We start from the raw sequence: 72089 nt of genomic DNA on the forward strand, positions 1-72089 counted from the left end.
TCTGGATTGAGGAGGAAAGTGTGTGTGTGTGGCTAAAGTCTAGTGGGTATGGTGAACTTGCACATGGATAGAGTTTGAAACCTAGTCCAGACGTGGATAGGTGTTTGTGAGTGTGGGTCACCTAGCAAATATAACTATTGTGGCCAATATAAGCTTTTGTGTGTGCGCTATCCATGCGATAGGGGGATCCATTTTGCCTCTCCTCGACGACGACATAAATGACATTGCGGGATGAAACCTTATAGATGACCTTCTGAGTGTATATATGTTCTTTTGAGTGTATGTGGTAATATTTCGAGGCTATCAATGATATTTGAGTGTAATTGAGGAATCTGATTGGAGAAATGTGAAATTAGAATATCTGAAACAATTGTGTTTAATAATTAAATTCTAGTTTAAAAAATGGTGAAAATTACAAATAAATTTTGCATTGAAAATATTACCACTGTATTTGCTCATAATTATGTATTTTTGCATGAGTTCTGATTTGGGTTAGAAAAACGAAAATACTTATTGAGTTGGTAAAGCTCATTAAATTTCACCCTGATATTTTTCATAGGAGAAAGAAGAAAAAGAACCATTGTCGGACGAGTAGAATTTATGAAAGTGTTTCAGTTCATGTATGTTTCATTCATATTCTAGAAATTTTTGTTTTGTTTTGTCAAACTCTAAATTTTGATCTCATATTCTGTATATATAACCCCTGTATATATCACATGGAATGTTAGGTTTTTTGTTAAATTTTTTAGCCATGCATATGCATGTTTTGTGGGCCATTATTTGAAGAATGGTATGAGTAGATTATGTCTTATTATTGGGTTTGGGGTTTGACACCCAAGACCATGCTGCACTCATTTCCACTCGGTAAGGCTTCCTTTATGTCATCCATACCAACACCTTTTTCCATTGTAAATGTGTTTTTCTTGGATAATTTTTTTTATTATAAATTACTAACTATATGGATAAATTTATAATTATTACTGCAACTAAATGGCTTTAATCTTCACATATCTCACTCAGAGCTTCACTAGAAGAACGAATTTGATATGTTTGTTCTAAGTTTAACAAAGATATCAAGTTACAAGTTTGATGAGGATAAAATAGCTGGTGAAGTTTTTTCTGAGAAAAACAATCAACTTGGGAATTTGGTTCTTATAACTAGTAAGAAAAATGCTCTTAAAATTGATTGTAATGTTGCATATTATTATTGCAAGCTTTTTTATTCCTCGAGAGTATTAAAATTTTTTTTAATAAACTATGATAAATGAATCCAATATGCTTAGTTTAAGTCTACTAGATTAAATTACTAATGAGATATATTACTACAATATTAGTAGTCCCATCAAAAGAAAGATTTTGTTTTAAAGAGTGATAAATGTTATATAATAGAGATAGTTTTAATGATAGCTAAGACTTTATAGTCACGTTAATAGAACTTTGAGAAAATTTCTTCATCTTGTTTTACCATTTATAGAGCATATACTATTTTTTTAGGCTGAGACGATCTTTGACCATGTACCATTCTTTGGTGGTGCTTACTACCAATCTATTTAATAATTTTATATTTCATCTCTCAAAAAAATTTAATGATCTCATTTTTGTAGAACCCAAGAATTTGGAGTATTAGAAAAACCATCTAATTCTTTAATAAACCATTACTTTTTAAGAAATAATATCTGCATATATTTAAACGAAAGTCAATATCATATCACTAGTTTATACTAAATCATATTCTTTATTTCATTTAGGAATTTTAGTAAAATTATTTTAAATAACAGAATTTTGATAAATCAAAAAACAAATTGAAGGATACCTCACACTTTTTTTAAATATACTTTATAAGTGTATATTTTACAAATATAAATATACCTACTTAAACAATATGTAACATTATTGTTAAAGAATTTTTGAAATAGAAAGAATACACATATATACATATATATTGGTATATAAATATATGATTTAAACTAAAATATTGCATTAAAATAATTAATCACATTATTGTAAAGTGTAGCATATTTTTTAAAAGAAACAAACAAATGTATCACATTAATTAATAAAAACCACACAATCAGTGAAAATAAACAATGAGAATTCGGTGATGAAATAAAAAATTTAGCATGTTGATCAAGCATTCATACTTGACAAAAAAAAAAAGAATTAATGATTACAATTTTCAGGAACCCAAGACTTTTGAATAATAGGAAAAATATCTAATTCTTTAATAAACAATTGTTTCTCAAAAAATAACAAATGCATTTGAAGACAAAAAAATCCAGTTGCATATCACAAATTTCTACCGTATAAGAATCTTGATATCTTGTAAAGAGTTTAATGAAGAATAATAATATAACAAAATCAAAAAAATAAATTCAACTTTAAAACACACTTTTTTTATGTATACCATATGTGTACATAAAAAATGTGAAACATCTGTAGCTTTGAATTTAGAAACTTAGCTAGTTTTAATTACGTATTTTTTATTCTTAAATCACTAATTTGAAATAAAAAATTATTAAATGATTGTGATCCTCTAAGTTTTGTTTATATAATTTTTTGAAAAGAATTTATGGTGTCATACTTATATGGTCGACAAGTTTATTTATATTCTAAATCACTTAACACTTAATCATCTAATTTTAATCAATTATCAAGGTAATAACTCTACATGCATATATATGTATAGTATGGTAAAGAAATGTGAAAAGGGTAGGCTTGGTTAACCGTTATCATTAAATTGCTCTTCTAAAGATAAGAATTACGAAATTAAAAAATAGTTAGCATAAAATATTTAAAGCTATTTCCATCTATCTCATTTTCCTTAATTTACTTTTCCTTTTGACCTTCAATATTCCAATAGCACTCACCATCTTCATCTAGAATTCTAAATTTCTATAAAACTCACCTTCTAAAAATTAAAAAAAAGTTATAAAACTATATAAATTCTCTAAGAATTTTTTAGATTAAAAAGACCAAAATATCAAGTTTTTGTTGCTCTTAATTCAAAAAATATATATTGAAGCGTGATAAACTTTTAATATTATCTCAACAAAATTGCTTCTTACTTTTCAAAGCAAATGGCTAATGAGTTCTTCCGCATAAAGATTAAATTCAAAAGTAAATTTTATTTAAAATTACTCATTTTGTAGTATAATGGCAGTCATAAAACTAATAAAATCAATGTTCATAAGCACTTTATGTAAATTAAGTAAAATATCTAATAAGTATAATAAATCATGCCCCAAATAGTCATGGATTCGTTATTGAAGAAATCACATTTTAAATAGCCACAATGCTCTATTTACTTTAAATAGTTTATTATTATTCATTTGAGTTCAAAGATTTCATAAGTTATAGTATAAAATAAGACTTAAATTTTTCTATAGTTTGCATAAAATAGTCAATTCTACACATTTATTCTCTTATTACATTATAATCGTTCTTCAATATTTAGTTAGTCCTCTTAATTAATGCAAAGAAGAAGTATCATGGAAAGTTGGTTACCTTCTCTATGTATTTTATATTGTTATCACTATCAGCTTATCTTTTTATACTACACTATACTTTGAGTAAGATGTTAAAGAGTATTTCAAAATTTTCATTAACGATTAGATCTTCTTTCTAAGGTTAATTACTAACAAAATTTTATATATTGATATATAAATACATGAAGTAGAAATATATTTTTAAAATAACTAATCACATTATTGTAAAGTACAATTGATGTTTTTTTGTAACGTAGTTTTTTATCGTATGTATGGTGATATACTTCTATCATTATCTCAATAAAATTATTTTTTTAACTTTTTAAAAAATAAATGATGAATAACTTCCTTAACACATGGATTAAAATGCAAAAATTAATTTTAATAGAGTTGGCGACCATAAAATTAATCAAATTAATTTTTTTAATTATTTTATATATTTTAAGTAAGATATCACATAAATATAATAAAATTGAATCTCAAAAAGCAATCGATTATTCATTTACGTTAAAGATTTCAAAAAATGAAGCAACTTTCCAAAATATCCGAAGATTATTTATTTAAGTTCAAAGATTTTGTAAGCTATAGTATAATAAAATTTACATTTTCCACGACCTATATAAAGTACTCAATCATATGTCATTTATCCTCCCATCATAATTCAATTATTTTTCAATTAAACTTAGTCTTTTTGACTGGTGCAACAAAGAAGTATAGTGAAAAGTTGGTTTTCTAAAGCCCCCTTAACCACTCAAGTTATATATTATAGATTAAAGTCAAGGATATGAACTAAACTTCCATTCATTCGAGGAAAGAAAAAAAATAAGTTTCTTTCCATTCTTCTTAATCTTCAGGCACAAATAAAAAATCTAAATATTTAATATTAATATTTTATACAATCTAAATCTCAGGTCATAAGGTTTAAACGCGGAAGCTTTGGAGAAGATCTGTACCAACAAAATCTTATGGGACCCAAAACCACGTTTCACTCGTTTCCATTCGGTAAGGCTTCCCTTATGTCATCCATACTAAAATCCTTTTCCATTGTAGATGTGTTTTTCTTGGATGGCTTTCTTTATTATAAATTACTAGCTATATGGATAAAATTAAAATTATTTCTGCAGCTGAATGGCTTCAATTTCCTTCACACATCTCACAGGGAGCTTCACTAGAAGAACGAACTTGGTATGTTTGTTCCTGATCTATACAAGATTAAGTTTAACAAGATATAATGTTACAAGTTTGATGAGCATGAAATAGAATTGGAGAAGTTATATATGAGGAAAATAATCAAATTTGGAATTTGGTTCTTGTAACTTCTAAGAAAAATATTTTTAAAATTGATTGTAATGTTGTATATTATTATTGCAAGCTTTTTTATTCCATGAGAGCATTGAGACAGGCTCGAATATTTGTTTATGAGCCTCTAAAAATATTGATCATATGTTGATTTAAATTTGACAAATAATTATCCATTTATTATTTTTTTAACGAACTATGATAAATGAATCAAATACGCTTAGTTTAAGCATATTAGATTGAATTACTAATGAGATATATTACTTCAATATTAGTTTTCCGATCAAAAGAAATATTTTTTTAAAAAAAGTGATAAGATGTTATATAATAAAGATAGTTTTTAGTTATAGATAATATTTTATAGTCACTTCAATAGAATTTTGAGAAAATTTCTTCTGCTTGTTTTACCATTTATATAAGATACACTAAATTTTTAGACTGAGACGATCTTTGACCATGCACCATTCTTTTGTGGTAGCTTACTACCAATCTATTTAACAATTTTATCTTTTATATCTCAAAATATTTAATAATCTCATTTTTCTAGAACCCAAAAATTTTTGAGTATTAGGAAAAACATACAATTCTTTATTATTTTTCAAGAAATAATATCTGCTATATTTAAAGGAAAGCCAATAGCATATCACTATTTTCTACTAAATCAGATTCTTTATTTTATTTAGGGATTTTACTAAAATTTTCTTAAATAATAGGATTATGAAAATTTCATCTTATATATATATATATATTTATATACGTCCATTTATACATAACGTGAGGAAAATTTTGATGCTAAAAATAAGCTTTAGGGCTAAAAATTCAGGTAAAAATGGAGAGACAACATAATTTGAGGGGAAAAAATGTTGACTGTCAGCTAAGAGGAAGAGAGAACAAATTAATGACTTGAATAGAAAAGTGTCCAAGGAGGATGAAGTTTTCATTTTTAAGCTTTAATAGACCATATGATGGAATAATTTTTTTATGTGTAATTATCTTTTAAAATTTTGTACGAGGTCAGTAATAAGTTAAAGCTAACTTAAAAAACTTGCAAATATATCACATTAATTAAACTTACAAAATTAGTAATAAGTTAAGTTAATATTACCAAGTAAAGTTTGTACAAGTATTCAATCATTTTAAAGGCTCACAAGGTGTTAAATGTTGTGACCATGTAAACCTTTAGTTTACAGTTTAAAATGTTATCATTATTGACTTATATTTTTTATATTACACTGTGTAGGATATTAAAAGATATTTTATAATTTTCATTAACAATTAAATTATGTTTCTGATATTAGATTATAACCTCTTTTTATATATTGGTATATATGATTTAAATTAAGATATTGCATTAAAATAATGACATTATTGTAAAGTATTGTAAATTTTCAAAAGAAACAAACAAATGTATCACATTAATTAATAAAAATAATGCAATCAATGAAAAGAAACAAAGAGAATTTACGAATGAAATAAATATTTAGCATGTTGATCAGCATTCATACTTAACAAAAAAAAGAGTTAGTGATCACATTTTTCATGAAGCCAAAATGTTTTTGTATTAGAAAAAATATTCAAATGTTTAATAAACTATTGATTCTCAGAAAATAACAAATGCATTTAAAGACAAAAAAAATAAAGTTGCTTATCACAAATTTCTATCTAATTAGAATTTTAATATGTTATAAGGATTTTGATGAAGTTCACGTATATAATAGTATTATATCAAAATGAAAAAAATAAATTTAACTTTATCACCCATTTTTTATACCATATGTGCGCATAAAAAATGTGATGCATTTGTACCTTTAAATTTAAAATATTAGATAATTTTTGTTACATGTTTTTCATTCTTAAATCACTAATTTTAAATAAAAAAATTATTAAGTGATTGTGATCCTCTAAGTTTTATTTTTAAAATATTTTAATAAAAATTTATGGTGTCATACATGTATGATTGATAAATTTATTTATATTCTAAAGCACTTAACACTTCATTATCTAATTTTACTAAGGTAATAACTATACATACATATTTATATACAATATGGTAAAGAAATATGAACAGGGTAGACTTGGTTAATTGTTATCATTAAATTAGTTTTTTAAAGATAAAAATTAAGAAATTAAAAAATAGTTAGTAGAAAATATTCAAAGCTATTTCCATCTATCTCATTTTCCTTCCTTCACTTTTTCTTTTAAGCTTCGTTGTTCCAATAGAACTCACCATCTTCACCTAGAATTCTGAAATTCCATAAACTATTCTTCTAAAAATTGAAAAAAAATATTGTAAAACAATCTAAATTTTTAACATTATCTCAACAAAATTATTTCTTGCTTTTCAAGATAAATGGTTAATAAGTTCTTCCGCACAAATATTAAATTCAAAAATAATTTTATTTGAAATGACTCATTTTTGTACTATAATGGCAGCCATAAAACTAATAAAATTAATATTCATAAGAATTTTATATAAATTAAGTAAAATATCTAATAAATATAATAATATCAAGTTCTAAATAGTCAACGATTCTTTATTTAAGAAATAATGTTTTAAATAACCACAATTCTTTATTTACTTTAAATAGTTTATGATTCTTTATTTAAGTTCAAAGATTTCGTAAGTCATAGTATAAAATAAGAATTACAATTTTCACAGCCTGCACAAAATAATCAACCCTACACATTTATCCCTTCATTGATGCAAAGAATAAGTATCGTGAAAAGTTGGTTATCTTCTCTATGTATTTTACTTTGTTATTGTTACCAACTTATGATTTTACATTATAGTATACTTTGAGTAGGATCATAAAGAGTATTTTAAAATTTTTATTAACAATTAGATTAAGTTTTTAAGGTAAATTACTAATCAATTTTTATATATTGGTATATAAATACATTATTTAAAGTAGAAATATTACATTAAAATAATTAATCATATTATTGTAAAGTACAGTTGACGTTTTTGTGTAACATCTCAATAAAATTGCCTTTTTTAACTTTTAAAAAAATAAATAACGAAATAAATTCTTTAGTGCATAGATTAAAATTCAAAAGTTTATACAGTTGATGATCATAACATTAATTAAATCAATGTTTTTAATTATTTTATATATAGTAAATAAGATATCATATAAATATAATAAAATCACATCTCAAATAACGATAGATTATTCATATAAGTTAAAGACTTCAAAAAATGAAACCACTTTCCAAATAGTTATAGATTCTTTATTTAAGTTCAAAAATTTTATAAGTTATAGTATAATAAAATCAATATTTTCCACGGCCTATATAAAATACTCAATCGTATGTCATTTATCCTCCCATTACAATTCAATTATTCTTCAATTAAACTTAGTCTTTTTGACTGGTGCAACAAAGAAGTATAGCAAAAATTTTGTTTTCCAAAGCCTACATAACCTATCAAGTTATTTATTATAGATTAGACTCAAGGGTATGCACTTAACCTTCATTCATTTGAAGAAAGAAAAAAATAAGTTTCTTTCCGTTCTTTTTAATATTCAGCCATAAATATAAAATCTAAATGTTCGATGTTAATATTTTTTACAGTCTAAATCTCAGGCCATAATGTTTGAAGGAGGAAACTTTTGAGAAGATCTGTGCCAGCAAAATCTTACGAGATTCAAGACCATGTTGCACTTGTTCCCACTCGGTAAGGCTTTACTTGTGCCATCCATACAAAAATCATTTTCCATTAATTTTATTGTAAATGTATTTTTATTTGATGATTTTCTTTATGATAAATATCTAATTATATTGATAAAATTAAAATTATTACTATAGCTAAATGGCTTCAATTTCATTCACACATCTCATTGAGAGCTTCACTAGAAGAATAAACTTGATAGGTTTGTTCCTAATCCATACAAGATTAAGTTTAACAAGATATCAGGTTACAAGTTTGAGGAGCATGAAATAGAGTTAGTGAAGTTTTTTCTGAGGAAAACAATCAACTTGGAAATTTGGTTCTTGTAACTCCCAAGAAAAATGCTCTTAAAATTGATTGTAACATTGCATATTATTATTGCAAGCTTTTCTATTCCTCGAGAGCATCAGAACAAGTTCGAATATCTATTTATGAACCTTCCAACAATACTGATAATTAATTGATTTAAATTTTATATATAATTGTCCATTTACTATTTTTTTAACAAAGTATAAGAAATGAATCCAATACGTTTAGTTTAAGCATAGTAGATTGAATTACAAACGAGTAATATTATTCTTCCCATGAAAAAAAAAAGATTTTGTTTTAAAGAGTGATAAGATGTTATATAACAGAGATAGTTTTTAGTAATAGCTACGACTTTATAGTCACTTCAATAAAACTTTGAGAAAATTTATTTTGCTTGTTTTACCATTTATATATGATATACTAATTTTTGAGGCTGAGATGATCTTTAACGATATACAATTCTTTGGTGGTGGCTTACTACCAATTTATTTAATAATTTTATCTTTTATCTCTAAATTTTTTTTAATAATCTCATTTTTCTAGAAACAAGAATTTTGATTATTAGGAAAAACATCGAATTCTTTAATAAACCATTATTTTTCATGAAATAATATTTACATATATTTTTAAAAAAGTCAATAACATATTACTAATTTCTACTAAATCAGAATCTTTATTTCATTTAGGGATTTTAGTAAAATTCGCTTAAATAATAGGATTATGTTTAATCAAAAAATAAATTCAAGGATACCTCACACCTCTTTTAAATATGTTTTATATGTACATATTTTACAAATATAAATATGCTTACTTAAATAATATGTAGCAATATTGTTAGAGAATTTTTTAGATAGAAAAATAATATACATGTATACACATATATTTATATATATATCATCTATTGTCCTTTAGTTCTTCTCTCATTAATTCAAAAGAGTTTTCTTTATTTTCTTCAAACCCCAAATTCCAAACCTAATTTTCAAGTCTAATCATCACCCATCATGCAACAACAAACACTTTTGATAAAAGCATCCAATGCATTGCCACCACAGAACCTAAACAAATGACGACTAGTTAGATACGTTGTACCTACCACCTCCAAGCCCAGAGCCTCTGCAGATGCTACCGCCAGCAGTCTAGGAATACTATATGGTGGAAGATGGCACGTGCATCCAGATTCTAATTGAAAATTGTGATCAAGCTCAGGTTGTTAATTAAAAAACATTATCATGCAATTTGGATTTTACGTATCATCGACATAATGTCTGAAAAATGAAACTTCCAATATACGCAATCACGAAGCCAGAGTTATTATTAGGGGAGATTAGAGTTGTGCATTCTGTATATAATTAATGAAGGTGTGGGACTGATAGTCCTTAAAGCGCCACTTGTAGCAACTAAAGAAGACACAAGACGTGTATTCTAGATTTTGGATCTCTTGTACTCCCTCTACAAATTTTTCAACTTGCCCTTTCTTCATCAACATCATAGTTTATCTTTTAGAAACACATATATACGTTACTCATCATAACATGTAGTGGATTTGCACGTTAATATGTACATATGCAACAAAAATAATGATAAAGATGTACATCTCATAAGGCTAATCAGGGCACCTCCACCTTTTATTAGTCAAAGCATCATGATAGAGCCTCTAATCCTTAGTAGTACAGAGGCAAAAACGTCGTTCGTTTTTATAGCTTGTGCAGGTAATGAATTCACTATGATAGAACTGTTGTTTTCCACTCATGAGCCTTGATATCTTTTTTAGCTTTACAACAAGTTTACAGTATTTGATTTTGTACTTCCATACAAATAGAAAATCTTATAGGTATTCCTTTTGCCCATAAAAGTAATGGGACAAATAAAAAATTGAATGATTTTTTACATCTATACAAATAGAAGATCTTGTACATATTCCTTCTTCCAATAAAAGTTGTGTGACAAATGATAAATCCTCAAATAAGTAAACCATGTCATAAATTTATATAAGTAATTAGTATCTTAATACCAATTTATTTTATCATAAGACCTAATGTTTTGGAAAAGTACACATTATTGCTAATTGCATCTCTATGCCACCAATTCCATGTACTTAATATTAATTGATAATTCTATCTTTTATTCATATATATATACATTCATTTATACATATCATGAGGAAATATTGAGGTTAAAAATTAGTTTCAAAGCTAAAAATTAAGGTGAAAGTGAAGAGACGACATAATGTGAGGAAAACAAAAAGTTGACTGTGAGCTAAGAGGAAGAGAGAACAAATTAATTACTTGAATAGAAAAGCATCCAAGGAGGATGGATTTTTTATTTTTAAGCTCTAATAGACCATATGGGGGAATTCCCATAAAACTCATCTTCTATAAATTGAAAAAAATTGGGGTAAAATTATATAAATTTGATAGTACCTAAAAATGACATCATTATCACCTGCTTTTGGGTTGTTGAACTTGATGTACGTTATCTAATCCGACTTATTTTCTATATTTTGTTGTAGTACAGGATATAAGGATGAATTGAGGAAAAACATCATGAAAAAGGAAGAGTGCGTGAAAAGAGTCATCAGGCCCTTCTAGCTCTCAAGGTAATTGACAAGTTAAATCTTGTGGACGTTCCCAAGACTGCTTAACAGTGAAGAACCAACTAACGAATGTTTCTTAGTTGGTTTGGGAATAAAGATGGATTGGTTATCTGAACGTTTTCGAAAACTATAACTGATTTGCCATATTTTGTGTAAAACGAACCCTTACATTTATGATCAATTACATTACTGGAGCTAGCTATTTTGTCAACTAAGAATTCTTCTTATAATTGTTTTAATTTCTAATTTCCAACCAAGAGTTTTTTTAATATTATTCTACTCACTATTTTTTATATATTTTGCGTATTTAATTCTACAAAACTCCCCTTTGTTTGCTTTTTACTCGTTGGTCAAGAAAGAAAATTATTTTCCAATTCCCTGCGGACTCAACCCTTCTTATCACTACTACAATATTGTTTTATTAGTTAATTAAGAATTTATTTTTGGTAGATTCGACACTCGTCAAAATTTTTAACATTATCTCAACAAAATTGTTTCTTATTTTTCGAAGTAAATAACTAACAAGTTCTTCCGTACAAAGATTAAATTAAAAAGTTATTTTTATGTGAAGTGACTCATTTTGTACTATAATGGCAGCCATAGAACTAATAAAATCAAAGTTCATAAGAATTTTATATAAATTAAGTAAAATATCTAATAAGTACAATAAAATCAATTCCCAAATAGCCATGGATTCTTTGTTTAAGAAAAAACATTTTACATAGCCACAATTGTTTATTTACTTTAAATAGTTTATGATTCTTTATTTCAGTTGAAAGATTTTATAAGTTATAATCTAAAATAAGACTTACGATCTTCACAGCCTTCACTAAATAATCAACCCTACACAATTATTTTCTTCTCACATTGTAATTGTTCTTCAATAATTAGTTACTTGAAGTTTTCCTACACTGTTATTCTTTTTTTTTTCTCCTTTTCTCTCTAGATCACTCTCTCTCTCTAAAATCTTGGAAGATGGAAGACTGGAATGGAAGTGATGAAGAAATGGAGGAAAAGGTCCCCATTTATAGAAAATAGCAACCGTCCAATTTGCACCAATTTACAAAATTTAGTGAAGAGAGAGAGAGTTAAGTAGAAGATGATTGATTTGACGTGACATAATGACAACATAAAAAATAGAGAAAAAATTCCTTCACCAACGGTGGTACACTGCCCAAGGTAGTGCACGATGCCCAAGGGGTTGGCTGCATATTGCCCGAGGCGGTAGTGCACCTCAAAAGGCCAGCCATGCGCTGTAGGTGTTGGCCTACCCTACCACACACATGATCTAGCCTGCACATGCACAAGACCTGCAATGCACAGGGCGCTGCGCATAGGCCCCAGGCGCACAAGTCTATCCATGTAAGGCTACTGCACTGATGGTGCACACACAATGCGCAGCACCTGGCTCTGTTCCTGTGTGATGTGACATGAGCGGATTGGCCTACCTGCGCATGACAAGGTGTGTGCGTAGGACCAGCACCGCGACCCATGCGGATGGGATGTGCGTATAGTGGGCACATCCTGTGCCTATTCGCGTGTGCACGCATGTGCACAGTGCGCGGTGCCAGCACGGGCATAAGTTTCTCGCAGGATTTTTCCTCCTTTTCTCGCTTTCTTATGAAAAATTATTTTCAATAAAAATAAAATAATAATAATGCATAAAATAAATCAAGATAATAATAAAATAAAAATAATTATAACAGATAAAATAAAATAAAGTTCAAAATAAAAATAAAATCATGAAATCAGTATAAAATTAAAATTACAAATTTAAATCATAAATTACGATGTAAAGCTATGAAAAAAAAATTCAAATGAGTTCAGGTGACCTTAAGGCCCAAATAAATAGGGGTTTTCCAAATATAAATTTAGTGCGGTGGTGAGCAGGGTGTTATATCCCCCCTCACCTTAAAAAATTTTATCCCCCAAGTTTATTTTGAATAGGTCTGGGAACTTTTCTCTCATCTCGCTTTCCAACTCCCACGTAGCCCCTTCTGGAGTATGGTGCTACCATTGCACCTTCACCTTGGGGATCGTCGTGTTACATAAAATTTTATCGGTCCAATCAAGAATTTGCACGGGGAGTTCCTTGTAAGTCATATGGCTTGTACCTGTATCTCATCATAAGGAATGATATGAGAAGGGTCAAGGTGGTACCTTTTGAGCATAGAGACTTGGAAAGCATCATGAAGACTTGAAAACTCTTGAGACAGAGTAAGGTGGTACGCTATGGGTTCAATACGCTCCACGATCCGAAAAGGTTATATAACGGGGGCTTAACTTTCCTCTTTTCCCGAACAGCATTTTTCCCTTATAGGGGAAATTTTTAAGGAAAACTTGATCTCCAACAGTGAATTCCAGGGGTCTTCTACAATTATTAGCATAACTCTTTTGTCGACTCTAGGGGTAGCCAAGTTCTTACGGATGATCGAAACCTTCTCAATAGTCTCATGGATGAAGTCTGGTTGCAAATGACACTAGTTTTCAACTTCGCTCCAGTAAGTGGGAGAACGGAAAGGCCTACTGTACAGGGCTTCATGCGGAGCCATACCGATGCTGGAATGATAACTATTATTATAAGAAAATTCACATAGGGGAAGGTACCCATGCCAGTTATCGCTAAAGTCAAGGATGCAAGTGCACAACATCTTCTAGTGTCTAGATAGTGGGTTTAGACTGATCATCAGTTTAGGGATGATAAGTCGTACTGAAGTACAATCCAAACCCAAATGCTTCTTGAAAAATGTCCCAAAAGGGGGAGGTGAATCGAGGGTCTCTATCGGATACAATACATGAGGGAACACCACGGAGTAGAATAATCTCACCCACATAGAGGTGGGCTAATTTGCTAATGGAGTCAGTGGTCTTGATAGGCAAGAAATGAGCAGTCTTTGTTAGCCTGTCAACAATGACCCAAATAGCATTTTGACCACAATAGGTCCTGGGTAGTCTGGTGACAAAATCTATGGTTACATGCTCCCACTTCCATTTTGGAATCAAAGTGATGAAGAAATGGAAGAAAGGGTCCCTATTTATAGAAAATAGAGATCGTCAGATTTGTGCCAAGTGGTAAAATCTTATGAAGAGAGAGAGAGAGTAGAGTGAAAGATGATCAATTTGATGCAACACAATGGCGACGTAAAAAATGGAGGAAAAATTCCTCTATCGACGGCAGCACACTACCTAAGGCACCCCACGATGCCCAAGGGGATGGCAGTGCACTGCCCGAGGCGGTAGTGTGCCTCATAAGGCTAGCCACACGTTGCAGGCCTAGCCTAAAGGCAACGGTCTACCCTACTACGCGTATAACACCCCAAAACTCGATATGAGGCGCAATTCCTACTCATGTCATTTTTATACAAAATATGCATATGCATAGCTCAAAAATTTAAAATACAACCTAACATCCCATGTGATATATATAGTAGTTATATATACAAAACATGACGTCAAAATTTAGAGTTTAACAAAACAAAACAAAATTTTCTAAAATATGAACAAGTTCTACTCGTCCAACAGCGGTTCTGGCTCTTCTTTCTCCTCTGACAAATATCGGGGTGAAATTTAATGAGTTTCACCAACTTAATAAGTATTTTTGTTCTTCCAAACCCAGATAATATCTCATGTAAAAATACACAATATGAGACAAGTGCAGTAATAATGTTTTCAATGCAAAATTTATTTGTAATTTCTATCATTTTCTAAACCAGAATTTGCTTATTCAATATAATTGGTTTGAACATTCTAGTTTCACATGTTTCTGATTGAATTTTTTAATTTTACTCAAATATCATTTACAACCTCGAAGTATAATTGCATACTCTCAAAAGAACATATATACACTTAAATATCATTCATAACCTCAAAGTATAACCTCATACACTCAAAAGATCATATATACACTCAAAAGGTCATCTATAAGCTTTTATCGCATGATGTTGTTTATGTCGTCATCGAGGAGAGGCAAAACTCATAAACATCTACCCATATTTGAACTAGGTTTCAAACTCTATCCATGTGTAGGTTCACCATGCCCGCTAAACTTCAGCCACGCACAACACTCCCCTCCTCGATTCAGACTAAACGAGAAGGTATCTAGGGTCAACACCCTATTCAGTCACATCCTCTCATTTCCAAATTCTTATTTACTTCCCTCTTCTTCTATTTTTCTCTTAAATTTTATTTAAATTAATCATTTCATAATCATAATTATTTCCTTTCTATTTTTATTCATTTTCTTACATTATTTTATTTTCTTTGTCTCAACCTTTTGCTTAATCCTTTTGCTTAATTGGTGATTCTTTTTAAATTTTATTTTACTTTTTATCACCAGTTCAAGTATTCCTCAGTCCTTGATTTTTTTCTAGTTTCCATCTCCTCATAAATTCCTAACATAATAGGGTTCACTTATCATAAGTTTGGGTTCTATCCTTCATCAAGAAATTAGGTAAGTATCTGTTCTATGTTTAAAACACACACAAAATTAATAATATACATGCACAAGTTCAAAATCCTAATCTAGGTTTAGAATTGGAAATACTTAGAACTCCTTTGTGCAACAACTTTCCCAGATCTGCTTGAACCTTCCTAAATGTTCTTGAACGTCCTGTTTCATGGTACACACACATGAAACAAATTAATTAATGTAATTTAAATATTAAAAAAGGCTAAATTGGACTGAAATCATGGATTCTGGTTACAACCTGACAGGATGCTTGACTCACTGTCTAAGGGTAAGAAATTTGCTCCCTTACAGTCCTTGATTCTAGACCCAAGGGTATCGAGTTCTGTACCTGAGACAAAACTCCTCAGTTCCCTAGTGAACGAGTGGGTAGCTGATATCGATCGCCCATTCTCATTGCCTTACAGCCAAAACAGTCACAAAAAACTTACTTGGGCCAGCATGGTGCGATTCAACCTTAAGAACCAACGATGTCGCGGTCGTCATCTAGTTGCGGTTCCTTTTCTTCTTTCCTCCTCTGGCTTTGGCTTTCATGATGCTCCTCACCTCCACTAATCTCTCTCTTCTTCTCTTCCCTCGCGATGACCGTCTTCCACTCTTCCCCTCACTCTGCACTCAATAGCTCACTCTCCTTCTCTCTCTCTCTCTCCCAATTTTTTCTCTTTCCTTATCTCCTTTCCTCTTCTTTGATTGCCATCTTCCTCCCTTCTCCTTCTCTCTTCTGCTCAGCTTTCACTCCTTTCGACCTCCTTTCAACTCGCCCCCCTGAACTCAGCTCTCTTTTCTCTAATTTTCGGCTCCTCTGGTCTGAATCCTCCTCAATCTCGGCCTCCTCTCTCACTTAAATTGACTCTTCTCCTCCTCTCTCTCTCTCAGTCGGCTCTCTCCTTCTCTCTCTCATTTTTGGCTTCTTCTCTCAAAATGAAGAAGAAACCCTAAACTTTTTCCTTATATACACATCTCCCTGGGTTGTTAGATCTTGCAAGGCTCGATCTAGGCCATTTAATCTAAATATAATCCCATTTGTTTGATCCCTCATACGGTTCGATCAAGACCATCCATCTCCTAATTTTTTCGGCCCCCTTCCTCTTCCATTTATATATGCTACTACCCCCATTTTTCTTACCTGTTTTCATTTAGGTCCTTAAAATAAATAAAAACCCCTAATTTTTAATATTTCTTTCATTTAGATGCTAAATCCTAATTTGATTATATATTTACATATCCTTTTTTTATTTTATTTAGGGTCCAGATATTACAGCACACATGGCCTACAGCGCATTGGGCACTGCGCGCAAACCTAATACGCACAAGCCCCAAGTGTGCAGGCCTACTGTGTGGACAGCGCTCGCACAGTGTGTGGCGCCTGGCCCTATCCGTACATGATGGGATGCACGCAGACTGGCCTACCTACACGTGATAAGACGTATGCGCAGGATCGTCCCCATGCCCCGCGCGGATGGGACGTGCACACAGTGCACACGTCCGGTGCCTGGTCACACGTGCATGCGCACACACAATGCACGGTGCTTGAGCGGGCGAACTTTTCATGCCGGTGTTTTCCCACGAGATTTTTCCCCCTTTTTTCATTTTCTCTTGAAAATTATTTTTAATAAAAAAATGTATAAAATAAATCAAAATAATAATAAATTAAAATAATTATAATAGATAAAATTAAATAAAAATAAAATAACGAAATTAACATAAAATTAAAATTACAAATTTAAATCATGAATTATGATGTAAAGCTGCGAAATAAATTTAAATGAGTTCAGGTGACCTTAAGGCCCAAAAAATTGGAGTTTTTCAAATATAAATTTAGCACGGTGGTGAGAGGGGTGTTACGAAATAAATTGATTACTTGGATGAAAAGCTTCCAAGGAGGATGAATTTTTCATTTTTAAGCTCTAATAAACTATGTGGTGGAATAATTTTTTTAGTGTATTATCTTTCAAAATTTCGTACGAGGTCAGTAATAAGTTAAAACTAACTCAAAAAACTTATAAAGGTATCACATTAATTAATTTTACAAAGATCAGTAATAAGTTAATATTACAAAGTAAAGTTTTTAAACAATCATTTAAAAAGCTCAAAAGTTGCTAAATGTTGAGACCACATAAACCTTTAGTTTACAGTTTAAAATGTTATTATTTTTTACTTATATTTTTTATATTACACTGTGTAGGATGTTGAAAGGTATTTTAGAATTTTTATTACAATTAGATCATGTTTTCGATATTAAATTTTGACCTATTTTTATATATTGGTATATAAATATATGATTTAAACTAGAGTATTGCATGAAAATAACTAATCGTATTATTGTAAAGTATAGTAAATTTTTCAAAAGAAACAAACAAATGTATCACATTAATTAATAAAAACCACGCAATCAATGAAAACAAACAAAGAGAATTTAAGGATGAAAAAAAAAATTAGCATGTTGATCAAGCATTCATACTTAACAAAAAAAATTAATGATCACATTTTTCATGAAACTAAGATTTTTGAATATTAAGAAAAATATCCAATTATTTAATAAACTTTTGTTTCTTAGTAAATAACAAATTCATTTGAAGACAAAAAAATCCAGTTGCTTATCACAAATTTCTATCCAATCAGAATCTTAATATCTCGTAAGGATTTTGATAAAGTTCTCTTATAGAATAGTGTTATATCAAAATAAAAAAAATAAATTCAACTTTACCACACACTTTTTTATACTACATAAAAAATGTGAAATATTTTTACCTTTGAATTTAATAAATTAGCTAATTTTTGTTACATATTTTTTATTCTTAAATCACAAATTTGAAATAAAAAATTATTAAGCGATTGTGATCCTCTAAGTTTTATTTCTATAATTTTTTAACAAACTTTTAAGGCATCACGCTTGTATTATTGATAAATTTATTTATATTCTGAAATACTTAACACTTAATTATCTAATTTTAATAAGGTAATAATTATACATACATATTTATGTATGTATAGTGTGGTAAAGAAATGTGAAGAGGGAGATTTGTTAACCATTATCATTAAATTGGTCTTCTAAAGATAAAAATTTTGAAATTAAAAAATAGTTAACAGAAAATATTCAAAGTTATTTCCATCTATCTTATTTTCCTTCCTTCACTTTTTCTTTTGAGCTTCATTGTTCCAATAGCATTCACCATCTTCATCCAAAATTTTGAATTCCCATAAAACTCATCTTCTAAAAATTGAAAAAAAGTTGTAAGACTAAATAAATTTTTAAAATTATCTCAACAAAATTGTTTCCTATTTTTTAAAGTAAATGGCTAATTAGTTCTTCTCCACAAAGATTAAATTTAAAAGTAGATTTTATTTGAAGTAACTCATTTGTACCATAATGGCAGCCATAGAACTAACAAAATCAATCTTCATAAGAATTTTATATAAATTAAGTAAATTACTAATAAGTATAATAATATCAAGTCCCTAATAGCCATGGATTCTTTATTTAAGAAATAATATTTTAAATAGCTATAATTCTTTGTTTGCTTTAAATAGTTTATGATTCTTTATTTGAGTTAAAATATTTCATTAGTTATAGTATAAAATAAAACTTATATTTTTCACAACCTACACAAAATAATCAATCCTGCATATTATTCTCTCCTCAAATTATAATTGTTCTTCAATAATTAGTTAATCCCCTTGATTGATGCAAAAAAGAAGTATCGTAAAAAGTTAGTTACCTTTTCTATGTATTTTACATTGTTATCGTTATCGACTTATAATTTTATATTACACTATACTTTGAGTAGGATGTATAGGGTATTTCAAAATTTTTATTAACAATTAGATCAAGTTTTTAAGGCTAATTACTAAGCAATCTTTATATATTGGTATATAAATACATACATTAAAGTATAGATATTGCATTAAAATAATTAATCACCTTATTCTAAAGTACATGATAAATTTCTATCATTATTTTAATAAAATTTCTTTTTTTTGACTTTTAAAAAAATAAATGATGAATAAATTTTTTAGTGCATGGATTAAAATTCAAAAGTTAATTTTAATACAGTTGGTGACCATAAAATTAATTTTTAGCGCATGGATTAAAATTTAAAAGTTAATTCTAATACAGTTAACGACCATAAAATTAATTTTTAATGCATGGATTAAAATTTAAAAGTTTATTTTAATACATTTGGTTAACATAAAATTAATTAAATCAATATTTTTAATTATTTTATATATATTAAGTAAGATATAACATAAATATAATAAAATCACATCTCAAATAATAACTGATTATTCGTTTAAGTTAAATATTTCAAAAAATAAAATCACTTTTGAAATAGCCATAAATTCTTTATTTAATTTCAAAGATTTTCTAAGTTATAGAATAATAAAATCTATAATTTCTGCGGCCTATATAAAATAATCAATCAATGTCATTTATCCTCCCATCACAATTCAATTATTCTTCAATTAAACTTTGTCTTCTTAACTAGTGCAACAAAGAAGTATAGAGAAAAGTTAGTTTTCTAAAGCATACATAACCTCTCAAGCTATTTATTATAGATTAAACTCAAGGGTACGCACTTAACCTCCATTCATTCGAAGAAAGAAAATAAAGTTTCTTTCCATTCTTCTTAATCTTCAGGCGCAAATATAAAATCTAGATATTCAATATTAATATTTTCTACAATCTAAATCTCAGGTGACAAGGTTTAAAAGAGGATGCTTTAGAGAAGATCTGTACCAGCAAAATCTTACAGGATTCAAGACCATGTTGCATTCATTCCCACTCAGTAAGGCTTCACTTGTGACATCCATACCAAAATATTTTTCCATTAATTTTATTATAAATGTGTTTTTCTTGGATGGTTTTCTTTATGATAAATAACTACTATATGGATAAAATTAAAATTATTATTGTAGCTGAATGGCTTCAATTTCCTTCACACATCTCATTGGGAGCTTCACTAGAAGAGCAGATTTGATATGTTAGTTCCTGATCTTGCTAACAAGATATCAGGTTACAAGTTTGTGGATCATGAAATAGAGCGGGTGAAGTTTTTTTCTGAGGAAAACAATCAACTTGGGAATTTGGTTATTGTAACTCCTGAGAAAAATGCTCTTAAAATTTATCGTAATGTTGCATATAATTATTGCAAGCTTTTCTATTCCTCGAGAGCATTGAAATAAGCTCGAATATCTATTTATGAGTCTTCTAACAATACTTGTCATCTGTTGATTTAAATTTTATCTATAATATTTCGTTTACTATTTTTTTAACGAACTATGATAAATGAATCCAATAGAAGTTTGAGAAAATTTCTTCTACTTGTTTTACTATTTATATAGGATACACTAAATTTTTACGCTGAAACGATCTTTTACCAAGCACCATTCTTTAGTAGTGATGTACTACCAATCTATTTAATAATTTTATATTTTATCTCTCAAAATGAATTTAAGTATCTAATTTTTCTAGAATGCAAGATTTTTGAGTACTAGGAAAAGTATCTAATTTTTTAATAAACCATTATTTCTAATGAAATAATATCTGCATATTTAAAAGAAAGCCAATATCATATCATTAGTTTCTACTAAATCAGATTCTTTATTCCATTTAGAGATTTTAGTAAAATTTACTTAAATAATATGATTATGATAAATAAAAAAATAAATTAAAAGATAACTAACACTTATTTTAAATATACTTTATAGGGACATATTTTACAAATATAAATATGCTTACGTAAATAATATATAACATTATTGTTAGAGAATTTTTGAGATAGAAGAAGAATATACATATATATATATATCTTTTCTTTGGTCCTTTAGTTCTCTCATTAATACTAAAGAGTTTTTTTTCTCTTCTCTAAAACCCAAATTCCAAACACAAATTTTCAAATATAATCATCACCCATCATACAGCAACAAGAATTTTTTTATAAGAACTTCAAATGTATGGCCACAATAAAACTTGAACAAATGACAACTAGTTAGAGAGCCTTGACATCCACCACCTCCATGCCCATAGCATTTACAGGTGCTGCCGTTAGCACTGTAGGGATTGGTGTAAAACACAGTGGAAAATGGCACGTGCATCCAGATTCTAATTGAAAGTTGTGATTAAGCTCGGGCCATTAATCAAAAAACATGATCATGCCGTTTGGATTTTTCGTATAGTTGTCATAAAGTATGAAAGATGAAACTTTCAATCTGCATAATCATTAAGCTAGAGTGATGACGACGAGATTAGGGTTGTGCATTTTGCATATAATAAATGCAGGTTCAACACTGATAATCTCTAAAGTGACACTTGTAACAACCAAAGCATACACAAGACGTACATTTAGCATCTTGGATCTCTTGTACACCCTTTGCAAGTTTTGTGACTTACCCTTTCTTCTTCAGGATCACAGTTTATCTTTTAGAAACACATATATACACATTACTCAACATAACATGTCGTGGATTTGCACCTCTAACTTTTATTAGTCAACACATTATGGTAGAGCCTGTAATCCGTAGGAGTGCGGACGTAGAAGAGTTGGTCCTTTTTATACCTTGTGCAAGTAATGAATTCGCCCTGATGGAACTACCGTTTTCCATTAATGTGCCTTGATATGTTGTTTAAGTTTACAATAAGCTTTAGTATTTGATTTTGTACTTATGTACAAATAGGAGATCTTGTACGTATTCTTTCTGTGCATAAAAGTTGTGGGACAAATGAAAAATTGAATGATTTTTTACTTATATATAAATAGGAGATCTTTTACATATTTCTTATACCTATAAAAGTCATTTGACAAATGACAGATACTCAAACAAGTAAACTAAGTTATAAAGTTATAAAAGCAACCAGTACTTTAATAGCAGTTTATTTTATCACAAGACTTCACATTTTTGAATAGTACACATTGAATTGCTAATTGCATCTCTATGCCACCAATACCACCTACTTAATATTAATTGATAATTCCATCTTTTATATATATATTTATACATAATATGAGGAAAAAATTGAGGTGAAAATGAAGAGACAACATAATGTGAGGGAAAAAAATGTTGAGTGTGAGCTAAGAGAAAAAGAGAGCAAATTGATCACTTGAATAGAAATACTTCCAAGGACAATGAATTTTTTATTCCTAAGCTTCAATAGACCATGTGGTGGAATAATTTTTTTATGTATAATTACATTTTTAAAATTTCGTACAAGGTCAGTAATAAGTTAGAACTAACTCAAAAAACTTACAAATGTATCACATTAATTAAACTTACAAGATCAGTAATAAGTTAAGTTAATATTATAAAGTAAAGTTTGTATGAGTATGTAATCATTTTAAAGGCTCATAAGGTGCTAAATATTGGGACCATGTAAACCTTTAAAGTGACATCCTATATGCGAATTAAGGCATGTGGGGTCAGATACAAAAACATATTAGAAGTGCATGATAAAAATTATAGGCAACGGAGCAAATTAATACAAATTCCTTAAAAATATATGAGTTCCAATCAAATATATATATATAACTGATGCCAGAAGTGGCTAAAAATAAAATGTTAAAATACAAAAGAGGGCCACTTCTATCATTATACTATTGGACTCATTAGAGTGCAGGGACGATCATGCACTTAATAATTATAGATCCACAGGATCCTCATAAACTTCAATGGATAGGTCAGCTAACGGTTCCTCATTATCTTCCCCATCTGGAGGGGGAATAGAAAGAGTGAGTTTCATATGCTTAGTAAGAAAAATAATATTTAGATAACATCATAAGGTTTTAAAAGGTGAATAATTCTAACATAGACACTTGTCATTTGGTTATGCCGTAGACCTATCTTGCCTTATGAAAACACTTTATTTATTAAAAAAAAATCACATTATAGTCAACAATCAAAATAAAACACACAACATACCTGACAATAGAGAAAATCAAACAAATCATGAAATGCTCAGATTTTCGAGTCATGCTTCGCGAAGTTGTTATGATTTCTATCTTTGAAGGCATATACAGATTTCTGACTACCCATGTGGAATGGCCAGATCAAATACAGATAACGGCAATTTGCTCAAGCACATTTCCATCTTGCTAAACCATGATACGATCTATGAACACGACCATACCAACCATAGTGGTCCAATTAGATATTCTATGGTCACGACAGTACTTAGCCAAAGGTGACCCCTAATAGATATTCGCGTCACCACTCTCGTCAGAGGGTATGTCGTCATCCATAGGGAGTGATCATCTTACATCTTTCCAGACCAGATGGGGGAGGGGGAAAAAAGATGCCACAGATGGGGATAGGGGAAAAGATACTCCTTAGAGATAAAAAGCCTAATGAGATACTTGATGCATTATGCATGTCAATACAGATACATACTTCGGACCATTCATGCTTCATTCCATTTTTCTTTTCGTTTATTTTGTTCTTTTTATTTTTCAAATGACCTTATCGGTTTCATATTATGTTAATTACATGCAATTCATCAAGTATCTATCATTCACATAGCATACTTGAAAACAAGAATAATTCAACTTATTAAGCCTACTAACATATTGCATGCAAAACAAGCAAAATCACATAATTATCAATTTAATCTTTTTTTTTGTCTAAAAATATTCCTTAAGATATTTAAAGAAATACTAAATTTCTTATCAAAACTTTAATAATTTCTCCTGCACCGTTCTTCTCCTTCTCTCCTTTTCTCTCTAGATCAAATACTCCTTAAGAAATTTAAAGAAATATTAAATTCCTTATCGAAACCTTAATAATTTCTTCTACACTGTTCTTCTTCTCCTCCTCTCCTTTTCTCTCTAAATCACTATTTTTCCCTCTCTCTCCCTAACTCTTGAAAGGTGGAAGAATGAAAGTGAGAAAAAAATAGGAGGAAAGTCCCCTATTAATAGAAAATAGGAGTTGTTGGATTTGTGCCAAGTGGTAAAATTTGGTGAGGAGAGAGAGTAAAAAGATGCTTCGCACAAAAAAATAGAGGAAAAAGACCTCCTCCACCGGCGACAGCACCTCAAGCGGTGGCACACCGCTCTAGGTCGGTGGCTACATACTGACCGAGGTGACAATGGCCTCACCTGCCTGGCTAGCGCTGCAGGCCTAGCCTACAGGTGCGTGGCTACCCTGCCGTGTGCAGGAGCTGGCCTATATACTTTTAGGCCTACTTCGCGCAGGCCCCAGGTGCACAGGCCTATTTGCACAGGTGTGCTGCGTGGACAGCGCGTCCACAGTGTGTGGCGCCTGCCTGTCCGTCTGCGATTTGATGTGCGCAGACAGCTCTTGCCTGTGCCAAACAAGACGCGTTTGCAGGCTTGTCTTTTGCTCCACACACAGTGGGATGTACACACTGTGCACCCATCCTGCACCTATTGTGAGTGCATAGCACACAAGTGCCCGCGCAGGCAGCCCATTCCCATTTGAGTTTTATCGCAAGATTTTTCCCTTTATTTCTGTATCTTTCCTTAAAATCATTTATTTCAAAAAATGACGATCAAATAATTAAATCAAAATAAAATTAGATAAAATTAAATAAAATTAAATAAAATTAAAAGAAATAAAAATTAGTATAATTTACGAATCATGATAATAAACTGCAAAATAAAATGAATGAGTTCAGTGTGACCTTAAGCCCCAAATAAATAAGATTTTTCGTATATAAATTAAGTGTAGGGTGAGCAGGGTGTTACATCCTCCCCCCACCTTAGAAAAATTTGGTCCCCAAATTTGTCTCGAATAGGTCTAAAAACTTTTCCCTCGTCTCACTTTCCAACTCCCATGTCACTTCTTCTGGTGCATGATGCTGCCACTGTACCTTCACCATGGGAATTGTCTTGTTGTGCAAGACCTTGTAAGTCTATCCAAGAATCTCTACAGGGAATTCTTCATAAGTCATATCGGTTTATACTTGCATCTCGTCATGAGGAATAATATGAGATGGGTCAGTGTGTTACCTTTTTAGCATCGAGACATGGAAAAAATCATGTAAACTCGTAAATACTCAAGGTAGAGTAAGGAGTTATGCCACGGGTCCAATGCGCTCAATGATCCAAAAAGGTCCCATATACCGAGGGCTTAACTTCCTTCTTTTTTCGAATCTCTTTTTTCCTTTGTAAGGAAAAACCTTAAGGAAAACCTGGTCTCCAACGATGAATTCCAAGGGTCACCTACGATTATCAGTGTAACTCTTTTAACAGCTCTAGATGGTAGCCAAGTTCTTACGAATGATCACGACCTTCTCAATAGTCTCTTGACTGAAGTTTGGTACCAAATGACACTGGTTTCCAACTTTGCTTCAACAAATGGGAGAGCGATAGGCCTACCATATAAGTCTTCATACGGAGCCATGTCGATGCTGGAATGATAACTATTATTATAAGCAAATTCAAATAGGGGAAGATACTTATACTAGTTATCGCCAAAGTCAAGGACGTAAGCACGCAACATGTCTTCCAATGTCTGAATCGTATGTTTTAACTAACCATCTATTTGGGGATGATAAACAGGACTGAAGTACAATTCATACCCCAGAGCTTCCTGAAAGTTGTCCCAAAAGTGGGAGCTAACTTGAGGATCTTGATTGAACACAATGGATGAGGGAACACCATAAAGTCGAACAATCTCATCAACATAAAGGCGGGCTAATTTGTTGGTGGAGTTAGTGGTCCTGATGGGCAAGAAATGGGCAGTCTTGGTTATGACTATAACAGCTCCTGGGCAGTTCGGTGACAAAATCCATGGTTACATGCTCCCACTTCTATTTTAGAATCAGGAGGCCTTGTAACAAATCGTCGAGTCTCTGATGTTCTGCCTTAATCCTCTGGTAAGTAAGGCATCGAGAGATGTAGTTGACTATGTCCTTCTTCATTTCCGGCCACCAGTATTGACACTTTAAGTCTCGGTACATCTTGGTACTCCCGGGGTGGATAGATAGCTTGGAGGCATGGGCGGTCTTGAGAACATCCGCCCTTACAGCGACAGGAACCCAAATTCGATTCTGAAATCTAAATAATCCATTATCTGAAATCCTAAAATAAAGAAATTCGTCAAAAGAGACCTTACCCAGATTCTTGGTGAATTCCTGATCTGTGGACTTAGCTTCTAAAATTTTCATGAAGAGATTCGGTAGGTCTTGAATCTGAGCGAGATAGGTACCTTTACCATAGTAGCTAAGGCAGAGCGATTGCATAGTGTTATTTAACTTCCAACTGGAGGCCATTGTTTGGGCCAACACTGTGGACTCTTTTCAACTTAGTGCATCAGAGACTACACTTTCTCTACCGAGGTGATTGATGATCTTGTAGTCATAGTTCTTCAAGAGATCCATCCAGCGTCTATGTCTCATATTTAACTCCCTCTATGAGAAGATATACTTCAAACTCTTGTGGTTAGTGTAAATCTCGCAGGTTTAACCAAACAGGTAATGACACCATATCTTCAGGGCAAAGATAATGGCCACCAATTCTAGGTCATGAGTAGGGTAGTTTCGCTCATGAGGTTTCAACTGTCGGGACCCATACACATGACATGATTACATGTTTGATGTGACTGACATGATGTTGATGTTTTTCTTAATAAAATAAAATGTTTTCTTTATTATTGAAATGGGTACGTTCTTCGATAGTAAGTAAATAATGTATTATTTCTAAGTTTAATTACTTTTAAAATCTTAGTAATATCGATTAAATACTATTTTTCTTACTAAGTATATGGGACTCACCCTTTCCATGCCCCTTCAAATGAGGATCCCGTGGTAGCCTTATGCTTTAATTAGTATCTAGGATGTTACAAATGATATTAGAGCAATTACATGGAATAATCCCTTATATTGAGGCTATAGTTTAGGAAAAAACCACTGATATTTCCTTTCTTGAAAACTAGTTAACCAACTTGTTATCTCTCTTTTTTATTGTAAGACCAAAATGACTTGAGGCAGACCTTCTGTAGAAAGAACTTAGCGACCTAAGAACTTGGCCTCCACTGACCAGGAACAAGTTTACCAAGCTCTTCAGAGCCATTTAGGGTCTAACCACAGCAGTAGATCAAAACTAAGCAAATCACTGTCAACACCCTCTGCCCTCGACTATTACCTAACTAAAAAATCCATTTCCCATAACATTTTCAAATTTAGAAGACTCAACCTACCCCACTTCGAAGGAGGCCTTGACCCCTTAGCTGTAAAAGCTTGGATCCTGTAGATAGAAAAGCTCTTCTTTCTCCTAGACTTAATCAAAGACCAAAAAGTCCTCCCTACATCCTTTATATTGACCAGAGAAGCCAAACACTGGTGATGGCTTAAGAAAGATGTCCTACCCTCCCTTACCATTTGAGAAATTTTCATGGATGCCTTTTTTGGGAACTTTTTTCCAATATACGTTCAAGAGAAGAAAGAGGAGGAATTTCAGGACCTCTACCAGGGGAATATGACAGGTACCCAATATGCAGCTTGACTTACTCAGTTGTCTAGGTTTGCCCTTTTGATTGTCACCTCAGAGAGTCATAAGGCCAGGAAATTTTTGAAGGGCCTTCGTGCAGATACCTAGGGTGGGGTAGTGATGTGACACCCAACTCCTATGCTAAGGTGCTTGAACGTGCACAGTTGTCGAAGACCTTATCTCGACCGAATACCAATGCATTGCCCGAGTCTGTACTCAGTAGTAGCAACACAAACCCCAACAACAAAGAAAAAGATTATCTGACCTTGTCAACAGCCACCCCGATAAAAGACCTCGTGTTTCCCCTCTTCTTATCCTGTACCCACTTATTAGAAATACTGCCCAACCTAGCCTACCCTACCAGCATTATGGTCGTTTCCATGGTGATCAACCCTATCGGCGTTTAAACAACTCCTGCAACAAATGCCTGAGCACTCAGTGCTTTGTGAGGGGTTGTCCTCAATAGCCAAAAGACGGGGTCAGGCCTATAGCACAAGGACGTGTCTACTATCTCAATAAGCCAAGTGCCCCTACAACTCCTGTTGTTATCCAGAGTATGCTTTTTATCTATGATACCGTTGCCCAAGCCTTGATTTATATAGGTGCTACCCACTCTTTTATTTCTTATTCTTTTGCTTGTAAATTAGATATTAAGTCTAAAACTTTGAATAAAATATTGGAAGTAGAAACTCCCTATAGAGGACTTTTAAAGGGTCACTATATGTATAAAAACCATAAGGTAAAAGCCTCAAGAACTGAACTTCTACCTCATACTTTTAGATTTATCATGATTTGATATTATTTTAGGTATGGATTGGTTAGAAAAATATAAGGCAATTATTAATTATCAAAGCCAAATGGTAACCCTTCATTCACCAAAAAAATGAAATAAAGATTTGCTAACTTATAGAAAAACTTGTATGCATGAATTTTTTTGTTTTCTAACCTTTGAGTGTAGGAACATGGATATGGATTTTGTAGTTTTTATAATCCCAATGGTTTGTAACTTTCTGAAACTCTTTCAGAGGAGCTGCCTGGTCAACCTGGGAGATAGAATTTTTCCATCAATCTACTTCTAGGAACTTAACGAATCTCAAAGCTTGCTTACTGCATGAGTCGCACTGAATTTGCTAAACTTGTGCACCAACTCTCTGAGCTACTTAGGCAAAGTTCATTCACCCCAGGCATTCTCCTTGGGGTGCCCTGGTGTTGTTTGTAAAGAAGAAAGACTGTTCTCTTTGGCTATGCATCGACTACAGAGAGCTCAACTGGGTAACGGTAAAAAGTAATTACCCCTTGTCTCGTATTGACGATCTTTTTAATCAGTTGCAAGGTGCTACAGTTTTCTCAAAGATTGACCTCATATCAGGGCAGCATCAGTTGAGAGTGAAGGAAGAAAATATTCCCAAAACAACCTTTCGATGCTGGTATGGTTAATTTGAGTTCAGGTTATGCCTTTTGGATCGACTAATACCCTTATTGCCTTCATAGACTTTATAAACAGGATTTTCTGGCATGCATTGGATTAATACATCATCATATTCATTATTGACATCCTAATGTACTCAAAGAACCGTAAAGAACACGTAGACCATTTTTCCCAAGTATTGAAAACCCTCCATCGAAATCACTTGTATGCAAAATTCAACAAGTGTTTGTTTTAGTTAGACCCAGTATCTCTGCTCGATCAAGTCACTTCGGGCGAAGGAGTCTCTATTGATCCTTCCAAGGTTGAAGTTATAATTAATTGGAGCTAACCAAAAAATGTCATTAAGGTACAAGTTTCTTGTGTTTGGTCGACTACTACCATCGATTCATTGATGGGTTATTTAAGATTGCAACTCCTTTGACCTGCATAACCAGGAAAGGTGTAGCTTTTGTTTGGGATGAAGAATGTGAAGAAAATTTTGTTAAGCTAAAGTATCACCTCACCTTTGTCCCAATGTTGATCCTTCCCGATATTACTGAGCGATTTCAAGTTTACTGTGATGCATCTCACGTTAGTTTGGGATGTGTTCTCATGTAAAATGGTCGGGAAGTCGCTTATGGATCTTGACATTTGAAACCCCATGAGAATAATTACCCCATGCATGACCTAAAGTTGGTTATCATCATCTTTGCCCTAAAAATATGGCACCACTATCTAAATGGCCAGACATTTGAAATTTATACTGACCATAAAAGTTTGAAATATTTATTTTCTAAGGGAGAACTGAACATAAGGCAAAGGTGTTGGATTGACCTCTTAAAAGACTATGAGTACAAGATCCTCTACCACCTCGTTAAAAGTAATGTGGTTGCTGATGCATTGAGTCAGAAGGAATCTTCCTTGTTGGCCCAGATGATGGCTTTGAGTTGGAAGCTAGTTGATTCAATGCAGGCGCTCAGCCTTAATCATTATGGCAATGGTGCATACCTCACCCAAATTTGGGCCTGGCCTAATTTTTTAATGAAGATTTGGGAAGCTCAGTCCATTGACCCTGAGATAACTCAGAACCTAAGTAAGTTTACTTCTAATGAGTTTCTTAATTCTAGGCTCACAGATGATGGTTTGTATCGATTATGATATTGTATTTGGGTTTCTGCTGCGGTTAAGATAGATTTTCTTAATGTTGCTCGTGCATCCAAGTTGTCCATTCACCCCTGAAGTACCAAGATGTACCGAGACGTGAGGCACCAATACTGGTGGCCTAGAATAAAGAAAGATATTGTTAATTATGTCTTCCAATGCCTTACGAGTAAGTGAATTAAGGCTGAGCATCAGAGACTCGAAAGTTTATTGCAAGGCCTCCCTATTCTAAATTGGAAGTGGGAGCATGTAACCATGAACTTTGTCACTGATTTGTCCATAACCAGTTTTGGTAGGAATGCAATATGGGTCATTATAGATAAGTTGACCAAGATTGCCCATTTTCTACCTATCAGAATAATAGGCTCCACCAGCAAGTTAGCCCACCTTTACGTCGAGGAGATTGTTCAACTCCATGACGTCCCCTCTTTTATCGTTTCAGACAGATACCCCTTATTCACCTACAATTTCTAGGACAGTTTTCAGGAAGCCCTTAGTTCAGGATTATACTTCACTACTACCTATCACCTCAAACTGATGGTCAGTCTAAGCGTACCATCTAGACACTAGAAGATATATTGCACGCTTGTGTTCTCAACTTTGGTGATAATTGGTATGAGTATCTTCCTATATGTGAATTTGCTTATAACAATAGTTATCATTCTAGCATCGGTATGGCTCCATATGAAACCCTATATGGTAGGCCCAGTCGTTTCCCCACCTACTGGAAAGATGTTGGAAACCAGCGTCACTTGGGACACGACTACATCAGAAAAACATTGAGAAAGTCACCATTATTCGGAAAAACCTCACCACTGTGCAGAGTCATCAGAAGAGCTATGCTGACAACCGTAGGAGGCCACTGGAATTTGCTATTGGCGACCATGTGTGACATCTCAAATGCTAATTAAAGCATAAGGATGCCAGATACAAAAACAGATTACGAGTGCATAGAGATAAAATGTATGCATTGCAATAAATAATTACAAATTTCTTATAAAATAATAATAGAGTTTCATACAATAGTAAAGCAAAAATAAAATTAATTCCAAGCATCTACAAAAGATGGATACATCAAAGTGCAGGACAACTGTGCACTCATAACGGTTCATGGATCCACGAAAACCTCAAAGGCTTTAAGTGGTAGATCAACGATGGGTTCCTCACTATCTTCTTCATTTGAGGGGGGCATAGAAAGAGGTGAATTCCATATGCTCAGTAAGAAAAATAGTATTTAGATAACATCATAAGATTTTAAAGGTAATTAAAAAGTACCATCATTACTTACCATCAAGATTCATGTCGGGGGTTCTTTATTAATTATGAAATCAATTTATTTATTAAATGAGACATCAAATCCATCATGTCAGAGTCACATCATATCAATCAAATTAACCATGCTGACAATAAAAAAAATTAAACAAATCATGATATGCTCTTTATTTAATATTATTCTTCACATGAAATCATTCCGACTTCCATCTACTGAGGACAATACAAATTCCTGACCATCCATGTGGAATGACCAATTCAATTCATGTTATAATAGCAATTTTTGGCTCACTAAACCAACAGCACATTTATGGCTTGCCAAACCATGACATGATCTATGACCACGGTCGTGCCAATCACAGTGGTCCTATTTGTAAACTATGGCCCTAGTTGTACTTTGCTAAAGGTGACCCCTACAATTATATCATGTCACCACTCTCATTAGAGAGTATGCCATCATCCACAAGGAGAGGTCCTCTCACGTCTTTTCAGACTAGATGAGGGAGAAACATAAATCCTTCAGAGATAAAAAGCCCAACAAAATATTTTATGAATCATGCATGTTGATTCCAATACATATTTATCATGCTTATACGTCATTTCTTGCTTTATTACTTCACCATCATACAATGTATTATGCATCAATATTTATCTAAGAATTTGATCATTTTAATTAAACATGCAAATAATCGATTTACATATGTTTATAAAAATGTACATTAACATAAAATCATTTTATTTAAGCAAATAAGATTAAGCACGCAACCATTTAATTTAAACTTTGTTAATTTAATCTAAAAATACTCCTTAGGATGTTTAAAAGTAAATACTAAATTTCTTACCGAAACCTCAATGTTTCCTACGCCTTTTCTTCATCCCCTCTCCTTTTCTCTCTAGATTACTCTCTCTCTCTAAAACCCTTTGGGTGATGGAAAAATGAATGGAAGTAGTGAAGAAATGGTGAAGTCTTGTCCTTATTTATAGAAAATTGGGACCGTTAGATTTGCACTAAGTGGTGAAATCTGGTGAAGAGAGAGAAAGTCAAGGTGAAATGATAAGATGTGACAACTAATAGATGTGACCAACTATTGACGTGATGGTTGCATGAAAATCAAAGCGTGTAACCTAAAACAATAGCGGCACGTCGCCCAAGTGTCAACAGCATCCCGCTCAAACTAGTGGCAGCGCGCGGCGCCCCGACGGGCGGCACGCATTGCCCAAGGTAGTGCCCGCAACCCCAGCCTACAATGCGTAGTAAGCTTAGCCAGCCGTGCACAGTGGCCTACTGTGTTCAGGCTCATAAGTGCGCAGGAATACTGCGCAGATAGGGCGCGTACAGGGCGCAAAGAGCTGCTCGTTCGTCTGCGCGCAAAGGGTAGCACGCACAAACTACACCTTGTGCCCCGTACAGATGGGACGTGCACACAAGTGCAAGTCCTGTGTTGCCCCACAAGCGACGTACAAAGCCTGCGCAGGGGGGTCCTTCCCGCAGCCATTCCCACAGGATTTTTCGTTATTTTTCCTCTATTCTTCTTCTGAAATCTTTTTAATTAAATTTAAATACAAATTATCTACAAATAAATTAAATAAAATAATTTTAATAATTATTTAACTAAATAAATACTAAATTAAAATATAAAATTCATCTAAAAATTCAAAATATGAAATTCAAAAAGTCTAAATAGCCTTAGGGCCCGAATAAATAGGGATTCGTATTAAAATTAGCATGTAGTTTTTGAAAGTTTATAGGCAGTCTGAGGATGATAGGCGGTGCTGAAGTACAATCCCGAATCAAGTAGTTTTTGAAAGTTGTCCCAGAAATAGGAGATGAACCGAGGATCTCTATTTGATACAATGGATGAGGGAACGTCGTGGAGTAAAACAATCTCCTCGACGTACAGGTGGGCTAACCTGTTGGTGAAATTTGTAGTTCTGATTGGTAGAAAATGAACAGTCTTAGTCAACCTGTCAACGATGACCCTGAGGAAAACACGATCACCTATAATAAATTATATATCTTTCCTTTGAATGTCAGCTTAACTCTTTTGTCGACTTTAAGCAATGATGAGATTATGGCAGATGATGGTAACTGTGGCATCTTAGGTGCCAATTAAGGCAAATGGGTGTCAAATATAGATTCAGAATAACGAGTGCATGATAATATTTATGCAGCGGAATCAAACCTTAACAAATATATATATAATGTTCCACATGACTCAAAATTGTGGATCCACGGGATCCTCATAAACTTCCAAGGGTAAGTCTACCTGCGGTTTCTCATTTTCTTCCTTATCTGGGTGGGATGGAAAGAGTGAGCTCCATATACTCAGTAAGAAAATCAGTATTAAATTAACATCGTAAGATTTCAAAAATTTATTATTTTATCTCACCGTTTAGTTTCCTTGTTTATCTAACTCATCATTAAAAAAGGAAACAATTTATTTGAATATCAAAATAGTACGTTAAAACAGAAAATCAAATATACATATGTCATGCCAAATAATAGAGAAAATCAAATAAATCATGAAATACAGATATTTTTCGTGTCATGCTTCGTGAAGTCGTTACAAACTTTCATCTCTGACGGTAGATACAGATTTTCAACTGCCCAAGTGGAATGACCAGATTAGATACAGATACGACAATTTACTCAGACCCGCTTCCGGCTAGCCAAACCATGGTACGATCTATGACCACGGCCGTACCAACCATAGTTGTCCTAACATATATCTATAGTCATGACATTACTTAGCCACGGGTGACTCCTATAGATAGTGCGATACAACTATCATTAGAGGGCATGCCGTCATCCACTAGAAGTGGTCCTCTTATGTCTTTCTAGACCAACTAAGGGAGGAGGAAACAGATACTCCAGAGGGAAAGGAGACCAGATAGCCCTCAAAGATAGAAAGCCTACTAAGACACTTGATGCAATATGCATGTCCATATAGATACACTTCATACCATACAAGCTTCATTCCACTTTTCTCTTTTTCTTTTCTTTTACTTTGGCTATTACGGACTATATATTATATATATTACATGCAAATTCATCAAGTGTCAGTAATTCACATAGCATGCTTGAAAATTAGAATAATTCGACTCATTTGAACAAGAGGAATGCAAAACAGACAAAATAACAATCATATTAAATTTTCTTATCTAAAAATACTCCTTAAGACATTGAAAGTAATACTAGATTCCTTATCGAATCCTTGATGCTTTTTTTCACTGTTTTCCTTTCTTTCTCTTCTTCTCTCACTAATTTACTATCTATCTCTCTCTAAAACTTTGAAAAATAGAAGAAATGGAAGTGTGGAGAGGAAGGGAAGGGGAAGGGCAATTTATAAAATATCGAAATTATTGGATTCGTGCCAAGTGGCAAAATCCATTGAAGAGAGAGGAGAAAAGATTCTTGGCACAAAAAATGAGGGAGGTAAATTTCCTCCACCTGCGGCGACAGCACGTCGCCCAAGGCAGCAATGCCTTGTCGCTGCGTTGTAGGCTAACTTGCTGGAGCATAGGCCTGCTGCCGCGTGCACAAAGGCTAGCCTGTGCGCATGCAAGGCCTGAGCGCACTGGGTGCCGCACGCACAGTCCTACTACATGCAGTCCCCAAGTGCATAGGGTTTATCCGTGTAGGATTGCTGCACGAACAGCACGCGTACAGTGTGCGGCACCAATCTGTGCACAAAGTGACAAGCGGACGGCCTGCCTGCGCGTGACAGGGCACGTACACAGGTCCTGATCTTGCGTTGCGCGCAAGGAGGGTACATGCGCACTATGCGCACATCCCGTGCTTATGTGCGAAGGGACGTGTGCACTATGCTCACATCCTGTGCATGCCAGTGTGTGGATAAGGCGTACGCGTTTTGCACACAGTGCTCAACACCCACGCAGGCAACCTGCTTTTTTCACGAGATTTTTCCTGCGAGCATGTTGTCTCCCATTTTATTGTTTTCTTATTGTTTTTCTAAATTTTTCCTTTGAAATAAAATAAAATAAAATTAAAATTAATAAAATAAATAAAAAGAAAAATAGATCAAAATCATGAATCTCAAGAAATATTAAACAGTGTAAATTAATTTAAGTTAAGGCTGCCAACTGCCCAAGAAAATAGAGTTTCCAAAGCATTTTAGCACAGTGATAGGTGGGGTGTTACATCCCTCCCACCTAAAAAAATTTTGTCACCAAATTTGTCTCAAATAAATCTGGATACTTTTTCCTCATTTCATTCTCTAACTCCCACGTCGCTTCTTCTGGGGTGTGTTGTTGTAAACGTACCTTCACCATGGGAATCGTCTTGTTACGTAAGACCTTATCATTCCACTTGAGAATTTTCGGAAGAACCTCCTTATAGGTCATATCAACCTGTACGTGTACCACATCACGAGGAATAACATGAGAAGGATAAGGGTGGTACTTCTTGAGCATTGAGACATGGAAGACATCATGAAAACCTGCAAACTCTCGGGATAGAGTGAGGTGATATTCCACGGGTCCAATGCACTTGATGATGGAAAAAGGTCCCATATAACGAGGGCTCAACTTGTCTCTCTTTCTAAACAGTATCTTTCCTTTGTAGGGGTAGACTTTAAAGAAAACTTGATCTCCCACGGTAAAATCCAAGAGACGCCTACGATTATTGACATAGCTCTTTTGGGGGCTTTCGGTAGTCGCCAAATCCTTGCGAATGATTGCAACCTTCTCTATGGTCTCCTGAATGAAGTTTGATCCTAAGTGATGCTAGTTCCCAACTTCACTCCAACAAGTAGGGGAACGACAATGCCTTTCATACAAAGCTTCATACGAGGCCATATCGATGCTGGAATGGTAATTGTTATTATAAGCGAATTCACAAAGAGGAAGATACTCATACCAGTTATAACCAAAGTCAAGAACGCAAGCACATAACATGTCTTCTAATGTCTGGATCACACGTTCGGACTGACCATCCGTCTGGGGATGATAAGCAGTGCTAAAGTACAACCCAGACCCCAAACCTTCTTGGAAACTGTCCCAAAAGTGAGAGGTGAACTGGGGGTTGTGGTCAGATATAATGGATGAGGGAACTCCATGAAGTCAAACAATCTCATTCATATATAGGTGGGCTAACTTACTGGTGGAGTCTGTGGTTTGAATAGGCAAGAAATGGGCAGTCTTGGTCAACCTATCCATAATGACCCAAATGGCATTTCAACCATAATAGGTCTTGGGTAATCTGGTGACAAAATTCATAGTCACGTGCTCCCATTTCAATTTAGGAATCAGAAGACCCTGTAGCAAGCCTCCAGGTTTCTGATGTTATTCCTTTATCCATTGACAAGTAAGGCATCGAGAGACGTAGTCAACTATATCCTTCTTCATTCCTTGCCACCAATATTTTTGTTTCAAGTCCCAGTGCATTTTAGTACTTCCGCAATGGATGGACAACTTGGAAGCATGGGTTGTCTTGAGTACATTTGTGCATACTGCATTAGGGACCCAAATTTTGTTTCAAAATCTAAACAATCCATCATCAAAGATCCTAAAATCAAGTGATTCGTCTGAAGTGAACTTACCTAGGTTCTTGATGAGTTATAGATCCATGGCTTGTGCTTCCTAGATCTTCATAAAAGATTCGGCAGGGCTCAGATCTAGGCGAGGTAGGTGCCTTTTCCATAATAGTTAAGGTGGACTGATTGCATGGTGTCCATCATCTTCCAACTAAAGGCAATGGTTTGGGCTAGCACAGTAGGCTCTCGTTGACTTAGAGCATCAACAACTACATTTCCTCTTCCAAAGTGATAAATGATTTGACAATCATAATCTTTCAAAAGATCCATCTAGTGTCTTTGCCCCATGTTTAATCTAGTTATGAAAAGATGTATTTGAGATTCTTATAGTCAGTGTAGATTTCAAAATTCTAACTATAAAGGTAATACCGTCATATCTTCAGGGCAAAGATAATGGCTACTAGCTCTAGGTCGTGGGTAGGATAGTTCTCCTCGTCAACTTTGAGCTGTCGGGATCCAAAGGTGACTACTCTGTCATGCTACATCAAGACACACCCCAAACTAATATGAGATGCATCACAGTAAACTTGAAATCTCTCCTCATTATCTGGGAGGATCAACACAGGTGCAGAGGTAAGATGACGCTTTAGTTCCATGAAGCTTTCACTACATGCATAATTCCAAATGAAGGGTACACCCTTTCTGGTTAATTGAGCAATGGGGGTAGCAATCTTGGCAAATCGCCAATGAATCATCGGTAGTAGTCTACTAAACAAAGGAAACTACGTACCTCAGCCACATGATTGGCGAACTCTAGTTGGTCACTGATTTCACCTTAGACGGGTCTGCAGAAACTCCTTTACTTGAGATTATATAACCAACAAAAGAAACTCAATCCAACTAAAAGGAGCACTTGCTTAGTTTTGCATATAGTTAGTTTTGGTAGAGAGTCTTTAACACTTTAGCCAAATGCACAATGTGTTCCCCATGGCTTTTGGAATACACTAGAATGTCATCAATAAAGACGATGACGTATTGATCCAGCACATACCAGAAGACTCAGTTCATTAGGTCCATGAAAACTACTGGGGCATTGGTCAATCCGAACGACATCACCCTAAACTCGTATAATCCATATCTACACTAAAAGGCAATTTTTAAAATGTCTTCTTCCTTCACCATCAACATGTGGTACCCGGTTCTGAGATTGATCTTAGATAAGACCATGGCTCCTTATAGTTGATTGAAGAGGTCGTCGATTTGGGGTTATGGGTACTTGCTTTTAACTTTCACTTGATTGAGTTCCCTGTAGTCCACGTAGAGTCAGAGGGTACAATCCTTTTTCTTTACGAATAACACCGAAGCACCCCAAGGAGAATGACTAGGGCAAATGAATTTTTGGGTGATAAGATCAGAAAGCTGATGTTCCAACTCTATTATCTTAGTGGGACTCATGCGATACGCAGGCTTCGAGATCGGCTAGGTTCTTGGCAATAATTCAATAGGAACTCTACCTCACATGGGGGAGGTAGACTAGGAAGTTTGATGGGAAAGACATAAGATAAATTGCAAACAATGGTATGGAACACACAGTAGTATCAACATCCATATTCCTATTCATTCAATTGTTAGAAAAAAATGATAACAACAACTTTTATTTTTTTTTAGGGATCGTAAAGTTATAATTTTACTTTCACAATCTATTATAGCTCTATACTTTTCTAACCTATCCATTCCTAATATTACATCAAATCCTACAAAATCTAATAGTATCAGATTTACACATACTTTTATCCCTGAAGTTTTTATCCTACAGTCCTTATATATGCAATGAGCCTCTAATAGTCCTTTAGAGGGAGTTTCTACTACTAGTGTTTTTTCTTAAAGCTTCTAGTCTAAATTATAAGTTACAATCACATGCACATGAAATAGAGTGAGTTACATCAATATCAATCAAAACTTTGGTAGGAGTATTATGAATAGAAAATATACTCTTGATGAGAACAAGAGAAGAAAGGACTTTAGATTAATCTAAGTGGTACACTTGACCTCGTGCTATGGGTTGGGCTACATCCTTCGGTCAGTAAGGGTAGTCTTTTATAAGATGTTGGGTGCTTCCACACCGATAGGGCAGGACACCATGCAAGTGACCAAAATGTTAATAAGGTTAGTAAACTCAGGCAGGTTGGGGTAAGGCAGGAGGAAAGGCAATTCTGGTTCATTTTTCTAGGGGGTTACTTACTGGGTCAAGCAATCTTTCTCTAAGCTGTTAGGGCTGTTGTTGGGCTCAAACTTAGGTAAAGTGTTGGTGGTTAGATGAGATAAGATCTTAGGCCAACTAGTCATGTTCAAGCATCTCTACATACGAGCTAGATCTCAGCATCACTACCCTGTCATAAATGTCAGCACGAAGGATTTTGAGAAACTTCCTACCTTTTTTGCTTTCGGGGGTGACAATCAAAGGGGCAAACCTAGACAGTTGAATAAATCGGGCTATATATTGGGCTATAGACAAGCTTCCTTAATGGAGGTCCTAAAATTCCTCCTCTTTCTTTTCCCTAACCTAAGCATGGAAGAAGTTATCAAAGAAAGCATCCACGAAAACTTCCCAGGTAATAGGGGTAGGTAGTACTTTTTTCTTAAGTCGCCACAAGTGTTCAGCTTCACCATTTAACATGAAGGTTGTAAGAGGTACTTTTTGTTCTTCGATCAGGTCTAGTACAGAGAAGAGCTTTTCTATTTATAGGATCTACGCTTTGGCTACTAAAGGATTAGGGCCACCTTTAAAGTGTGGGGGGTTAAGTTTCCTAAACTATGCTATATTGTGGGAAAAAGAACCAATTTATATTTCAGAATTCAGGGGCAGGGGGTGGACAAGGGTTGGCTTGGTTTTGTCCTACGGCTTCAGTTAATCCTTAAATGGATCAAAAAAGTTCGACAAATTTAGCCCTGGTTGGATGAACCAGGGCTTCAAGTCGTTCAATATGCTCTATAGATGGTCTTCCCAGTGTGATTTCTATAAAAGAAAGGAAGACACGAGTTGGAGGCTTAATCTTTGAAAAGAGGACATTTATCTTCCCTAGGTACTCTAAAAGGTTTATCTATCCTAGGCCTTAGTACAAGGGGTTTGTTCTGTAATATTCTGCTCTGATACCACCTGTGACATCCCAAATACTAATTAAGGCAAATGGGTGTCAGATACAGATTCAGAATAGCGAGTGCATGATAATATTTATGCAGCGAAATCAAACCTTAACAAATCCCTTACAAATATATATATAATGTTCCAAATACATCCATCACTGAGGCCAGAATTTTGTACAAAATACAAAACATATGGGCCACTTCTTTCACTATGCTACTGGAATTCATCAGAGTGTGGGAACAGTCATGTACTCAGACTTGTGGATCTACAGGATTCTTTTAGACTTCCAAGGGTAGGTCTGCCTGCGGTTCCTCATTTACTTCCTCATCTTGGGGAGATAGAAAGAGTGAGTTCCATACACTCAGTAAAAAAAAAATATTAAATTAACATCATAAGATTTCAAAAGTTTATTATTTTATCTTACCGTTTAACTTTCTTGTTTACCTAACTCATCATTAGAAAAAGTAACCATTTATTTGAATATCAAAATAGTACATTAGCATAGAAAATAAAATATACATATATCATGCCAAATAATAGAAAAAATCAAATAAATTATGAAATGCACATATTTTTCGTATCATGCTTTGCAAAGTCGTTACAAACTTCCATCTTTGAGGGCATATAGAGATTTTCAACTGCCCAAGTGGAATGACCAGATCAGATACAGATACAACAATTTACTCATGCCTAATTTCGATTGGCGAAACTATGATATGATCTATAAATATGGCCGTACTAACCATAGTGGTCTTAAAAACTATCTATAGTTATGACATTACTTAGCTATGGGTCACCCCTATAGATAGTGCGATACAACTTTCGTTAGAAGATGCATCGTCATCCACTAGACCAGTCCTCTTATCTCTTTCCAAACTAGATAGGGGAGAGAGAAATAGATACCTTGAAGGGCAAAGGGAATAGATACCCCTCAGAGATAAAAAGCCTAATGAGACACTTGATGCAATATGCATGTTCATACAAATACATTTCGGACCATACAGGCTTCATTCCACTTTTTTCTTTTTCTTTTCTTTTTACTTTTGCCATTACGGACTACATATTACATATATTACATGCAAATTCATCAACTATCAGTAATTCACGTATCATGCTTGAAAATCATAATATTTCGACTCATTTCAACATGGAGACTTACGAAACAAAGAAAATAACAATCATATTAAATTTGCTCATCTAAAAATACTCCTTAAGATGTCACAAGCAATTCTAGATTCCTTATCGAAACCTTTATGTTTTTTTCTTCACCATTTTCCTTTCTTTCTCTTCTCTCACTAACATACTATCTTTCTCTCTCTCTCTAAACCTTTCAAAAATTGAAGAAATGGAAGTATGGAGAGGAAGGGAATGGGAAAGGCAATTTATAGAATTTTAAAATTCTTGGATTCAAGCTAAATGGAAAAATCTTGTGAAGAGAGAGGAGAAAAGATTCTTGGCATAAAAAACGAGGGAGGAAAATTTCCTCCACCAACAGCGGTAGCGCACCGCCAAAGGAAGCAATGGTGCACTACCAGAGGTGGCAGTGCTCAACCGGCGTGCTGTAGGCTAGCCTACAGGCGCACAGGCTTGCTGCCGCGCATGTAGGCCTTGTGCGCACAGGCCCCAAGCACACAGTCTCTCTGCGAAGTGATGCAAAGATGGCCCACCTTCATGGGACAAGATGCGCGCGCAGGTCCTAATCCTACACCGTGCACGCAAAAGGAACGTGCGCACATCCCGTGCGTGCGTGCGGAGGAGATGTGTGCAAATTTAAAAGGTCCACGAGTTTGATATGCTCCACGATCATAAAAGATCCCCACGAATCGAGGGCTTAGGTTTTTCCTTTTACCAAACCGCATTTTACCTTTATAAGGAAAGACCTTGAGGAAGACATGGTGTAACACCCCGACAAACCTTCGTGCTAAATTTATAATGTGAACTCCAATTTATTTAGGCCCTAAGGTCGTTTAAACTCTTTGAATTTAAATTTCTTGATGAATTTCACATTTTAATTTCATATTTATTTAGTTAAATAATTATTAAAATTATTTTATTTAATTTATTTGTAGATAATTTGTATTTAAATTTAATTAAAAAGATTTCAGGAGACGAACAGAGGAAAAATGGCAAAATATTTAATTAAATTATTTGTAGATAATTTTTATTTAAATTTATATTTAATTTGCATGTGCGCGAAAGGCCTACGTGCACGGTAGGGTGGGGCTTGAAACACTACTCGAGTAGTGCGCGCCGCCCCCTTGGGCATTGTCCATCACCTTCGGGCAACATGCTGTTGTTGCTTAAGCGACATACCACTATCATTTGGGTTGTATGCCTCCGATTTTTACACTACTATCACATCCCGTCGTCCATCTATCAGTCATATCCATCGGTCGTCACATCTCATCATTTCACCTTGGCTTTATCTCTCTTCAATAGATTTCGTCACTTTGCGCAAATCTAATGGTCCCCATTTTCTATAAATAGGGACTCCCACTTCAACATTTCCTCACCACTTCCATTTCATTCTTCCATTCACTAAAGGATTTCAGAGATAGAGAGAGTGATCTACAGAGAGAAGGAGAGGAAAGGAAGAAGAAAAGGCACAGGAAACACTAAGGTTTTAGTAAGAAATTTAATATTTACTTTTAAACATCCTAAGGAGTATTTTTAGATTAAATTAACGAAGTTTAAATTAAATGGTTGTGCGCTTAATGTTATATGCATAAATAAAATGATTTTGTGTTAATGCATGTTTTAATGAATGTATGTAAATCGATTAATTGCATGTTTAATTAAAACGATTAAATACTTGGATAAATGTTGATGCATGATATATTATATGATGGTGAAGTAATGAAGCAAGAAATGATGTATAAGTATGAGAAATATGTTTTGGTATCAGCATGCATGATTCATAAAATATTTAGTTAGGCTTTTTATCTCAAAAGAGTTTCTGTTTCTTCCCCATCTTGTCTGAAAAGACGTGAGAGGTCACGTTCCCTGTGAATGACAGCGTACCCTCTAACGAGAGTGGTGATGCGATATGATTGTAGGGATCAACTTTGGCAAAGTACAACTGTGACATCCCAAATGCTAATTAAGGTATAAGGGTGCCAGATACAAAAATAGATTACAAGTGCATGATAGATAATTATATGCAGTGGAACAAATTATTACAAATCCCTTACCAAAATATATGAGTTTCAATTACACATATATAACTGAGGCCAAAAGTGGCAACAAAATATAGAATATCAAAATACAAAAAGGGCCACTTCTTTCACTATTTGAATGGACTCATTAGAGTGCGGGACAAGTCATGCACTCAAGGTTTCTGGATCTACGGGATACTTATAGATTTCAAGGGGTAGGTCAACAATCGGTTCCTCATGATCTTCCTCATCTTGGGGGACATGGAAAGGGTGAGTACAATATACTCCATAAAAAAAATAATATTTAAATAATATCATAAGATTTTAAAAATAAATAATTATGTCATCAACACTTACCATCAGGGGTCACGTTAGGGTCCTTTTTTAATTTATGAAAATAATTTATTTATTTGTAAAACGTCAGATCCATCAAGTCATAGTTATAACAATCAAATCAATCATGGTGATAATGAAAAAAATCAAATAAATCATTATATGCTCAGATTTTCATGTCATGCTTCGCGAAGTTGTTCCAACTTCCATCTATTAAAGGCAGAAATTGATTTCTAACTACCCATGCAAAATGCCTAGATTAGATATATAAAATGGTAATTTGTCAACAGTATATTTTTGGCTTTCCAAACCACGACCCGATCTATGACCACAGCTGTGCCCGCCACAGTGATCCTATTAGATAGTTTATAACCATGGCAGTACTTAGCCAACGGTGATCCCCTAATAGATAATTTGCGTCACTACTTTTGACAGAGGGCATGCTGTCATGGACAGGGAGCGGTCCTCTTATGTCTTTCCAAACTAAATGGGGGAGGGAGCAATAGAAATCCTTTGGAGATAAAAAACCTAATGAAACACTTGATGCATTATGCATGTCAATACAGATAAATATTTTTCATACCATTTCATAATTAATCTCCTTTTCAGATTTCAGTAATTAATCACAAAATGATATCATTTAACTTACATCCAAATCATCAAGTGCATATATGACCATATAACATGCTTTTATCAAGACCTTTAACATAATCATACAAATCATAATTTCAAGCTTCATAATTTTGACTCAAGAAATACTCCTTAAGATGTTTAAAAGTAAATACTAAATTCTTTACTGAAACCTTGAATTTTTCCTACACCTTTCTTCTTCTTCTATTCTCCTTCTCTCTCTAGATCACTCTATTTCTCTCTAAGCTCTTGGAGGACAAAAGAATGAAATGGAAGTGATGAGGAAAAATGGAAAAAAGGGGTCTCTATTTATAGAAAATTGAGACAATTAGATTTGCGCCAAATGGTTAAATATGTTGAAGAGAGAGAAAGTTGAATGGGAAAGGAGTGATGTCATGCGACGTGATGGCGGTGCACAAAACAATGAAAGCCTCCTGACCAACGGTGGCACACTGCCCAAGATGGCAACAACACACTACCAAATTGGTGGTGCACACTGCCCAAGGCAACGCATGACTCTTAAGGGGGTGTCGACACATTGCCCAAGGTAGCAGCATGCCTCCCCAGTCGGCTACGCACTGCAGGCCTTGCCTGTAGGTGCATCAGCCTATCCTACTACGCACAGGCCCAGACATGCAGGCCTACCGTGCAAGCCTATTGTGCAAACGGCGTGAGCATAGGGTACACAACGTCGTGCAAGTCTGCGCACGATAGGACCACATGCAAATCAACCACGCACCCTGTGTGGATGGGACGTGCACACAATGTGCACTCTAGACTTTTTTTGTTAAGTCTTTCAACCAAGTAATTTAACCTTTCGAATATGTATGAAGTATTAACATTCTCTTTGAACGAGAGGAACCACAGCATAAACAAATAAAAAAGAAAAGAAGAGGAAGGATATATCCAAGATCCATCCCTTTTTATTTATTTCTTTTTCATTCATATTCTATTTATTCATTCCCTCTTATATGACCTTATAGCTAGAGCCCACTAAGTGATGTGCGCGATACAAAGTTCATGGTGCAGAACTCGTTTAGTTCATCCTATTGGCTTGGCTTATGCGAAACAAGTATCTTTCCAATTTGAGAATCTCTTAGCCTTAGCCTATCCATAATAACATAATAAATAATACGAATGAGATCTCAATTACTCTGTTTGGTCTATTTATCCTCTCCCGTGGGATTTTGCCCTTTTTTCTGTCTTTTCTGCTGAAAATTTGTTTTTAAAAATAAAATAATAAAATAATATCGACAAAAATAACAAAAATAATAATAATATAATTTTTAAAATAAAATTAAAAATACAAATTAATTTTACGAAATGCGATATTAAAATTACGAAATAATTTAAAGAGTTCATGTGGCCTTAGGGCCCGGACAAATAGGGGTTTCCCAATTATAATTTAAGTGCGAAGGTTTGCGGGTTGTTACATTCCCCCCACCTTAGAAATTTTGGTACCCTAAATTTGTCATGAATAAGTTTGGGAACTCCTCTCTCATCTCGCTCTCCAATTCCCATGTCGTCTCTTTCAGAGTGTGATACTGCCATTGTACCTTTACCATTTGGATCCTCTTGTTCAGTAAAACCTTGTTGGTCCAATCAAGGATTTTTGCGAAGAATTTCTCGTACGTCACATCAACTTACAGCTACTTCTCATCGTGAGGAATGATATAAGAAAAGTCAGGGTGGTACCTTTTAAGCATGGAGACATGGAAAACATCATGTAGACCCATAAACTCTTGGGGAAAGCAAGGTGGTATGCCACGGGTCCAACATGCTCCATTATTTGAAAAGGTCCCACATAACGAGGGCTTAACTTCCCTATTTTCCTGAACTATATTTTTCCCTTATAGGGGAAAATCTTGAGGAAGATTTGGTCACCAACAGTGAATTCTAAGAGTCTTCTACAATTATCAGCGTAACTCTTCTGGCAATTATGGGCGATGGTCAAGTTCCTACAGATGATAGCAACCTTCTTGATAGTCTCCTAAATAAAGTTAGGTCCTAAATGATGCTGATTTCTGACTTTGCTCCGGCAAGTGGGAAAATAGTAGGGCCTATCCTAGAAGACTCCATATAGAGCCATGCCGGTACTGGAATGATAGTTGTTATTATAAGCAAATTCACAAAGGGGAAGATACTCATACTAGTTATCACTAAAATGGAAGACACAAGTACGCAACATGTCTTTTAACATCTGGATAGTGCTTTCAAACTGACAATCAGTCTGGGAATGATAAGTACCTGAAGTACAATCCAGACCCAAAAACTTCTTGGAGGCCATCCCAAAAGTGGGAGGTAAATCAAGGATCTTGATCGGATACACTATATGAGGGGACACCATGGAGTCGAACAATTTAATTGAAATACAGGTGGGCTAATCTGCTAGTGGAGTTAGTGGTTCTTATGGATGAGAAGTGGACGATCTTGGTTAGTATATCAATGGTGACCCAAATAGCATTACGGCTAGAACAGGTCTTGGGTAGACTGGTGAAAAAATCCATGGTTACATACTCCCACTTCTATTTTGGAATCAAGAGGCTTTATAACAAATTGTTGCATCCCTAGTGTTCTGCTTTAACTCGTTGGCAGGTAGGGCATCAAGAAATGTAGTTGACAATGCCCTTTTTCATTCCCAGCCACAAGTATTGGTGCTTCAGGTCTCGGTACATCTTGGTACTCTTGGGGTGGATAGATAGTTTGGAGTCATGGACAGCCTTAAGAACATTTATCCTGATAGCGACAAGGACCCAAATACGATCCTGAGATCTGTACAACCCATCATCAATAAGCCTTAAATCAGGAAACTCATCAAAAGTGAACTTACTCAAAATTTTGGCAATTTCTTGGTCTGTGGACTATGCTTCCCAAATGTTCATAAAAAGATCAGGCAAAGCCCATATCTGAGCGAGATAGGCACCATTGCCATAGTGGTTGAGGTAGAGTGCCTGTATAGCATCAACTAGTTTCCAACTGGAGGCCATAGTTTGGGCCAACACGGCAGACTCCTTTCAGCTCAGTGCATCTATGACTACATTCCCTCTATCAAGATGGTGGATGATCTTGCAGCCACAGTCCTTCAGGAGGTCCATCCAATGTCTCTATCTCATGTTCAACTCCCTCAGTGAGAAAATATATTTTAAACTTTTATGGTTAGTGTAAATTTTAAAGGTCTTAACAAACAGGTAATGACACCATATCTTCAAGGTCGTGAGTGGGGTAGTTATGCTCATCGTTAAATTTTTTGGATCCATAAATGACCACTCTACAATGCTACATCAAAATACATCACAAACTAATATGAGATACATCACAGTAAACTTGAAATCTTCCATTGTTATCAGGGAGGATCAACACCGGAGCAGAGGTAAGATAATGCTTCAATTCCATAAAGCTTTCATCATATTCATAATCCCAAACAAAAGGTACGCCCTTCCTAGTGAGACAAGTTAACAGAGCAGCAATCTTAGAGAATCCATCAATGAATCATCTCTAATAACCTATCAAGCCAAGAAAACTATGTACCTCAGCTATGTTAGTGGGCAGGTTAGAATTGATCACCGTTTTAACCTTGGCAAGATCCATAGAAACTCCGTCACTCGAAATTACATGACCAAGAAATGAGACTCGATCCAACTAAAAGGAGCATTTGCTGAGCTTAACAAATAACTGATTCTGACGAAGTGTCCCTAGTACCTGAGATAGATGGACTGCATGTTCTTCCAGGCTCTTAGAGTACACTAGGATTTCATTAATGAATACAATGATGTATTAATCCAGTGCATGCCAAAAAACCCTATTCATGAGATTCATGAAAGCAGTAGGGGCATTGGTTAACATGAACGACACAATTTTGAACTCGTACAACCCATAATGACATCAAAAGGTAGTCTTTAGAATATCTTCTTTGACTCTCAATTGGTAGCATCTCGATTCAAGGTCAATCTTGGAGAAAACCGTGGCTTTTTGTAACTAGTCAAAAAGATTATTAATATGAGGTAGAGGATATTTGCTCTTTATTGTTACTCGATTAAGTTCTCAATAGTCTACGCATAGTTTAAGGGAGCTGTCTTTCTTCTTCATAAATAGCACCAGAGTGCCCTAAGGAGAATTTCTGACAAAAAAGTTCAAAAAATTGGTTTTTCAATTCTACGAGCTCAGTGTGACTCATGCGATAGGCAAGTTTTGAGATTAGTTGAGTTCCAAGAAGTAGGTCTATAGAAAATTCTATCTTCCACAGGGGAGGTAGACCAAGTAATTCTTTCGAAAAGACTTCCAGAAAGTTGTAAACAGTGAAAATGAAATACATAAGAGGATCAACATCTATATTTCTGTTTATTCAATAGATAGATAATAACAAAAGTAGATTTTTAAGGTTACGACTTTACTCTCATAATTAATAATTCCCTATATTTTTATAACCAATCCATTCCTAGAATAATGTCAAACGTTGAGAAATATAAGAGTATTAAATCTACAAATATTTTTATTTCTAAAGCTTTTATTTTATAATTTTTATATACACAGTGAGCTTCTAATAATCCTCTAAGGGGATTTTCCATAAATAATATTTCTCTGAAAAGTTCAAGTCTAATATCTAATTTACAAGCAAATGCACAATAAATAAAAGAGTGGGTAGCACCTGTATTGATCAGAGCTCTGGTAGAAGTGTCATAGATAAAAAGAATACCTTGGATAAGGACAAGAGTGGGGAGGGCACCAAGTTCATCAAGGTGATACACATGACCCTGGGTTACAGGTCTGGCCACATCCTTCGGTCGCTGAGGGCAGTCCTTTATAAAGTGTTGGGTGCTTCCACAATGATAGCAGGCGTGATTACTACGCCGACAAGGTAGATTACCATGCGAGCAACCACAATGCTGGCATGGTTGGGAAGGTCGGGCAGGTTGTCCAATAAGTGAAGGTAGAGTAGGGGTTGGGGTAACTGGGAGTCATTTATTAGGGTGGCTACTTACTAGGTTAGGCAGTCTTTTTCTGGGTTGTTGTTGTTGAGTACAGAATCGGGCAATGCGTTTGTGCTTGGCCAAGATAAAGTCTTTAACCAACTGTGCATATTCTAAAACCTCGACATTCGAGCTGGGTCTCAACATCGCAACCCAATCATAATTATCGGAACAAAGGGCCTTCAAAAACTTGATAAGTTTATGACTTTTAAGGGTGACCATTAGAGGGGCAAACCTAGACAGTTGGAAAAATCAAGCTGTATATTAGGTAACCATCAAATTTTCCTGATGAAGGTCCTAAAATTCCTCCTCCTTTTTCTCTTAGACATAGGCTAGGAAAAAGTTATCAAAGAATGTGTCCATGAAAACTTCACAAGTTATAGGGGTAGGTAGGACTTCCTTTTTGAGTCACCACTAGTGTTCTACTTCACCAGTCAGTATAAAGGCTGCTAGGGGCACTTTTTGTTCCTCGGTTAGGTCTAAGACAGAAAAGAGTTTCTCTATATGTAGCATCCAGGCTTCAGCTACTAAGATCTCAGGCCACCTTTGAAGTGTGGCGGGTTAAGCTTCCTAAATTCCACTATGTTGTGAGAGATAGACCTTTTGGCTGGTCGATATTATAGGGTAGGATATTGGTAAGGGTTGGCTTGGTTATATCCTACAGCTACGGTCAGTCCTTAGATAGCTCGGAAGAGTTCAGTAAACTCGGCCCTAGTCGGATGGTCCTAGGCCTCAGGTCTTTTGGTACGTTCAACATAAGGTCTCCCTCGAATCATTCCTACAAAATAAAAAGAAGACACGAGTTGGTGGTTTAGTTTTGGAAAGATGACTCATTTTTCTAGTTGTCCTAAATGGCTTTCTATCTACAGCCTTAGTTGCAAGGGATTTGGTCTGCATAACTACTCTGATATGATCTGTGATATCCCAAATGCTAATTAAGGCATAAGGGTGCCAGATACAGAAACAAATTATGAGTGCTTGATAGATAATTGTATGCAGTGGAGCAAATTATTATAAATCCCTTACCTAAATATAAGAGTTCAAATTACACATATAACTGAGGACAGAAGTGGCAACATAATACAAAATATCAAAATACAAAAAGGGCCACTTCGTTCACTATGTGAACGAACTCATCAAAGTGTGAGACAAGTCATGCACTCAAGGTTTGTTGATCCATTGGATCCTTATAGACTTCAAGGGGTAGGTCAATAATTGGTTCCTCACTATCTTCCTCATCTGGGGGGCATGGAAAGGGTGAGTTCCATATACTCAGTAAGGAAAATAATATTTAAATAATATCATAAGATTTTAAAAGTGAATTATTATGTCATCAACACTTACCATTAAGGGTCACGCTAAAGTCCTTTTCTTAATTTATGAAAACATTTTATTACTTTATAAAAACATCAGATCCATCATGTTATAGTCATAACAATCAAATCAATCATGCTAATAATAGAGAAAATCAAATAAATAATGAGATGCTCAAATTTTTGTGTCATGCTTTGCGAAGTCGTTCCAACTTCCATCTACTGAGGGCAGATACAAATTTTAGACTACCTATATGGAATGACCGGATAAGATATGTAACGATAATTTTCAACAAAATATTTCCAGCTTGCTAAACCATGACACAATTTTATGACCATGGTCGTGCCAACCACAGTTTTCTATCAGATAGTCTATAGACACAACGATACTTAGCCAAAGTTGACCCCTAATAGATAATTTGCATCACCACTCTCGTAAGAGGGTACACCGTCACCTACTAGGAGCAATCCTCTCATGTCTTTACAGACCAAATGGGGGAGGGAGAAAATAGAAACCTTTCAGAGATAAAAAGCCTAACGAAACATTTGATGCATTGTGCATGTCAATATAGATTCATATTTTTCATACCATTTCGTACTTAATCTCCTTTTTTGCATTTTAGAAATTGATTACAAAAATTATATCATTTAAAATTACATACAAATCGTTAAGTGCATATAGGATCATATAACATGCTTTATCAAGACATTTAACATAATCATACAAATCATAATTTCAAGCTTTATAAATTTTGACTCTAGAAATACTCCTCAAGATGTTTAAAAGTAGATACCAAATTCCTTATCGAAACCTTGAAATTTTCCTACACATTTCTTCTTCTTCTCCTTCTCTCTCTAGATCACTCCCTCTCTCTCCTAGCTCTTGGAAGATGGAAGAATGAAATGGAAGTGATGAAGAAATGGGAAGGGAGGGGTCCCAATTTATAAAAAATGGAGACCGTTAGATTTGTGCCAAGTGACAAAATTCATAGAAGAGAGAGAAAGTCAATAGAAAAGGTTAAATGTGACGATTGACGGATGTGACCGATGGATGGACAACACGATGTGATATGGCATGAAAATTGAAGGCATGTCATCCAAACAATAGCAGCATGTTGCCTAGGTGATGGCAACATGCCGCCCAAGCTGGTAGCGGCATGCTGCCCAATCGATGAAGCTCGCCACCGATGTGATGGAGATGTGCAGCGCCCAAGGGGGCGGCATGCCCTGCCTAAGAAAGTGCATGCTGCCCTAACCTACCATGCGCTGTAGGCCTAGCCAGCAACGCACGTACGCCTATTGCGCGCATGCTTACTGCGCGGATGACATGCTCACAGGCCATATGGAGCTGTGTGCCCGTCTATGCACGATGGTATGCACACGCATACTGTGCCTCATGCCCCGCACGGATGGGATGTGCGCACAGTGCGCCTGTCCTGTGTTGGCCGCGTGCACGCATACACGTGAGACACACAGGCTGGATTTTTCTCACGGGCCTTCCCACTAAATTTTTTGGCTTTTCTCCATTTTTCTTTGAAATTATTTTATTTAATTTCTAAAATAAAATTGCCTATGGGATAATTAAAATAAATATACTATTTATAACTTTCTGGAAGTCTTTCTGGAAGATCTATGTAGTCTAGCCTCTCCTACAAGAGATAGAATTTTCTATTGACTTGCTTCCTAGAACACAACCTATCTCAAAATCTACCTATCGCATGAGTCCAACTGAGTTTGCAAAATTGGAAAACTATCATTCTGAACTTCTTGGTCAAAAATTCATCTATCCCAATCATTCCCCTTAGGGTGCCCTGGTGTTATTTATGAACAAGAAAGATGACTCCCTCAGACTATGTATAGATTACAGAGAGCTCAACCAAGTAACAGTAAAAAGTAAGTATCCCCTGCCTTGTATTGATGACCTCTTCGATCAGTTGCAAGGAGCTACAATCTTATCAAAGATTGATCTCATATTAGGATACTATTAGTTGCAGGTCAAAGAAGAAGATATTTTGAAAATCACCTCCCGATGCTGGTCTGTATGAGTTCAAGGTTATGCTTTTTGGATTAACTAATGCCCCTACTGCCTTTATGGATCTTATGAACACGGTATTCCAACATACACTAGATCAATATGTCATCATGTTCGTTGATGACATCTTTGTGTATTCTAAGAGTCTGGAAGAACGTGCAGTCCATTTATCTCGGGTATTGGAGACCCTTCGTCGGAATAAAGTGTATGCTAAGTTTAGCAAGTACTTTTTTTCGTTTGATCGAGTCTCCTTCTTTGGCCATGTAATTTCGAGTGAAGGAGTTTATGTAGATCCATCCAAAGTCTAAACAGTTATTAAATGGAACCTGCCAACCAATGTTGTTGAGGTATATAGTTTCCTTGGTTTTGTTGGCTATTACTGGCAATTCATCGATGGGTTCTCCAAGATTGTTGCTCCATTGACCCGCCTCACCAAGAAATGTGTACCTTTTATTTGGGATTACGAATGTGATGAAATTTTTACGGAGTTTTTGAAGTATCATCTCACCTCTGTTCCGGTGTTGATCCTCCTAGACAACATTACATGATTTCAGGTTTACTATGATGCATCTCATATGGGTTTTGGTTATCTTTTGATATAGCATGGTCGGGTAGTTGCTTATGGATCTCGACAATTGAAGCTCCATGAGTGTAACTACCTGACTCATGACTTGGAGTTGGTGGCCATAGTTTTTGCCTTGAAGAAATGGCACCATTATTTATACGGTCAGACATTTGAAATCTACATTGACCATAAAAGTTTGAAATATATATTTTCTTAAAGAAAATTGAACATGAGACAGTGACCTTGGATGGACCTCCTGAAGAACTACGACTATAAGATCATCTACCACCCGCCTAAGTCGGAAGATGCTCTAAGTCGGAGAATTCTACTTTGTTAGCACAAACCATGGCTTCCAATTGGAAATTAGTTGATACTATGCAGGCACTTTGCCTTAACCACTATGGCAATGGTGCTTATCTCTCCTAGATTCTAGATTTGTCTAATCTTTTAATGAAGATTTGGGAAGTTTAGTTTACCGACCTAGAAATCATCAAAAATTTTAATAAGTTTACTTCTGATAAGTTTCTTAATTTTAGGCTTATGGATGATGGATTGTTTAGATTTTGGGATCGTATTTGGGTCCTTGTCGCTATTAGGATGGATGTTCTCAAGGCTGCCTATGCCTCTAAACTATCTATCAACCCTAGGAGTACAAAGATGTACCAGGACCTGAATCATCAATATTGGTGGCTTGGAATGAAGAAGGACATTGTCGACTATGTCTCCTAATGCCTTACTCACTAATGAGTTAAGACAAAACACTAGAGACCCGACAGTTTGTTACAAGGCCTCCCTATTCTGGAATGAAAGTGGGAGCATGTGACCATGGACTTTGTCATCGGTCTGCCCAAAGACGTGTTCCGGTTGCAATGCAATATGGGTCATTGTTGATAAATTGACCTGCCCATTTCCTACCATTCAGAACCACAGAGTCCACGAATAGACTAGCTAACCTGTACATCAATGAGATTGTTCAACTCCACAGTGTCCCCTCATGCATTGTGTCAAACCAAGATCCTTGGTTCACCTCCGTTTTTTGGGATAGCTTCTAAGAAGCATTTTGTTTGAGATTGTACTTCAGCACTCCATATCATCTCTAGATCGATGGCCAGTCTGAACGTACTACCAAGACATTCAAAGACATATTGCACTCTTGTGTCCTAAACTTTAGCGATAACTAATATGAGTATCTTTCCCTGTGTAAATTTATTTATAATAATAATGATCATTCCAGCATTAGCATGGCTCCATATGAAGCCCTGTACGGTAGGCCCTGCCGTTCCCCCACTTGTTGGAATAAATTTTGGAACCAGTATCATTTGGGACATGATTTCATCTAGGAGACTATTGAGAAAGTTGCTATTATTCGAAGGAACTTAGCCCCCGCCTAGAGTCACCAGAAAAGCTACACCGATAACCATAGAAGACCCTTGGAATTTGTAGTTAGTGATAAATTCTTCCGTAAAATTTTCACTTACAAGAAAAAAATGCAGTTCAGGAAGACTAGAAAGTTAAGCCTCCATCATGTGGGACCTTTTGAGATCATGGAATGTGTTAGACCCGTGGGGTACTGCCTTGCTCTACCCTGAGAGCTTGTGGGTCTACATGACATTTTATGTCTCCATGCTCAAAAGGTACCACCCTGACCATTCTCACATCATTCCTCATAAGGAAATGCACGTTCAAGTTGATATAACATACGAGAAGCTCCCCACGAAAATCCTTGATTAGACTGACAAGGTTTTGCGCAAACCAGAGAATTCCTATGGTGAAGGTGCAGTGACAACACCACACTCCGGAAGAGGCGACATGGGAGTTGGAGAGCAAGATGTGAGAGAGGTTCCTATACTTATTTATGACAAATTTGGGGGATTAAAGTTTCTAAGGTGGGGGGAATGTAACACCCCAAAAACTTTCGTGCTTAATTTATAATATAAACCCCTACCTATTCGGGCCCTTAGGCAGTTTAAACTCCTTAAGTGTATACAGCGGGATCAACATCCATATTCCTATTTATTCAGAGGTTAGATAATAGCAAAACTAGACTTTTATTTCATTTTTGGTGATCACAACGTTATAATTTTACTTTCACAGTTAATGATTGCCTTATATTTCTCTAACCAATCCATTCCTTAAATAACATCAAATCCTGAAAAATCTAAAACTATTAGATCTACTAATACTTATTCTTCTGAAGCTTTTGTCTTATAGTTTTTATACACATAATGAGCTTTTAATAAACCCCTAGAGGGAGTTTTTGTTGCTAACATTTCACCAAAAGGTCCAAGCCTAATACCTAACTTACAAGCAAAAGCACAAGAAATAAAGGAGTGGGTAGCAACTGTATTAATCAGAGCTCGAGCAGAAATATGGTGAATAGAAAGCATACCCTTGATAAGAGCAGGAGTTGTGAGGGCACCGGGTTCATCAAGGTAGTATACACAACCCTGAGCCAATAGTCTTTCACAAAGTGCTGAGTGCTTCCGCATTAATAGTAGGTGTTGTTCAAATGCCAACAGGGCTGATCACTATGCAAGCGTCCACAATACTAACATGGTTAGATAGGTCGAGCAGGGTGTCTAGTAGGTAGAGGCAAAGCAGGGAAAGGGGCAACATAGGGTCATTTATCAAGAGGACTACTAGCTTCCTAAACTCCACTACATTATGAGAGATAGATCTTTCAACTGATTGATATTTTAGGGTAGAATGTTGGCAAAGGTTGGCTTGATTTTGTCCTATGGCTACGGTTAGTCCCTGGATAGCTGGAAGAGTTCAGTAAACTCGGCCCTGATTAGATAGTCCTGGGCCTTGGGTCTTTCAGTATGTTTTATAGAAGGTCTCCCTTGCATCTTTCCTACAAAAGAAAAGGAAGACACGAGTTGGTGGTCTAGTTTTTAGAAAGATGACTCATTTCCTAAATACCTTAAAAGGTTTTCTACCTACAGCCTCAGTTGTAAGGAATTTGGTCTACCTAACTGCTTTGACACCATATGTGACATCTCAAATGCTAATTACGGTAAAAGAGTGCCAGATACAGAAATAGATTACAAGTACATAATAGTTAATTGTATGCAGCATAACAATTTATTACAAAACCCTTATAAAATATATGAGTTCCAATTACACATATAACTTAGGCCAGAAGTGCCAATAAAATACAAAATATCAAAATACAAAAAAGGCCACTTCTTTCACTATGTCAAAGAACTCATTAAAGTGAGGGACAAGTTATGCACTCAAGGTTTGTGGATCAATGGGATCCTCGAAGACTTCAAGGGATAGGTTAGCGATGGGTTCCTCACTATCTTCCTCATCTGAAGGGGAGCATTGAAAGGAGTGAGCTTCATATATTCAGTAAGGAAAAGAGTATTTAAGTAACACCATAAAATTTTAAAAGTGAGTAACTACATCATCAAATACTTACCATTAGGAGTCTCGTCAGGGACCTTTCTTAAATTATGAAAACAATTTGTTTATTTATGAAAACATCAAATCCATCATGTTATGGTCATATCAATCAAATCAATCATGTTGATAATAGAGAAAATCAAACAAATCATGATATGTACAATTTTTCTTGTCATTTCTTCCCAAAATCATTCTGACTTCTATCTACTGAGTGTAGATATAGATTTTTGACTATCCATGTGGAATGACTAGTTTAGATATAACAACAATTTGCGACTTGCTAAACCGATAGCACTTTTACGGCTTGCCAAACCATGACACGATCTATGACCACAGCTGTGCCAACCACAGTGGTCCTATTAGAAAAACTATGGCCATGACCGTACTTCACCAAAGGTGACCCTTATAGAAATATCGCGTCACCACTCTCGTCAGAGGGTACGCTGTCATCCATAGGGAGTGGTCCTCTCACTTCTTTTTAAACCATATGGGGGAGAAACAGAAACTCCCTAAAGATAGAAAGCCTAACGAAACACTTTATGAATTATGCATGTCAATAAAAATACATATTTCTCATACCATTTCATGCTTAATCACCTTATCACATTTCAGTAATTGATGTCAAGAATTATATCATTTAAATCACAGGTAAATTATCAAGTTCATATATGATCATATAACATGCATTATTGAGTAAAATTTACTTTGTTTAGATATTTAAACATAATCATGCAAATCATAAATTAAAGCTTCATAATTTGACTCTAGAAATGCTCCTTATGATGTTTAAAAGTAAATACTAAATTTTTTATCGAAACCTTGAAGTTTCCTACACCTTTTCTTTTTCTTCTCCTCTCCCTCTCTATCTAGATCACTCCCTCTCTCTTTAAGCTCTTAAGGGATGGAAGAATGGAATGAAAGTGATGAGGAAATGGTAAAGGGAGGGTCCTTATTTATAGAAAATAGAGACCGTCAGATTTGCACCAAGTATCGAAATCTGGTGAAGAGAGAGAAAGTTAATGGGAAATGATGTGATGTGATGACTGATGGATGTGACCGACAGAAGAATGACTAGACATGATGGGGGCACAAAAAATAGAGACACGCCACCCAACAATGGTGACACGTCGCCCAAATGACAATAACACAACGCTCAAGTTGGCAGTTACTACCCAACTAGTGGCGCACACTACCCAAGGCAGCACATGGCACTCAAGGGTGAGACGCACACTAACTGAAGCAGTAGCACGCTGCCCCAGTCTATCGCGTTCTACAGGCCTAGCCTGCTGATGCACCAACCTAGCCTACTGCATGCAGGCCTAGCTTGTGCGCAAGATACTGCGCACAAGCTAGCTGCACAAATGGTGCGTACACAGGGCGCATGGAGCTTAACCTGTCTGCATGTGATGGGATGCGCACACAAACCAAGCCTCACACCTCACGTGGACTAGACATGATGCGACCACAGGAGGGCATTCCAGTTACCCAAGAGGCAACCATCAGATTTTGCGCCAATATAAAAGTAAGGCCCGGGGGAAGGCCCAATCTTATAAAGCCCAAGGATCTAGTTTGTGCAAGCTTAGATCGGGTAAGATAGATCATTGATGCCATCAAGACTAGGAAGCCTTATGGGCTGTCGAGACAACTAGCCCAAAGACATTCAATTATGATGAGTTGTGGGCTTTCGGATTGATCTTAGAAGACAACGGTGGCCAGCCCGAGACGTCGCACGGAGGGGAGATACCTGCGGGTGGGCGACCCGAGTCACCTGGTCTTCTAGGCCCATTGGGAAGATCCGAAGATCTCCCCTCACCTTGAGGCCTGATCCAGTGGACCTGCACCCAAGAGAGAAGGAATCAGGCCGAACACCCGACCCAACAGTAGCCATGAGCCCAACCGAGGAGGAACCTATCTGGGCCACGGACCTGTGATGCCCAAAGGCCACACACGGGTAGGCCTGGCCCAAGCCGCACGCACGTGTGGGCTCTCCTAGCCCAATTGGATGAGGTTGAGGTTTGGTGAGTTTTTTTGGATTTTTTTTAAATGGCCCGTGTGATTATTTTCAGCCCAAAATTTTTAAAAATTCACACGGTAATTATCCCTTTAATATTTTATTATTAATTTTAAATTAAGGATTAATTATATAATATTTTAATCTTGAGATTATCCTAAACTATTATTTTATTATATTCTTAATATTTATTATTTATCCTCTTATTTTAATGTGATTTCCACATGTGATTTATATGGATTTCACGTTGGGATAAATATGGAGTTATTTTAATGTAAGTCTATCCCTTATGATTAATTAATTAATTAATTTGGGATAGAATAATTGTTTTATTGTGTAATTATTCTAGATTAAGATAGAATTTTATCTAGGTTATTATTTTATTAATTATTTCAAGATTTTTATACTCATCTAGATTGCCCAGGGAAGGCTATAAATAAACCTTTGCCCCAAGGATGTAAAGCACACTTTTGAGAATAAATTTGAGAGAATTCTTGAGAGCTTCGACTTTTCTTTCATTTAGTATTTAATTAGCTTCTTCAAGTTCTTCGGGAACCATGAGTCTTCAAAAGTCTTATTGAGCCAAGGAGCAGGATCAACTTATTGGTAAGTTTGTTGTGTTTTTTCTTTCTTTGTTTTTGGTTTCCTTTTAGGATTATAGATTCAATTAGAGGGAGGGGTTTATTCTAGGTGGTTATTATTTTGGTATTGCATACGTTGAATGGGTTTCAAGAGTAGATTCGATCCTCCCCATACCATCCCGTGTTAGGACATGCGCACAATGCGCACGTCCTATGTTGGCCACGCGTGGCGTGCAATGCCTGTGTGGGTGGGACCCTTCCAACAAGTGTTTTCCCACAAGATTTCTACCTTTTCTCTGTCTTTTTCTTCTGAAAATATTATTTTTAAATAATAACAACAAAAAATATAATTTCTCTATGACAAAATAAAAATATAAATTTAAGAATTATTAAAATAAATTAAAAATATGAATTTAAAATACAAAATATGATATTTATTCAAAAATTAAAATCATGAAATATCTAAAGAGTTTAAGTGGCCTTAGGGCTTGAATAAATAGGAGTTCACAATTGCAAATTAAGCACAAAGGTTTTTAGGGTGTTACAGAAAACATACCCTGAATGATAGCCCATGTCACCACAGCACAAGGCTCATAGAGGTGGAAGACCCTTCCTCTCACAACAGGTCTAGTAGCATCCCTAGGCTTTTGGGGACAGTCCTTCATAAAATGTTGTGTACTCCTGCACTTATAGCAGGGTCGGTCACCATGGTTTCGACCATAGTGCTAGCATGTTTGAGTAGGCTGAGAAGGATTACAAGGAGATGGAGGTGGGGAAGTAACTACAGACAATAGCCATTGTAGGTCGTTTGTCAGCACGACCCTGATCGATCTGCTTCATGTTCTATTGGTGTTATGCTCTGAAATTATAAATATGGCAGTAAATGGCAACAAGAAGTTCCTTGGCAAACTGGGCATGCTTGAGTGCTTCAACTTAGGTGTTTAGCCACATAATGTACATTTGGTTGAAGATGTTGGCCCTTAGATGCTTAAGAAACTTCTAGGCCTTCTTGTTTTCCATAGTTATGCTCTCTGGGGAAAATTTGGATAGCTAAATGAACTTGGAGGTGCACTGGCTCATAGTCATGCTTCCTTATGACAGGTCCCAGAATTCTTCTTATTTCTTCTCTTGAATGTTAATTGGAAAGAAGCTCTTGAGGAAGGCATTAATAAACTGGTCCTAAGTAATTAGAGTAGGTAGGGTATCTTTCTTGAAAAGCCACTAGCTCTCGGCCTCTCAAGTGAATATGAAGGCTGCAAGGGGAACCTTATACTCTTCAGTGAGCTTAAGGATGAAGAATAGTTTCTCTATTTGCATGATCCATTCTTTTACGGCCATGATGTCTGATCCACCATCAAGGTAAGGAGGGTTTAGTTTTTTAAATTCCAAGATATGGTGCAAAATAGCATGATCATCGTGACGGTGGTCATTTGCAGGATGAGGCTGGATGACATTATGGGTAAAGATGTGGCCCACAACAACAGTCCAACCATGAATTGCTCAAAACAGCTCAGTGAACTCTACCTGGGTTGGATTGTCTTGATTACTAGGTCTTTCTAGGAAAGGTCTCCCTCAAGTCATATTGCTTACAAAAGGGAGACAAGGTTTAGAAATGATGTTGTTCACTAAGGTGCAAAAATAATTTCTCGTTCTAAGAAAATTTCTAGATTTCTAGACTTCAATCCTAGGCCTTAGTGTAAGGGATGTCCAATAATCTTATTCAGATACCACTTGTGACACCCCAGTACCCAGTTGGGTAACATTGTCTGATAGTAGAACAGATAAGAGTGCATAACTAATTTATATAGCAGAAGAAAAGTCATCCCTTTTGAAAATTTGATGTTTAAATACATCTGAGGCCAAGAAGTTGGCTAATAAAATATATACAATGCTTATTCTAGCCACTTCTTTCATTATAAAATAATTAATAATAGGTATACAATCTCCATATGCACTCAAATATCCACTACAGATCTGTGAACAGATCCGAACAAGCTTTAAGGGGCAGCTTGGGGAGTGATTCTTCACTTTCCTCATTGTCTAGGGAGAAATGGATTAGGGTGAGTTCTATAAAACTCAATAAAAAAATAGTATTTAAACTACACTATTAAAGTTTTAAAAGTTATACATCTTTAAAATTTATCCTCACCTTTGAAATCCGTGAACTTACCATTGGGGATCGTCACAGAAAAGATTCATTTAAAATACCTTTGAAAATGTTTTACTTTAACTTCATTAAAGTATATTTTGAAATGCCAATCTCAGACATAGGCAATAAAACAGAATAGTGAGACGTGTAGGCGTGTAATAGCGAGCGCGAGAATATGACTGTCTGTGATGGGACATTTTTGCACGTGCGCTGCAGGGTGTAAGCATGCGATGCAAGTGTTCAGGCTCACGATGGAACGTGCGCTATAAGTGCACGCACATCTGGCACGCGGGCTCAGAAGAGCACAAGTGTGCAGGTGTGCGCGTCCGTGCGTATGCCCTCTTGCATTTCCTACGAGCCTGCCCGTGAGTTCCTTCTCTGTTTCACTTTAAATTTTTTTCTTTTTAATTTTAATAAATTTTAAACTTTTTTTTTTTTGACAAATTAACAATTTAAAATACTTCTAAAATATTTTAAAACCCAAATTAAAAATAAAATAAAATAAAAACAAAAAAAAATTAGAACATTAAATATTAAAAGGTTCAGGGGTGTTACACTTAAGACCTAAGCCCTAAAGCTAAATCCCTAAGCCTTAAGCCCTAAGTCCTAAACCCTACAACATATGTCCAAAGACCTAAACCATAAACCCAAAATTTTAAATCCTAAACCCCTAAACCCTAAAACCAAAACCTTAAACCCTAAATTCTAAACCTCAACCCTCTAAAAACCTAATCCCTAGCCTTAAATCCTAAGCCTTAAGTCCTAAGGTGAAATCACTACTAAGCCTTGAGACCTAAGCCCTAAGCTCTAAACCCTAAACCTTAAACTTGAAATCCTAAACCCCCTAAATCCATAAAACCCTAAATTCTAAAGCGTAAACTATAAACCCTAAACCCTAAATTCTAAACCATAAAACATTATGCCCTAAACCCTAAACAATAAACTCTGAAACCTAAACCATAAAAACTAAACCCTAAAAGCCAAAACCTTAAACCTTAAATCCTAATTCCTTAAACCCCTATAATGTTAAACCGCAAAGCCTGAAGCCCAACGACTTAAGCACTAAGCCTTAAATCCTAAACTCTAAATCCTAAATCCTAAATCTCTAAATCCCTAAAACCCAAAAAAACTAAATCCTAGACCATAAAACCTTAAACTCTAAACCCAAAACCGTAACCCCTAAACCCTTAACCTTAAACCCTAAATCCCTAAACACTTAAACCTCTATAACCATAAATCGTTAAAATGCCTACACTCCTAAACCTCTAAAACCCTAAGCTGTAAGCCGTATGTCCTTAGCCTTAGGGACTAAACTCTAAGCACTAAGCCCTAAGCTCTAATCTTTGAAACCCTAAAGTACTAAACCCCTAAGCCCTAAGCCCTAAACCTTAAGCTCTAAGCCTTAAACTTTAAACCATAAACCTTAAACATTAAACACTAAACTCTAAAATCCTAAACCTTGAACCTAAAATAACACTAAACCCTAAACTCTAGGCCTTTTACCTAAAGTATTAAGCCCTAAAATCCTAAACCCTGAACCCAAAATAACACTAAACCTTAAACTCTAAGCCCTTACCCCTAAGTCCTAAGCACTAAGCCCTAAACTAGTTCCCTAAGACCTAAGTTCTAACCACTATGTCCTTGGCCCTAAGCCCTAGGCCTAAAGCCCTGAACCCTAAACCTTAAACACTAAACTCAAAACCCTAAACCATAAACGTAAACTATAAAAGATTAATCGCCTAAGCTCCTGAACCTCTAGAACCTTAAACCCTAAGCCCTATGTCCTTAGCCTTAGGAACTAAACCTTAAGCCCTAAGCCCTAAGCCCTAAGCCTTAAAACTTGAAAGCCCTAAACCCCTAAACTCTAAAACCTTAAACTCTAAAACCCTAATCCCTAAGTCTTAAGCCTTAAGCTCTAATCTTTAAAACCTTAAAGTCCTAAACCCCTAAGCCCTAACCCCTAAACATTAAGCTCAAAGCCTCAAGCCTAAAGGTATAAACCCTAAACCTTAGATTCTAAACCCTAAAACCCTAAAACATGAACCCAAAATAACACTAAACCTTAAACCTTAGGACATATGCCCTAAGACCTAAACCATACACCCTAAATCCTAAATACTAAACCCCTAAAATCCTAAAACCCAAAAATATTAAACCCCTAAAACCTTAAATCCTAAACTCTAAAACTTGAACTCAAAATTGAAACCCTAAAAAACCTAAGCCCTAGCCTTAAATCCTAGGCCCTAAGCCCTAAGGTCTAGGCCCAAAACCCAAAGCCCTAAACCCTAAGTCGTAAGCCCTAAGCCCTAGGCACTAAGCCCTAAGCCCTAAACCCAAAAACATAAATCATAAACCCTAAATCCTAAATCCTTAAACTCCTAAACCCCTAAATCCATAAAACCCTAAATTCTAAAGTCTAAACCATAAACCGTAAACCTTAAACGCTAACCATAAAACATTAAACTCTAAACCTAAACCCTAAACTCTAAAACCCTAAACAATAAACCTTAAACCCTAAAACTTAAAACCATAAACCTTAAACCACTATAAAACTAAACTGCAAATCCCAAAACTTAAAATCTAAGCACTAAGCCTTAAATCCTAAACCCTAAATCATAACTCCTAAACCCCTTAAACCTAAAATAAGTAAACCCTAAACCATAAAACCATAAACTCTAATTCCCTTAACCCGTAAACCCCTAAAATAATAAATTATTAAATTGCTGAATTCTAGATGCTAAACAATTAACCCTAAACCCCAATGCTAATCTTAAATTATAAATGCTATATCCCCAAACCCCTAACCTCTTAAGACCTTAAATTCATAAAACCCTAAACCTGAAATCCTAAACCTTTAACCTAAATCCTAAATGCTAAACTATAAAACACTAAAACCCTAAACCCTAACCCTAAGCCCAAAGTCTTAAGCCCTTAGCCCTAAGCCCTAAGCACTAGGCCCTAACCAGCACCTTAAGACCTAAACTCTTACCCCTAAGTCCTAGGCCCTAAGCCCTAAACGCAAAGCCTTAAATCCTAAACTCTAAACACTAAATTTAAAACACTAAACCAGACCATAAACCCTAAAACCTTAAATGCCTAAACTCCTAAACCTCTAAAACCCTAGGCCCTAAGCCCTATGTCCTTAGACCTAAGCCGTAAGCCCTAATCCCTAACCCTTAACCCTTAACTCCTAAAACTTCAAAGTTCTAAAGCCCTAAGTCCAAAGCCCTAAACCTTAAGCTCTAAATCTTTAACCCTAAAGCCCTAACCCTAACCCCTTAAATCACTAAACCCTTAAACCTCTAAACCCCGAAGCCCTATGGCCTAAGTTCTAAACCCTATGCCATAAAGCCTATGCCCTAAGGCGTAAACTCTAAACCCTAAACCCTAAACTCTAAACCATAAACCCCAAACCCTAAACCATTAAACTCGTAAACTCCTAAATCCATATAACCCTAAATCCTAAACCCTAAAACCATGAACCCTAGAACCTAGACCCTAAACCCTAAACTCTAAAACCCTAAACCGTAAACAATAAACCCTAAAATCCAAAACCATAAACCATAAACCCTAATTCCTTAAGGGCAAACTCCTAAATCCTAAACCATGACAACGCTAAACTCAAAGCCCAAAGCCCAATGTCCTAAAGCCTAAGCATTAAATCCTAATGCCTAAATCCTAAACCACTATAATGCTAAACTCAAAACCCTAGTCCCTAACGGCTAAGCCCTAAATGTTAAACCCTAAACCCTAAATCCTAACTCTAAATCATGAACCATATAACATTAAATTTTAAATTGTAAACCCTAAACCCAAAAACCCGAAGTCTTAAGCCCAAAACCCTAATTCCACAAACCACTATAATGTTAAACCCCTAAGCCCTAAGGCCTAAGCGGTAAACCCTAAATCTTAAACCCTAAATCCATAAAACTTAATATGTGGCAACACTCTGTAGTGGCACTTCTTACGACCATTATAGTGGATAGATTTTGGCTCCCATGTGCCCGTGCGACACTATTCCACACATGCATTTGCGGGAAGTTCCCACGAGGCTTATCTACGAGACATATTTCCCCTCTTTATTTTTATTTTCTTTGTTTGTTTTGTTTTTAAATTTAAATGTCATTCCTAGCCAAAATTAAATTGAAACCACGGATAAAATAATTTTAAACATAAATTTAAAATTATAAATTTAAAAATATGGGTATTCAAAGCTAAATAGGTCCAAGGGTCTCACATTAAAACCCTAAACTGTTAATCTTAAACCTTAAACTTTGAACTATAAAACCTTAAACCCTAAATCGTAAAACCTAATTCCTTAAACCCATAAAACATTAAACTCCTAACTCCTAAGCCTAAGCCTAAGCCTTATGCCTTAAACCCTACACTCTAAATCATAAATCTTAAACCCTAAACCCTAAATCCTAATCCAAAAACCCTAAGTAACAATAAATCCTAAAACATATGCCCTAAACCCTAAGCCTTAAACCCTAAAATTAAACCCTAAGCCTAGGACCTAAGGCCTAAGTCCTAAACTGAAGCCTTAAGCTTTAACTTTACACCCTAGACCTTAAGCTCTTAATTCTAAACTCTAAACCCTAAACTAGCGTGCTAAAACCTAAGCTCTAACCCCTAAGGCCTAGGCCCTAAGCCATAAGCTCTATGCCCTAAGCACTAAATTCTAAATGATAAACCCTTAACCTTAAACCCTTAAACCTGTAGATGCCTAAAACCCTAGCCCGAAGCCCAAAGCCAAGGCCCTAAGCCAAAATTCCTAAGCCCTAAACCCTAAGCCTTGATGTGACATCCTGATAGTTAGAGAGGTAAAAGGGAGGCTAATAACAGAATAGATATGAGTGCATAAAAATAAACATGTACATATGCAGTGCAAAATATTATCCTTTATAACAAATTTTGAGTTTTAAAATTTACATTTGAGGCCAAGAAGATGGCTACCAAAATACATATCTACAAAAGTTTATGGAGAGTAACTTCTTCCATTAAAAGATTGTTTCACTAGAGTACGGACATATAATACACTCAAAATCCTCCTAAAGATTTGAAAACAGATCCCAACAAGCTTCAATGGGCAACTTAGCAAGCGAATCATCACTTCTATCATCTGCGGGGGGACATGGATTAGGGTGAGCTCTAAATAAGTCAATAAGGAAAATAATATTTAAACTACATTACTAAGGTTTTCAAAAAAATTTTATTTCCAAAAGATACCCTTATAATAAAAACTTGTGACTTACCTCTTAGACTTGTTGCAAAATAAGTTTATTTGAAATATTGAGAAAACCTTTACTTTTTTAAAAAACTAATTTAGAAATATTGGTTTTAAATCATAATAGAAAGAAAAGATAAAGCAATGCAACATAATATAGTCAGTGATACAATGAAGCAATGTAATAAGAACTAGTTAAACTAACAAAAAGCATGGCAATGTCATGATAAAACATTGAGAAACATATTCATTTAAAGAGAAACTATTAAAGGATGGGAAATCAATCAACTGTTCTAGCTATGTCATCAAGTGGTTAAGTTTTATTTACATCTTTTATAGATCTTCGCACAAAATTAATCTAACTTATATCAGTTAAGGGCAAAAGGGATCCCCAACTACCATTGTGAATGGGTAAATAGATTCATTTCAATATCAATTATTTTAAATATAAAACTAATAACCACAGCCATACTTCGCCATTATGACCTTTACAAATTAGATGATACTAATGACCACGACCGTACTTTGCCACTATGGCCTCTATAGATCGGATCGTTAATCTACTCTCATTAGAGGGAACGATAGTACCATTCACACGGAGTGGTTCACTAACAAATTCAAATATAGATTTAGATACAGAAGCAAAAACCTCAAGTGATAACAGTCAAATAGATTTTTCCTTTTTTCCTCTTTCTTTACTAATTTCGATTTATAGATAATCATGAATTCATAACCCGGTGGGAGTTTAATAACATATTCTTGCCTAAAGGGACCTTTATACTTGGACTTCGCCATTAGGCATCTTCTTGAGTTGAGGCTCAATAAAATAACCCTCTCCACCATCACCTAAGGGTAAATCAAAGGGCCAAATTCGTACATAATTCAAGTGTCATTTAATGCTTCATTAAACATGCATTCTCGTTTTTAAGGAACACTATCAACATATATATTCATTCGTATAATATAGTAGATAAACAATGTTCTAAATTCATGCATCAAGACAAATTAAAAATCATAAATTAATTATCTAGAAATTTACTTTAAAATGTATGGGAAAATACTAAGAGTCCCTTACCAAAACCTTTAATGCCTTTCGAAGTCCTATGAAAAAAGGATTGGAAAATTGCTCAATGACAAAAAAATTATTAGAAGAATCCTAACTCCTAGTCTCCCACAATCTTCTCCAGAATTCGAGACTGGATGAATGTATGAAGTGAAAGAGAGGGGGAAAGCCCTTTGAATAGATTTTCTAGGTGGACAGGAGTTGTAGGATCACATGGGTGATCCACGGCTGTTGATCGGCCAATGGCCGACCGGGCACCACATACAGTGCACATGCGCGCCACATGGCGACCATGCATGCTCAGCTGGGAAAACAAGACGGACGAACTAGATGACTTGTCCGTTAATTGGTCACAGCAAGTGACCGCACACAAAGTCGCGTGCCCTGCAGGATGACAAGACAACTTATGTAGCTTGCAGGCACGCTAGTGCATTGGCGTGCGACTTAGCTGGCACGCACCCTCTCACATCAATGTGATAGCCCCACGAGCATAGTTGTTATGTGGGCAGGGACAGGCTGGCAAGTGGCCACGGGTAGGCGAGCACGGGCACGTGCGCGCGCAGGCTAGTGGGCTCACAGGCGCGCAAATGCAGTTCATTCCTGCAAGTTCATGGAGTTTTTCGTGCTGTTGTTCCATTTTATGTTTTTCTTTCATTTTTCCTAAAGTTCATGAATAATTTTAGTGCAAATTAATTAAAAATAAAAATAAACAATAAAATAAATAAATTTTAAAATTAAAATAAGACCAAGTGAAATAAATTATGAATACTGATTAATATTTAAAATTAAAATAAAAGTTCGTAATGAACTAAAACATGAAGTTTAAAAACACAACAGTTGAACAAAGGTTTCAGGGTGTTACACCTAAGCCTTAAATCCTAAACTCTAAAACCTAAACCCTTAACAATAAAACCCTAAACTTTAAACCGTAAACCCAAATCTTTAAACCCTAAACCATACATCCTAATTCCCTAAACCCCTAAACCTCTAAAACCAAAAATCACTAAGACCCTAAACTCTAAATCCTAAACCCTTGACCTTAAACCCCAATTCTTAAACCATAAACTGAAAACCCTAAATCCCCCAAGCCCTAAACCATAAATCTTAAAACCTTAATGCTAAATCCTAAACACTAAACTTAAACACTAAAGCCCTAAACCCTAAGCCATAAACCCTAAACTCTAAACCCTAAACACTAAACTAGCACACTAAGACCTAAGCTTTAACCCCTAAGACCTGAGCCCTAAGCCCTAAACCTTAAATGTTAAACCGTAAACCAAAAACTATAATATAATATTACAAATAATTTGAAATTGTATTCCTCCTTCATAAAAATTTAGATGTCTTTTTCATATTTTAATTTCCAAACTTATTTAAATGTTCATGCAATTCATTTTGAAATTAAGTTGAATTTGATAAACCCCCAAGAGAACACTCTTATAACCCCTGAGATTTTGATTGAATTCCCCAACTTGCAGACTCACCCTATTTTAGAATAGCTTAAGCCACTGAAGGATAAATTTAACACCTTACTCACCACCACACTAAATTTATATTTAAAAAAATTCTATTTATTTCGGACTTAAGGCCACCTGAACTCATTTAAATTTATTTTGCAGTTTTACATTGTAATTCATGATTTAAATTTTTAATTCCAATTTTATGCAAATTTCATTATTTTATTTTTATTTAATTTAATTTTATATATTATAATTATTTTTTTAATTATTTTTTTGATTTATTTTATACGTTATTTTTTTATTAAAATTAATTTTTTAGGGAAAACGAAAAAAGGGGAAAAAATTCCATGAAAAAACACTCGCAGGAGAGGTTTGCCCGCGCGAGGAAAACACGTTATGCACAAGCGTGCACGCGCAACCTGGCGCAAGGCGTGAGCATTGTACGCACGTCCCATCCACGCAGAGTGTAGGGTCAATTCTGTGTGAGCATCTTGTTGCACATTGGCAGGTCAGTTCGAGTGCATCACATCGTGTGCGGACAAGGCAAGACCGTCCGCATCACATCACGCACAAATAGGGCTAGATCGCGTAGTAGCCCTGCATGGATAAGCCTACGCGCCTGTGGCCTATGTGCAATAGGCCTGCGCACTGTAGGCCCTGCGTGTGTGCAGGTTAGCTCCTTTGAGTGGCATGATAGCCCAACGCCTGCAGGTTAGGCATGCACCATGTGAGGAACCTTGTGATGCACATTGCTGCCACAGGCAATGGGCCACCACCTCCTTGGGCATCGTGCGCTACCTTGGGTCCTATGCTGCTACCGGTGGAGGAATTGTTCCTCTATTTTTTGTGCTACCATCATAATGTATCAAATCGATCTTCTTTCACTCAACTCTCTCTTTTCACTAGATTTTACCACTTGGCACAAATCTAACGATCCACATTTTCTTGTCACTTTCGTTCCATTATTACATCTTCAAAGAGTTTAGAGAGAGAGAGGAAATGGTGAAGGGAGGGTCCCTATTTATAGAAAATGAGGACCGTTGAATTTGTGCCAAGTGATGAAATCTGGTGAGGAGAGAGAAAATCAATGGGAAAAGATGTGATCTGATGACTGATGGATGTGACCAACGGACAGATGATGTGACACAATGGTAGCACAAAAAAGGAGGCAACAACACACTGCCCCAATCGGCCACGCGCTATAGTATTAAATGAGCATGCATCCAAAACAAACATGAGATGCATCACAAGAAACCTAAAACTGACCAGTATTGTTAGGAAGAATCAGTACCGAGGTAGTGGTCAGTCGACATTTAAGTTTGACAAAACTTTAGTGTATTAGTTGGCTTACTATAATGAATAACTACATCAACCTTCGAGGATCCATAAAAACACCATCACTAAAAAAAACATGACAGAGGAAAGATATCCAATCCAACAAAAAGGAGCACTTATAGAACTTAACATACAATTTATGTTGTTTAAGAGTCCTTAAAACTTAAGTCAGGTGGATAGGATACTCTTAATAGACCTGAGAATACACTAGGATATCATTAATGAAAATAATGACGTATTGATTTAGTGTAGACTTGAAAATTTGATTCATAAGGTCTATGAATACTGCAGGAGCATTAGTTAACCCAAAGGGCATGACCTTGAATTCAAAATGACCATACCTACAATGGAACATTGTCTTGGAAATGTCTTTGACTTTAACTCTCAACTAGTGATATCCTGACCCGAGATCAATTTTGGAGAAGACTTATGCACCTTGTACGTAGTCAAACAGATTGTTAATGTAGCAATGGTGCTTGTTCTTTATTGTCACCTGGTTGAGCTCCCTACAATCATTCATAACTAGAGGGTCCCATTTTTTTCTTGACAAACAAGACCAAAGCACCCTATAGAGAATTTCTTGATATGATAAACCTCTTTTCTCATAGTGCTGCAATCTAATGATCCAACTCCTGAAGTTATACTTGGTTTATTTGATAAGTGGGTTTAGAGATGGGTTGTGTCCTTGGAACTAGGTTGATGGAGAATTCAATCTCCTGGCTGGGTGGTAAACCTAGAAACTCCTCAAGAATAACATCAGGGAAGTTGCAGACAATTAGGATTGTCTATAGAGAGTTCTCATAATCCATTTACCTAAACACCAACAACGTTAGAAAAATAGGCAGTTTTATCTTATAGTTTTGTCATGTATATAAAATTGAAGAATGTCAAACACGGTTAATTTAAAACATACAATTTTATTTACAGTTATATGGTTATACAAAACAAAATTCCCTCTTTTACTTATGTCATAGGAATGTTTCTTCTTGGGGGGTAGGGGAGAGGCAGAGGGTTGTAGTTTTATCAAAACAATCAATAATGACATGGGAAGCCTCCAGCCAATCCATACTAAAAATCACATCAAATGTAGAAAACTCTAAGAGTATATGGTCTTC

General features: G+C 35.2%; 1 protein-coding gene across 1 annotated transcript; it reads right to left on the reverse strand.

The window, feature by feature from the left end:
• Positions 1-25591: 25591 nt before the first annotated feature.
• LOC148240238 (uncharacterized) lies at positions 25592-27847 on the reverse strand. Its single transcript, XM_088212105.1, has 4 exons — positions 27768-27847; positions 26641-26857; positions 26312-26366; positions 25592-25686 (listed from the first exon to the last, which is right to left on the reverse strand). The coding sequence occupies exons 1-4, from the start codon at positions 27845-27847 to the stop codon at positions 25592-25594; spliced, it is 447 nt and encodes a 148-aa protein (XP_088068231.1).
• Positions 27848-72089: the final 44242 nt, after the last annotated feature.

Source organism: Carica papaya, chromosome 9 (genome assembly GCF_054855325.1).
Source record: "Carica papaya isolate Zhongbai chromosome 9, ASM5485532v1, whole genome shotgun sequence".
In the NCBI taxonomy this organism is placed as follows: domain Eukaryota; kingdom Viridiplantae; phylum Streptophyta; class Magnoliopsida; order Brassicales; family Caricaceae; genus Carica; species Carica papaya.

Excerpts from the sequence above, each read along its gene's own strand:
- LOC148240238 (XM_088212105.1), bottom strand. The coding sequence starts at position 27,847 with ATGGCTCTGAAGAGCTTGGTAAACTTGTTCCTGGTCAGTGGAGGCCAA. Across the intron at positions 26,858-27,767 it reads CTAAGTTCTTTCTACAGAAG|GATTTCAGATAATGGATTAT; the intron begins GTCTGCCTCAAG and ends TCTTTATTTTAG. Across the intron at positions 25,687-26,311 it reads TTATCATCCCCAAATAGATG|ACTTACAAGGTCTTGCACAA; the intron begins GTTAGTTAAAAC and ends ATTCTTGGATAG.